Source organism: Arachis hypogaea, chromosome 4 (genome assembly GCF_003086295.3).
Source record: "Arachis hypogaea cultivar Tifrunner chromosome 4, arahy.Tifrunner.gnm2.J5K5, whole genome shotgun sequence".
Lineage (NCBI taxonomy): Eukaryota > Viridiplantae > Streptophyta > Magnoliopsida > Fabales > Fabaceae > Arachis > Arachis hypogaea.
In genome coordinates, this window is record NC_092039.1 from 1,699,588 (window position 1) to 1,757,653 (window position 58,066).

At 34.5% G+C, this 58,066-nt stretch overlaps 6 protein-coding genes and 1 pseudogene across 8 annotated transcripts; 5 read left to right on the forward strand and 2 right to left on the reverse strand.

Moving 5' to 3' along the window:
* Window positions 1-440: 440 nt before the first annotated feature.
* Window positions 441-14,811, reverse strand: LOC112798317 (beta-galactosidase 15-like; annotated as a pseudogene).
* A 2,294-nt stretch (window positions 14,812-17,105) lies between these two features.
* On the forward strand, window positions 17,106-20,957 carry LOC112795650 (uncharacterized). The gene is made up of 2 exons (XM_025837694.2): window positions 17,106-17,967; window positions 20,323-20,957. Exons 1-2 carry the CDS (start codon window positions 17,142-17,144, stop codon window positions 20,778-20,780), a joined length of 1,284 nt encoding a protein of 427 aa, XP_025693479.1. The 5' UTR covers window positions 17,106-17,141; the 3' UTR covers window positions 20,781-20,957.
* Window positions 20,958-23,897: 2,940 nt separating this feature from the next.
* LOC112795651 (uncharacterized) lies at window positions 23,898-29,564 on the forward strand. 2 transcript variants are annotated; one of them, XM_025837695.3, is made up of 3 exons: window positions 23,904-24,721; window positions 28,164-28,274; window positions 28,355-29,564. In XM_025837695.3, exons 1-3 carry the CDS (start codon window positions 24,220-24,222, stop codon window positions 29,233-29,235), a joined length of 1,494 nt encoding a protein of 497 aa, XP_025693480.1. In that variant the 5' UTR covers window positions 23,904-24,219; the 3' UTR covers window positions 29,236-29,564. The 2 variants fall into 2 exon arrangements, with proteins under 2 accessions (XP_025693482.1, XP_025693480.1); XM_025837697.3 differs by lacking the exon at window positions 28,164-28,274 and having other exon boundaries at window positions 23,898-24,721.
* Window positions 29,565-33,001: 3,437 nt separating this feature from the next.
* On the forward strand, window positions 33,002-34,758 carry LOC140184516 (serine/threonine-protein phosphatase 7 long form homolog). The gene is made up of 4 exons (XM_072236281.1): window positions 33,002-33,475; window positions 33,536-33,702; window positions 33,794-33,884; window positions 34,082-34,758. Exons 1-4 carry the CDS (start codon window positions 33,002-33,004, stop codon window positions 34,481-34,483), a joined length of 1,134 nt encoding a protein of 377 aa, XP_072092382.1. The 3' UTR covers window positions 34,484-34,758.
* Window positions 34,759-38,408: 3,650 nt separating this feature from the next.
* On the forward strand, window positions 38,409-41,160 carry LOC112795652 (uncharacterized). The gene is made up of 2 exons (XM_025837698.3): window positions 38,409-38,597; window positions 40,679-41,160. Exon 2 carries the CDS (start codon window positions 40,695-40,697, stop codon window positions 40,929-40,931), a length of 237 nt encoding a protein of 78 aa, XP_025693483.1. The 5' UTR covers window positions 38,409-38,597; window positions 40,679-40,694; the 3' UTR covers window positions 40,932-41,160.
* A 579-nt stretch (window positions 41,161-41,739) lies between these two features.
* On the forward strand, window positions 41,740-45,171 carry LOC112795653 (gluconokinase). Of its 2 annotated transcripts, none has more exons than XM_025837699.3 (4): window positions 41,740-43,420; window positions 43,518-43,560; window positions 44,094-44,173; window positions 44,655-45,171. In XM_025837699.3, exons 1-4 carry the CDS (start codon window positions 43,402-43,404, stop codon window positions 45,092-45,094), a joined length of 582 nt encoding a protein of 193 aa, XP_025693484.1. In that variant the 5' UTR covers window positions 41,740-43,401; the 3' UTR covers window positions 45,095-45,171. The 2 variants fall into 2 exon arrangements, with proteins under 2 accessions (XP_025693484.1, XP_025693485.1); XM_025837700.3 differs by having other exon boundaries at window positions 43,183-43,420; window positions 44,099-44,173.
* A 484-nt stretch (window positions 45,172-45,655) lies between these two features.
* Window positions 45,656-48,581, reverse strand: LOC112795654 (uncharacterized). Its single transcript, XM_025837701.2, has 3 exons — window positions 48,110-48,581; window positions 46,988-47,202; window positions 45,656-46,143 (listed from the first exon to the last, which is right to left on the reverse strand). Exons 2-3 carry the CDS (start codon window positions 47,165-47,167, stop codon window positions 45,970-45,972), a joined length of 354 nt encoding a protein of 117 aa, XP_025693486.1. The 5' UTR covers window positions 47,168-47,202; window positions 48,110-48,581; the 3' UTR covers window positions 45,656-45,969.
* Between the last annotated feature and the right edge of the window lie 9,485 nt (window positions 48,582-58,066).

Below are 58,066 nucleotides of genomic sequence, written 5' to 3' on the forward strand. Positions count from 1 at the left end.
AGGGAAAGAAGAATGGCATAAAAAAATGCAAAAACTACGGTGATTTCACCGCAAGGAAAACAACCTATCTTCTTCAAGGAGGATACCATGGCTCTGATACCATGTTAGAAATAAGAGACTAAACTGAAAAAAGATATTCAAGTTGTCTACTCAAGTTGTCTAGAATGATACAATATGAAAAGATATTTATAGGTACTAAAAGAATCGTAATAATAAGGACGTAATCTCCTATAATAAATATTTAGATGTACTAAATAATACTAATTGATCCTAATTGATCCTAATAATATTCTAACAATTTCCAATTGGACTATTGAATTTTGTCTGAAATAAAATGTATCATTAGATAAATAATAAGATATAAATAATAATAATAATAATAATAATAATAATAATAATAATAATAATAATAATAATAATAAGTAATTAAGTGTGTAAATAATGATTACCTTGTACCAAGTGAAAATCCTATCTGTTGGGAGACCTGTTTTGAGCCAACCAAGACTGTTCTTCTCATAATGTTTGACATTTTCACCATGCAATCCAACTTTGTAGTTCCACATATTGTTTGTGATGTTCTTCACCACCTCATCACCACTTTCATCATGTGTTACCAAGTGAATTGGACCACCAACACCCACTTCCACATTGTCAAAGAATGCACCATAGTTCTATACATACCAAAGATATTAATTAATTAATTAATTAATTATTGCTAATTATTATTAACTATGTAATTAACTTACTGGTAAGCCAACTGTGGCACTAAGGAGAGAAATCTCATTGGTCCCAGCCTTCAATGTGACGTTTGTTTCAAAAGAGAATTGGTATTGTCCATTTTTAGCATATTGGGAACCTGATAATAATGTGAGACATTCACAAATTAATTAATTAAAGGATGATTAGTGTAACAATAATTAAATAATTAATTAATGAAAATTACCTGCATGTTTTCCATTAACAAATGCATGAAGTACGTGACCATTGGTATTGATTCTGAGCTTAACATCCTTCTTAGTCCAAATATTATCATCAACATTAACACTGAGGAATAAAACATTTTGTTAAACAAAAATTATTGACACGAAGGCCCGTTTGGAAAACTTTAGAAGTAACTTTTTTTAATTTTTGACTTATGAAAAGTAGTAGTATTAATGTCTGCTGCAATTTTCAAAACTAAATTATAACTTTCTAAGAAACTATTTAAGAGCTTATAAAGAAGTTAAAAAAATGACTTCTCTCGTAATACTTCTACTTTTCATCACATTTCTATAAAATAAACACTTTTAGAGTTAAAAATCCAACCACAAAATAACTTATTTATAAGTTACTTTTAATAGAGTTATTTATTATTTAAGTTATTTTATCAAAAAGAGCTTAATTAAATTGGTTACCCAAACTGAAAAAATATTAGAAAAAATATTATAAATTAAATTAATTACCTGGTAATGTACCACAAGTAATCAGAGGTACCATTTGTGATAACCTTTTGATCCAAAAGTTGAGGAGCACTTAGAGCAACATTACCAAGAATTTTTCCATTTTTCATTTGTTCAAAAGGTTCATGTCTCCATTCCCATTTCAAATTATAAGATCCATCATCATTATCTGCACCTTCATTCTCCTTCATCACCATTACGGATGTTTGAACATTCACCTAATCATATTATTAATAACTAATTAAAAAATACTTCTTTTTAATTTTTTAATCAAATAATAATAATAATTAAATACCTTGGCAGTGCTATAAGCTTCTTTATAGCAATCTGGAAGAATAGACACAGACCAAGCTGGAACATTATATTGATTGTTCTGGAAATTAATTGAAGCATCATATGAATTATTTGCATTGCCAAGGAAGCAAGCTGATTTTCCACCATGGCTATAAATTGTAGCCTGTCATAATCAAATCAAAATTAATTAATTAATTAATTAATTAATGTAACTTTAATATATATATATATATATATATATATATATATATATATGTTATCTAACAAAAATAAGAAAAAGTAAAAACTTACCGTGACCATGTTACCATATTCAACATCTCTCCGGTGACCATGAACAAGGACATCCTCAATTGATTTCAGAACTTCATGAAGTTTCTTAAGATGTCCCCACTTAGGTTGATTCAAATTACCTAAAGAAACAAATATAAAATATAATAATGAACAGGGAAATTAATTATTAATTATAGGGGTGAGCACGGTAGCGGGTACTCGATTATCAGTCCGAACCAATTAAATTAGTTCTGGAACTAACGGGTAATCGAGTCCAAACCGATGGCCTTTGTTAATAATTGGTTCAGATATCGATTTTGGAGGTACAGAACCTGAACCAATCCGCAAAACCGATTATATATTAATTAAATAAAAAAATAAAAAATATATATGACTTTTTTATTAGACAATGATTATTCACTGTTAATATGTTTGGCTTTTTTTGGTGACTTTTTAGTTTTTTTGGTGTCTTAGTGTTTAACATGTTTGAATTATTTCTATTGATGTTACATGTTTATTGTACTTGTTAAATTTTTGAGATAAAAGTTTAGTTTTTTTTATGAATTTCAAAGTCATTGGGTACCCAATTACCCGAACCGAACTAATCCGTTCTTAATCGGTTTGGTTTGATTCAGATACATATACAAAAAATTACAAATTCGAATCAAACCGAACCAATTACATTTTGATCGATTCGATTTTAATTTTACCATAAACTCGAATCAAACCGATCCGTGCTCACCCCTAATTAATTAATAATGTTTTATATATGCTTACCATATTCATCCAAAGGAGCATCATAGTCATATGAAGTAGTGATATATGGGCCTCTGAAGTTCTTCCAAAATTGGTACCTCCATGGTACTGTAAACAATAAATTGATAATAAATTCATTAAATTAAAGCATTAATCAAGATAAAAAAAACAATTAATAATAATAATAATAATAATAATTACCATATAGTAGTTTTGGTATGTTCCACCATATTGGAAAAACCTTGCCACAGCAAAAGCAACATCCTCCGCAGTTCTATGTGGAATTTGTCCTCCCCAGTTCTTAAACCTAATAATTTAAAGCATTAATTAATTGACCTAACACAAAATTATGAACGAAAATACCAAATAAAAAAAATAAATCAAGAAATTATTATTGTTACCAGCCAGTCCAATTCTCAGTCCACATCTTAGGCTTGTTTTTGCTATTAGGATAAAATTGGTCACAGTAAAAACCGTTGCAAGAGTTAAGCTGTGTATTAGGGAACAAAAAAAAACAATGAACTAATTAGCAACAATTTTAAATTTTTAAAAATAACATAATAATAAAATAAAATGTTATATTTATGTAATTTACCATTGGATCTGGAGCATCATCTTGTTGGCACATAACCCATGGAATACCAATTTGATAAGATTGAGCCAAGTTTGAACACCAATCAACATATTGTTTTCCATCATCACCATAAGAACTCATAATATTTCCATACTCATTTTCAATCTGTTAATTAACACACAATAAAAAACAAAAAATTATTATTATTATTATGTGAATCATAAGAATTAAAATTAAATAAATTAATAAAAATTAAGAAAGGAACAAAAAAAAAAACCTGAGCAAGAATAATAGGTCCTCCTTGTGATGCAAAAAGCTTCTCTTGGTTCATCATGTCCACAATCAAGGTTGTGAAGTTTTTCATCTCATGCTGCAATAATAATAATTAACAAAAATTTTAGATTATAGAACTCAAATTTATACTTCATTAAATAAAATAAAATTAGTAATATGACGTACCTCGAATTGAGCATTGTTCGTCCTAAATTCAATGCCAGGAATATTGTGCAACCACACTGGGAATCCTCTGATGAGAGATTTAAAGAAATAAAAAAGAAAATCGATAAATTTTACACATACAATTGAGCATAATATATTTATTATTTTTGGTGGAAATTAATATATAAATATAAATAAGAATAAAACCTAAAACAACCCTGACAATTATCTCGAAAGACAACGATGTTCTTAACAAAAAAAATCTAACTCAACCCCTGACAATTACTTCGAAATGACAATGAGACCCCTGTGCCAAAAAAAAGTTAATATAATTTTTTTTTGCATAGGGACTTATCAGTTCTAAAAAAATATCAGGGATTGAATTTGATATTTTTTTTGGAGGCCTCACTATCCTTTTAAGATAATTGTCAGGAGTCGGGTGGATATTCACTCTATAAATAATTTTACCCATAATTCCATTCTGCCAAACATATGCACCAATACGAAGCATGGTTTTAAGTCCTTCATTTTGGACTGTTTTAATAAATCTCACTAAATCCAGATTCCCAGTAAAGTCATACCACAAAACAAAATAGAATATATTTAGCATTAAGAAAATATAATTTCAAAACCAAAATATTTTAAAACAAATATTTCTATTTCGGAAAATTATTAAAATATATACCTGACGATAATGAGGTTCATGAGCGTTCCAAAAGACATAGGTTTCAATAATATCAAGTCCACCTTCTTTGGCTTTCTTGATCAGTGATGGCCACATCTATTATAATAAATATTACAACGAAAAATTAATATATAATAAGTTTTATTCGCATTAAATTAGTTATACCAAAAATTTGTAACTAATTACTCATTTAAAAAAAATTAAAAGGTTGTGGATTCGAATTTTTTATCTTTGGTAAAAAAAATTACTCGTATAAAAAATATATTTATATAAAAGTGTATTATAATTATTACTTTTTATTAAAAAAAGGTGGAAATTCAGGTGCAGTCGACTTTACGTGAAGTTGATAGCTGAAAGCCGTTAGATAATTTGACTAATTTGACTAAATTTTTAACTAACGACTCTCAACTATCAACTTTACGTGAAGTCAACTGCACATTCGTTTTCACCTTAAAAAAACTATGAAATAATAACTGTTCATACCCTGGCCCAACAGTAAAGGCCCAGGTCCAAATAAAAGGCCTAATCCCACGGATTGGGTCTCATCCAATACCAACCTTCGTCCTATGAAGTCGGTTCTCACCACGACTTGCTCTAAAGAAGTCGGGTACGAGGGTTAGCTGGCAGATAAGCACTCATTCAAATGAATAACTGCCCCTAGAATCTCTCTAACCACTTCCACAAGCCATATCTTAACCTCCCTAAGATAATGGGACGGTTAACACCCTAAAAATATGGCACTACTCCAACGGTGGTTATTGGTTCACCACTATAAATACACTGACACTCTTCAGGTATCTCTAAAGCCCAATACATTCTAAACCTGCTCACACCCTTACTAACTTAGGCATCGGAGTGTCTTTGCAGGTACCACCCCCCATTCACTCACGTACACAAGTTGGAAGGAGGCTCCAGCGCACAAACCTGCTCGGAGGCTACCATCCGCAGACGATTGGGCCGGCCAATACAGTCCAGTCCATTAATCTCTGGTTATCCACCGTAACATTGGCGCCGTTGCCGAGGACCCGAGAGATCAACCAGTAATGGCGGACAGATCCCCTGAAGAGGGTCGTGTGGAGTCAGATTCTGAACAAGAGAATATAGACATGGGCAATAATGATGCAGACTTGACCCTCCACCAGGGAATTAATGATCAACACAGGGAAGGTACCTCCGGAGTAAAAAACCCGAAGGTAAACTCTTCAGAGGGGCGCGAATCAGAGAAAGAGGGACCATTCCATGTAACTGAACTCATGGGATTAGTCCACAGTCGCCTGGAACAATTAGAACAAGAACAGGAGCGACAAAAGGAAACCGAAAAGAACCTAAAAGAGGAGATGGAACGATGAAAAGAGTTAGAAAGAAAACTCTTAAAGTTAGAATCCTCCCTCAAAGGTCACAACTCCCGCGACGAACGAGAAGACCCGCCCTTAGGAGGGGAAGATCCTTTCAGCGAAGATATAATGAGGGCGAAAGTTCCGAGGAACTTCAAAAGCCCCGATATGGACCTCTATGACGGAACCACAGATCCAAAGCATCACTTGAGCAATTTTAAAAGTCGGATGTACCTAGCTGATGCTTCCGACGCTACGCGATGCAAAGCTTTCCCGACCACCCTATCGAAAGCAGCGATGAAGTGGTTCGACAGCCTCCTCCCGAGGTCGGTTACTAGTTTTGAAGACCTCTCAAGGAAGTTTTTGATGAGGTTCTCAATCCAGAAGGACAAAGCGAAACATGCACCGAGCCTCCTGGGAATAAAGCAGGAGGTCGGAGAATCCTTACGAGCCTATATGGAAAGGTTCAACAAAGCATGTTTAGAGATTCAAGACCTGCCCACAGAGGCAATCATAATGGGGTTAGTCAATGGACTCAGAGAAGGCCCCTTATCGCAATCCATATCTAAAAGACACCCCGTTTCTCTAAGTGATATACAGGAAAGAGCTGAAAAGTACATCAATATGGAGGAAAATGCTAAGTTGAGAGACCTGAGTTGGCGCCCTGGGCTCCCTCCCTCAACAAAAGAGAGGGAAAGGGAAACCAAGAAAAAGGAAGAACTCGGTCTCGAGAGACCAAGAAAATACCACTCTTATACTCCTCTGAAAGTTTCTATAGTGGACGTATACAGAGAGATTTGTAACACTGAAAGACTGCCACCCCCTAGACCCATTAAAAATAAAAAGGGGGGAGCCGCAGCGACTACTGCGAGTACCATAAAATATATGGTCACTCCACAAACGACTGTTACAACCTTAAAAATGTGATAGAAAAGCTGGCTAGAGAAGGTCGGCTCGATAGATATCTCATAGAAAGGTCGGACGGCCACGGGAAGAGAAAGCGAGATGATATGGATAGAAGAGACCCACCGCAACATTCTCCGGAGAGACATATCCATATGATCTCAGGAGGGTTCGCAGGAGGAGGACTCACCAAATCCTCTCGCAAAAGACATCTCAAAAGAGTCTACCAGGTCGGAGAAGAGTCATCCGACCTCCCTACCATTTCATTCACAAAAGAAGATGGGCAAGGAATAATCCTTGGACACGATGATCCAGTAGTAATAACCATGATCCTGGCGAATGCCCATCTCCACAGAACCCTAGTGGATCAAGGAAGCTCGGCGGACATCCTTTTTAAGCCCGCTTTTGACAAACTAGGGTTGGATGAGAAAGAATTAAGAGCCTACCCCGACACCCTATACGGGTTAGGGGACACGCCAATAAAACCACTGGGATTTTTGCCCCTCCACACCACCTTTGGAAGGGGGAAAAAATCAAAGACTCTGAGTATAGACTTCATAGTCATCGATGTAGGGTCAGCATATAACGCTTTAATCGGCAAAGCTACTCTAAACCGACTCGGAGCAGTGGTATCTACACCCCACCTTTGCATGAAATTCCCGACTTCAGCGGGGATAGCAACGGTAAGGGGAGATCAAAAGTTGGCAAGGAAATGCTACAATGAAAGTCTAAATCTGAGAGGAAAGGACAGAAAAGTTCACACAATAGAACTCGGAGGTGCAAGGGCCAGAGAAGAGCTGCGACCACAACCGGGAGGAAAAACGGAGGAAATACAGATCGGCAAAGAGGAAGGAAGAAATACTCACATAGGAGCCAACCTAGGGGGAACCCTAAAACAAGGGTTGACTAAACTCCTAAGAGATAACTCCGATCTCTTCGCTTGGAAGGCCTCCGACATGCCTGGGATAGACCCCGAGCTCATGTCCCATAAGCTCTCGGTTTACCCGGGGTCTCGACCTGTACAACAAAGAAGACGCAAGCTCGGCCCGGAACGAGCCCTAGTAGTAGAAGAACAAGTACAGACGCTCCTGGAAACTGGCTTCATCAGAGAAGTCAAATACCCAACATGGCTAGCCAATGTAGTGCTAGTCAAAAAACAGAATGGCAAATGGAGAATGTGTGTCGACTATACCGACTTAAATAAAGCATGTCCCAAGGACCCCTATCCGCTGCCAAGCATTGATACCCTAGTGGACTCCAGCTCGGGGTATCAATACTTATCATTCATGGACGCCTACTCGGGATATAATCAAATCCCAATGTATGAGCCAGACCAGGAGAAGACATCATTCATCATACCCTGAGCTAATTTCTGCTACGTGGTAATGCCATTCGGATTGAAGAATGCAGGAGCCACATATCAAAGGTTGATGAATAAAGTGTTTTCTTCTCACCTTGGGAATCTAATGGAAGTATACGTCGACGATATGCTGGTAAAGACCGAGAAAGAAGTCGACCTCTTGTCCGACCTCACACAAGTCTTTGACACCATAAGGCTGCACGGGATGAGACTAAATCCCGCAAAGTGCGCCTTCGCGGTGGAGGCAGAAAAATTTATAGGATTTATGCTAACACAAAGAGGGATCGAAGCCAATCCCGATAAGTGTAGAACCATCCTAGAGATGAAAAGCCCGACTTGTTTGAGGGAAGTCCAGCAGCTGAATGGCCGACTTGCAGCCCTCTCCAGATTTTTGGCAGGATCGGCACTAAAATCCCTTCCACTGTTCTCCTTATTGAGAAAGGGATGTCAGTTTGAATGGACTCCTGAATGCGAGGAGGCGTTCCAGGAGTTCAAAAAGTTTTTAAGCCAACCTCTTATTCTGACCCGACCAGTATATGGAAAAGACCTCGTCCTGTACTTATCCGTAGCGGACAAGGCTGTTTCATCAGCCCTGATAATAGAAGATGAGGTCGGACAACATCCAGTTTATTTCATCAGTAAAGTTCTACAAGGCCCTGAGCTAAGGTACCACAAACTAGAGAAGTTTGCCTACTCCTTAGTAATAGCCTCACGAAGGCTACGACCTTACTTTCAGGCTCACACAATAAGAGTTCGTACGAACCAACCCATGAAGCAAATCCTCCAAAAGACGGATGTTGCAGGGAGAATGGTTCAATGGGCAATAGAGCTCTCCGAGTTTGACTTAAGATATGAAACTCGGACAGCGATCAAAGCCCAATGCCTCGCCGACTTCGTTGCAGAATACGCAGGGGATCAGGAGGAAAAACCAACTACATGGGAACTCTATGTAGATGGATCTTCCAATAAAACAGGAAGCGGCGCAGGCATAATATTGGCAGATGAAAGAGGAACCCAGATAGAAGTTTCCCTAAAATTTGAATTTCCAGCTTCAAATAATCAAGCAGAATATGAAGCCTTGATTGCTGGATTGAAGTTGGCAGAAGAAGTCGGTGCTACAAAGGTGATGATATACAGCAACTCACAAGTGGTGACCTCCCAGATAAGTAGAGAGTATCAAGCAAAGGACCCGAATATGAAGAGGTACTTGGAGAAAACTCTGGAGCACCTTGGGCGCTTTGTAGAAACCGAGGTCAAACACATAACTCGGGATCTAAATAGCAGAGCGGACGCCCTATCCAAGTTAGCAAGTACCAAACCGGGAGGTAACAACAGAAGCCTGATCCAAGAAACCCTCCAGGAACCCTCAGTAGTAAAAACAGAAGACAAACAAGAAGTACTAGAGGTAGTCAGTTTAAACCTCAGATGGATGAATCCCTTGGTCGAATACATGAAATTCGACACCCTCCCTAAAGAGGAGAAAGAAGCAAAAAAGATCCGAAGGGAAGCACAACCCTACACCTTGGTGAGAAATATTCTCTACAGAAGGGGGATATCAACACCATTATTAAAATGTGTACCGACCTCAAGAACTGCCGAGGTGTTAGAGGAAGTCCACAGCGGAATCTGCGGAAATCATCTCGGAGCAAGGTCAGTAGTCAGGAAAGTAATCCGAGCAGGGTTCTACTGGCCGACCTTGCAGAAAGATGCCACAGGATTTGTGAAAAAGTGCTAACCATGTCAGATGCATGCAAATTTCCACGTGGCTCCCCCAGAGGAGCTCATAGTATCACTTCTCCATGGCCCTTTGCAAAATGGGGAATGGATTTGTTAGATCCTTTTCCCCAAGCGCCAGGACAAGTCAAATACCTGATCGTGGGAATAGATTACTTCACAAAGTGGATAGAAGCAGAACCATTGGCCACCATCACCGCACAAAGAAGTCGGAAGTTCCTCTACAAAAATATCATCACAAGGTATGGGATACATTATTCCATTACCACAGATAATGGGACCCAGTTCACTGACTCTACCTTTAGAAGCCTAGTAGCCAGTATGAAAATCAAACACCAGTTCACCTCGGTGGAGCACCCGCAAGCCAATGGGCAAGCCGAAGCGGCCAACAAAGTCATACTGGCAGGGCTAAAGAAAAGGCTACAAGAAGTAAAAGGAGCCTGGGCTGAAGAACTTCCACAAGTGTTATGGGCTTACAGGACAACCCCCCAATCCGCCACTGGAGAAACATCCTTCCGACTAGTTTACGGCGTGGAAGCCATGATACCAATAGAAATCAAGGAACATAGCTCAAGGGTAATTCTCCATGACGAGATTGGAAACATACAAGGGCACAAGGAGGAGCTCGACTTGCTCCCCGAAGTCCGAGAAGAAGCCCAGATAAGAGAAGCGGCATTGAAGCAAAGGATGACAACAAGATACAACAAAAAAGTCATTCGAAGAGCATTCACCCCAAGTGACTTGGTCTTGATCAGAAACGACATTGGAGTCAACAAATCAGGGGAAGGAAAGCTCGCCGCAAATTGGAAGGGACCATACAAAGTCAATGAGGTCTTAGGAAAAGGTTATTATAAAGTAGCCGACCTAAACGACACCGAGTTACCGAGGTCGTGGCATGCTTGTAATATGAAAAGGTACTACAGTTAAAAGCGAACTCTACTCCCTGATGTACTCTTTTCCCAAACTTCACGATTTTTTCCCAAAATCAAAGGGTTTTTTCTGGAGGTGGGTTTTTAACGAGGCATCATAGTAGGGGCTAAGGGAAATAGATTGTCAAAAACCCTTAGTAGCAATAAAGTATCTCCCCCAATTAATAAAGATCTTTTTCATCTTACAAGTATCTCTTATAAATTCCTTTTTGTTTTCTCTTTCTTTCTACGAAACGCGCCGACTTAAGCTCGACAAAACGTGAAAATCCCATGAACCGACCTAGGTGGTCGTCAGGATAAAACGACGAGGTACAAGTCGGTGTAAAGAGGTTATATAAGCTGATCGTAAACAACTCGGAAACAACTCGACTCATAAGTCGAAACAAAACTCCGAGTAGAGAAGCTCGAAAACACTTCGACCCTAAAGTCGGAGTGAAGAACCGAGCAGAAGAAAAACACATCGCAAAAATAACCTAAGTCATAAGAACTCAATAAAACATAGTTGAGCATAAGGAATAACAAAAAAGAGATTGAAAAAACCTAGGAAAAAGGTTAAAGGCTGTCTAAAAGTCCTTAAACAAAAAGGCTCAGAAAAACAGACAAGCCAATGGGAAAGGTTTTCGGAAAAAGATCAAGGGGACTTCGAAAAATCAAAATCAGAAAAGCATACACGCATAAGGTAACTTAAACCCTTATCCAAAAAAGGGTATTTATTTTGTTAATTTAAAACCCTTATTAAAAAGGGCACTTTCTAAAATATTTTGTTTACGGCCTTAAAAGGCCAAAAGAAATTGTCCAAACACCACCAACAAACAACATATAAAGAGTTTAAAAAAGGGGGGACTCACAGGCCGAGCCCCCATATCGCCATAAAAAAGTTATTTCTGCAGAGGAGTAGACGGATCACCACCACCAGAATCAGGAGGAGCGCCACCAGGACCGGAAAGAGAGGCATCCACAGGAGACGAAGAGGAAGTTGGAGGAACAACAGAAGAACTTGGTGCATCTTTAGAACGAGGAGAGGACTCTATAATCCTCTGCCCCCGAGTCTTCAATTCTGACTCAGAAACAATTACGGGGGCAGGAGGATCCACAATAGCACCATCAATGACGACTTTGTCCGGATCTAAAGGAGAAAGGTCCAGGTCAGGGGCAATGACTCCGACCTGCTCCTTGAAAATCCTCCAAGCCTCCTCGGCGCCATCAGCAATAGAGTCCTCCAACTCAGCATATGCATTCCGAGAGTTCAACAAGTCCTTCCTCACAGACACAAGATCTTGAAATAAACTCTGGTAACTCTCTTGCGCTACCTTCCTCAAACCCGCCTCCATGTTGCATTGGGCCTGCAACTTACTCTCCTTCTCCCGAAGGGTATCTCTCTCCTCCTTCAGCTTAGCGACCTCCTCCTTCAACTCCCTCTCATGCTCTTGATAAGCAAAAAGCCTTCCTTCCAGCTCCTCAACCTTCAAGGTTAACCCCAAAGAGCTGAGAGGAGTCTTCTAAAAAATATCCAAGAGCTTGCCACAAACACCTGCCGCCCTAAAACTCTCCTCAGCCAGAGTGGTAAGGTGGTTCCGAACAGAAACATCATCCATACTTATATGAGGATAGATGTTCTTTCGAACGAATGCAAGAACATCCGCCTTAACCCCACCATCAAAAGAAGAGCCAGACTCTAAAGTCTTGCGCTTCTTCTTTTCTGGCTCAGAAAGAAGTCGAGCGGAAGGGAGTGGCCGAGACAAAGCTGAAGAAGAAATCACAATGGGCTGGGAAAAAGCCCCCATGTTCTGAGGAGGAGGAGGAGGAGGAGGAGGAGAGACGATCGCCCTGGTGCCACCAGTCCTAGCCCGAGACCTTGCCTTAGCCTCCTGAACTCTTTGGTAAGATTCCTGAGCATTCTTCCTTGCCATATCTGCAAAAGAAACAATTAGCAAAAGAAACAAGTCGGGAAACCTCAAGTCAGCAGATACAAGTCGAAAATAAGAAATGTATACACATATATAAAAACTACCTAGTTGCGACCGAACAAAAGTCGGCGATCCCTGGAGGAATTTCCTAGTATCCAAGTATGGGGCCCTCCCCCACACTTCTCGGAAAAACCCCACAATGGCCGCCTCCACCTCATCCAGGTCGTCCAGACCGTACTTCTCACAAGGGGAGGCCTCCAACCAATAGAGGGGAAAGCGAGGGGAAGAATTCTCATCCAAGAAAAAGGGGTGGTGACCCTCTACAGCTTGCACTTTGAAAAAATAATTTTTGAAGTCGTGGAAGGATTCGTCAAAAAGGGTGAAAATTCTCCGACCTTGTATGGCTCGGAAAGACACCCATTGTTGCTTGTTATTCAGCCCACTGAAGGGCTTAGTCATGTGGAAGAGATAAAAGAAAATCCTCAAATAGGTCGGAAAGTCCAAAGCGTGACTTATAAATTGGTAAATTTTCAGAAAGCCCCAAGAATTGGGGTGAAGCTGGGTAGGGGCAACTCGACAGTGGCATAAAACAGCCATTTCAAATTCAGAAAATGGAAGAAAAACACCCAAGCGGGTGATCATACATTCATACATAAAGAAAAAATGAGGGGCCGCCTCATTGGCCCTCCCAAAATAAACCCGGTCTTCTGGACCCGGGACTATCAACTCATACTTTGGCTCGTCCTCCTCAGAAGTACAAATTCTATTGTGAGTACGAAGGTGGGTGATAAACTCGGCATCAACCAAGGGTTCCTCCCCTAGGACCGTGACATCAACCCATTGAGAAAGAACATCTATGGAAGCCATTTCTTTTCTTATAAAGGGTGACAAAAACCTACAAAAGAAAAAGAAAAGGAAAATCAAAAACACGGTCTCTAAAGGGAGGGAATACGGAACCAAAGTCTACAAACCAACCTATCTATCTACAAAATAAAAGCATGCAAACACAAAGCATGTTACGAAAGAAGAAAAGCTAACCTTTATCCAAAAATGAAGGCTGGAAGAAGCAGAAGTCTCCGAAACACAAGAGTGCAGCACGAACGAAGAAAGAGAAAATTTGAAAAATTGCAGAAACGGAAAAAGGAAAGAGAGGGAAAGTATTTATAAACGTGCTAAGGTACATAATGGTAAAAGCGGAGCAGTCATTAATGAGAATGCACCGTTACCAAGACCTACGCACATCCCTAACGGACACGACGCTTGATTAGACGTAACTGTCAGAACCAAAAGGACACGGAAAGTCACGTCGGTTTCAGACCATCACGTCGGTCCTCCAACAAATCGGCTACGACCCCGAGTAGAATACTCGAACCCAAATTTTGAAAGAAAAATTGGGCTCGGGTAGGGGCACTGTTCATACCCTGACCCAACAGTAAAGGCCCAGGTCCAAATAAAAGACCTAATCCCACGGATTGGGTCTCATCCAATACCAACCTTCGTCCTATGAAGTCGGTTCTCACCACGACTTGCTCTAAAGAAGTCGGGTACGAGGGTTAGCTGGCAGATAAGCACTCATTCAAATGAATAACTGCCCCTAGAATCTCTCTAACCACTTCCACGAGCCATATCTTAACCTCCATAAGATAATGGGACGGTTAACACCCTAAAAATATGGCACTACTCCAACGGTGGTTATTGGCTTACCACTATAAATACACTGACACTCTTCAGGTATCTCTAAAGCCCAATACATTCTAAACCTGCTCACACCCTTGCTAACTTAGGCATCGGAGTGTCTTTGCAGGTACCACCCCCCATTCACTCACGTACACAAGTCGGAAGGAGGCTCCAGCGCACAAACCTGCTCGGAGGCTACCATCCGCAGACGATTGGGCCGGCCAATACAGTCCAGTCCATTAATCTCCGGTTACCCACCGTAACAATAACATATATATGTTTATATATGTTTATATACAAATAAAAAACAGGATGATTATTTGATAATTGATTATGATTATGCATTAATTACCTCAGCAGTACTACGTGGATAATGAATTGAGCCATAAAATAGGATTTTTCTTTTTCCATTGAAAGTGATGGCTCTTCCATCGTAAGAAACATTCATGGCTTCAATTGTGAAGCTCATCAAAGCCATGCATAGCAATAGAAACGCAGCATAAGAAGTCATTCTTATTCCCATCTTGACTTGACTAATGAGTAAGTAATTAAGATTCAAAGATGAAGTGTGAGCAACTATGTGTTGAGAGAACCTATTTATAGTTGAATATTTGTTGAGAAATTTGGAATCAAATTTGAGATAGAATGGATAAGAGAGAAAAAAATTAAGTTAATCTTTTGTTGCAATCAAATTAACTATATTTTAAAATTTAAAGTAACTAAATTGATCTTGTTTACATTTATTTTATGAAATTCAAAATTAAAAGGTTTTGGGATCTATTAGGTATCGGATTGGATTAACATATCTAAAAAATGAAAAATTATCCATGATCCAATCCAAAGTAGGTTCTATATTTTATTACATCTAATGTCTTTAAAAATTAAAAGGTGTGATATACTTCTACATATTAATAAACATCTATATTTATTTTTATTTTTTATTATATTTATATTTATTAAAATTATTTCAAATATTAAAAGCAATTTTACTAAACATAATTTTTATCACTTATACTTTCTAAAAGTTACTTTAATATATTTTGATTTATCAATTATAATGGTTATGTTGTTTTTAATAAATCTTTATCTTTATCTTTATAGTAATAGTAATAGTAATAATAATAATAATGGGAAGCTCTTGTGCTAAAGTGGCGTTCATACGTTGAGTTTGAAAGTTTATTTGCTTAGGTGTCGTCATTAGAAATTTTTAGAATTTTATTTGTAAATTATAAATTATTATTTGCTTGGATAGTTATTTTTTAAATTTTAAGTTATTTGTTTATGTTGTTATTTTTAACTTTTAAGTTATTTGTTTATGTTGTTACTTTTATTTAAAAATTATAAATTATTATTTTCTTAAGTTGTTGTTTTTTAAATTTAAATTATTTTTTAAAATTTAAATTGATTTGTTTAGGTAGTTACTTTTTAAATTTTAAGTTATTTATAAATTACTCTTTTAAATTATAAATTATTATTATTTGCTTAAATTGTATTTTTTAATTTTAAATTATTTGTTCATAAATAGTCACAAAAAAAATATTTGTTCATAAATTAAAATTTTTAAAAAAATTAATTTAAATTTATTGTAATTCAAATTTATTACCCAACTAATAAGTTCACGTAATTATTATATGAGCCAACTTGAATTAATTCAAATTTATTTCGAAGCTATGGTAATAATTATTTAAAATATTATCTTTAAAGATAATGACAATTTTTAAAAAATTATGAAATAAGAGAAAGAAAAAGATACGATATTTTTAGCATGGATGGAGACCAATAAAAAATTTAAAACAAGTCAAACTTTAAATGTATGCTGAGTTTTCAAATAAATTTGTTTAGAATAGAAAAAAAAGAACGATATTCACGCAAGAGAGGATATTCTATTGTGAGGTTAAACTATGTTCTACCGGGTATATGTGATATCTATTATATGAGAATTTTGTTAACTGTTCAGAAAGAAGTTTTTAATAATATTTAGGTAAGAAAAATAGTATTTTCATTTTAGTAACATGTTATGATTTATACTTTTGTACGAATATTTGTCATAAATTTAACTAATTTATCTATAACTATACTTTTAGACTTAAAATGAAATGTGTAACATAGAGCACAACATTATATAGCAATTGTTTTTTTAATGATGTTAGTAAAATATTATATTGTCGATAAACTTTGGGTTTAATTATTCTGTTAGTCTTTATAGTTTCGTGAAATTTTCAATTAGGTCCCTATATTTTTTTCCTTTTAATTGGTCCCTGCACCATTTTTTTTTTCAATTAGGTCCATCTTAGTAGTAATTGGCTTAATTATATAGGGACCAACTAAAAAAGAAAAATTGGTGCATGGACTCAAATAAAAATAAAAGAAAGTATAGAGACTCAATTAAAAAAAAAATTGGTGCAGAGTCTCAATTAAAAAGAAAAAAAGTATAAAGACTTAATTAAAAATTTTACGAAACTATAGAGACTAACAAAATAATTAAACCTAAATTTTGTTAATTTTTTGATATAAAATTTAGTGCAAAATTAATATACTACCAATATAGTTATATATATTCTTATCTTTTTATATCTCTTTTCTTATCATTAAAAAATATTATAAATTTTAAATTATTTTATTTATATTTTATTTAAAATAAATATAAAATAATATATTTAATATATTTATTATATAATAATAATAATAATATTATTATTATTATTATTATATTAAAATTAAAAAATTTATAATTATAAAATACTATTTTTAATTTATCACGTCAAATTAAAATATAAGGCCGAGTTTAACACTAATACCCTTTAGAACACTAGGACCCACGATAGCAAAACCCCTTTTGGAATGGCCTGCTCGCTCCAGCGAAGTTCCATCTTCCTCTTCAACTTTCGACCAAAAAAAAAAAAAAATCTTCCTCTTCAACTAACTTCATCCCATCATCCTACCTCAACCACCTCACCAAACCCCACTTCCTTTGTTTTCCTCTTTCTTCCCAATCTTACCAACTTCTACCACCTCCTCTATGTCATGGACCTGCACCCCGAAACCGCAACGACCTCCTCTCCCACCTTCGCTTCCATCGGCCGCAGGAGCCTCAAGGACATGTCCATTTCCGAGCTCATTTCCGTTCTGCGCGCCGATTTCGACACCGTTGAAGAGGTTTTGTTGGCCAGAGACGCCAAACACAGAGCTGAGATCAGTCCACTTTATGAAAAGATCGAATTAGAGAGGCTAACGAGGCTTCGACTGGAATCGGAGCTGAAGACGAAGCAGGAGGAGCAGCGTTGTCACAGGTGTGAGAGAACACAAGAGGGTTACGAAATGTTGCTGAAGGAAGTGAAGAAGAGCGGGTTGAATGATTATAAGAACAATGCTATTATTGAAGAATTAAGGAACACGAATCGAGAGTTGGAGATTCAAAATAACAAAGCAACTGATGAATTGGCTACGATTAGGATCAGATGCAGTCAATTGGAGAATGCAAGGAATGTGAGTTTGGCTACCATTGAGAAGCTTAGGGTTGAGAATTGCAAATTGAGAAAGGAATTGAATAAAGGGGTTAATGTTGTAGTCAAAGATGAGCAAGACAAGGAATTCAATGAAATGGATGTTTGCGGTTCTGCCTCTTTGCAAAGAATTAAAGACATTGGCCAAGGCCAATCTTCATCAGGTATGTAAAAATTCTACTTGCTTGTAACTAACTAGATGGATAAGTTTCTTGCTTGGGCCGGAGAGTGTGGTTGACTAGAAGGCTGATACGAATTTGTATGATGGTAATTAGGGAGAAACTAGATATTTGGGTATTAGTGAATATTAGTAATGAGAGTAATATTATTATAAAGGATTTAACTATCTTGTCTAGCATATTTTTAATAGTATAATAATAGAAACTTTTTAAGTTTTTGATGTATTTAATTGATTGAAAATGTAAAAAAGTTATCTCTTTTGATAATTTTTGGTAAAACATTTTCTTTTATGTGTCCTTGTGCACATGTTAGCAGGACCCTATTATTAATAAGGGACTACACAATTGTCTATTTTAATAGGGAGGTGAATAGTAAATATCGTAGAGCCTTGGTTCATTTAGGAGTTTTGTATCATTCACTTGAAGTAGACTGAATTGTATACTTAGTTCTATACATTCAATTATCTACATCTTCTTCCTTTATTCTTAATTATTCTTATTCTAGTCCTAGCAATGGCCCATCCTCCCTGAATCAAGCCAGTGAGAACTTAGTCACAGTGTTTGATGGTGGTGGACCAAAAAAGAAAAACCTGAATTGAACTAGATAGAAGTAGAAGTCTTTGTCTTGATGTAGTTTGCTCAGTTACCGGGTTGCTTAAACAGGTATTTTGATCACAACAATGCTATTTGAACCCGGAATGGGTGCAGACACCAATGTTGCATCCCAAGCAAAAATTAAAAAAGTATACCTCTATATTAAACTCAATCCCAAATTCCCAATGAATCAGACTTCAACACCAAAATAAAATGGGGAAAATTCAATGACACACTGTAGCAAATATAGTATGTACATGGGTTATATAGTTTGTCTATCAGGTCGATAACAAATTGGGCAAAAACAGGACTAAATAGCCTTGAACCAGTGGACCTTGTTGTCATATGCGCAAAGAGGGGGGAATAGAAGAAAATTTCCACACATGGAAAAGTAGTGTAATCAAGGTTCACAAACAGCGGCTAGGCACAAATAGTGAGGCGAGAAAAGCCTATGGCTTTGACATGTTGACCCGCACTAGGTTCACTTATTCGAACTATTTTTTTTTAGCTTAAATGGTGCTTTTATGGTAACCATAAAGTGCTGACATGAGCGCCTTTGATACCCTTCATTAACAATATTTGCTTTTTTTTTTACCGATAGGAATCCATTTAATATAAATAGGGCAAGGCTCCAATCTTTGGCACCCAAATTGAGTTCTCCAAGAGAAGCTACCCGTCCAGGGTAACTTGAAGAGAAATCGTGGTGGTGTGGTGGGCTCAGGTTTCCAGTGTGATAGAACATAACCAACTAGCTTGGTGGTGTAACATTTCTGCTTGAGATAAGGTGAATGCTTACATGGTTCCTGTCCCCCCTGTTTTATTATTATTATTAGTAGTAGTAGAAGTAAGGAAGAGAGACTTAACATGAGGAATAAATACGGCTAGCCAAATAAATAAATAGATCGATCCAGGACTTGCATCAATAAATGCACCATTATTTACTGGATATGTTTGAATGTCTTTCTTTTGGGTCTTTTGCTGTTATTGATTGGTTGATCCCAGTGTATATGATTTCCTGTTTTATTAAGTGAGCTGAAGTAGCTTGTAACTTCTCATACTGTTATAACTTAGATCAGAAAATAGCTTGTAACTGGTAACTATTTGTTGTAACTTCAACTGAATAAATACTGGTTTTCTTCTTTTTCTTTCGAGATATACTTTTTGGAACGATTGATAGTTTATTCCAAAGAATAATTGGAAATTATAATAAATTGCAGTTTGCATTAGAGAAGTATTTGCTAGTGCAATCTCTTCTTGTCTCTTTTTGGGCTAACAGAACACTGACCAGTTTTGAGTAGAACACATTTACATTAGAATTATGCTATATAAACAGCTCGACAACCGGCAACCTTCTAATACATGTATGTGGGAACCACTAAAAATATTGTATTACACATACATGTTGTTTTAGGAAATAATGATTTCTTTTAAAAAACCCCTTAATAATGATGTCATTAATTGAATTATGAGTGTTATGGTGTTACAATGTTAAGGTTCTATTTTTATTTAAGTGTTGTAATTTTTGGACTTGATTTGGTAACAAAGGTTAGTGTACAAGCATCCTGTGTATTTAGATAGAGTTTAGCAAACAGTCACATCCAAATGGTTGATGCAACATAAGTATTAGTGGCTGATTACACAGCTTAAAACAGTGACCTTGAGGATTGACAACTTTTAACGGTTGTCCGAACGTTGTCCTTCACCTAATTTGGTTACAACGTTTTGATAAATTGTTTGGTTATGTAGGTGGACTGTTCTTTAAAGTGTTGGATATGGATTCATGCAACAATGTGTCAGGGGATGCTGCATTTGAAGCTGTTGCTGAGGTTTACTCAGAGAGTGATGACGATGGACATTTAGAACCAGTTCCTAGAATGGAGTTTGATTCCTTAGAAGCTGTTCAGACATTTTACAAGAGGTATGCGAGGCTAATTGGTTTTGGTTGGAAGATCAGGACCTCGAAAAAAGGGTTTGATGGGAGACCAAATTATGTGGTACTTGCATGCACTCGTGGGGATCGCCGTCTATCTAGTATTTCGACAACTCTTCCAACCCAATTCACAAAATGTTCTGCAAAGATCAATGTGAAGAAAGGGAAAGATGGAAAGTGGATGATTAGAAAGGTAGATCTTGAACACAACCACGACTTAAGCCCTTTAAATTTAAAATACTCAGGAAACACGACTATTAGCACACTCATTTAGGATTAATACGCATTTAAATGCTTTATTTTTCCTTTTCAAAGCCCATGTAAAAAGCTTTTACTACACGTTAACCAACAAAACTCCACCGTTTGAGTTTTTATGTATAATGTTGGACTTGATTGGAACCTTTGCCCTATCCCAACTTCATGTTTTTTATAAATAAAATTCATTCGTCAAGTATTTATTTATTTTATCTACCACATTGATATGTGATCAGCACTCGAAGATGTGGTAAGAGATTCTCGTTTAACTACAAAAAGAAAAGAAACTATCAATTAACTGTTACAAATTCAGTAGATAGCAAAATGTAAGTCCTGGCTTGATATTAGGTGAATCAGTGAATGCGATTTCCCTCTATTGTCGAATAAACTCCTCTGCTCTGGCCCTTACCAAATTGCCATGAACAGCACCAGTCAAGACGAGAATAAATTTTCTTAATTTTTTATTTTATTTAAGAGAGTAAAATCTGATTTTTTATTATACATTTTGCAAGTGTGACTAAAAAAAATATAAAAAAATATTAAAGAGTTATAAATTATATTTTACTCTCTTACTTGAAAGAAAAAATTAAAGAATTTATTCGTCTTCCACTGCCAACCAGGAGCGGACCCACTTTATGAGAATAGGGGCCACTTGCACCCATTGAAATTTGAAGAAAAAGTAAAAATTATATATAGCTATAAATTTGTTTTAGTATTAAAACTAAAAATAAATAAATCAATTTAATAAAAAATTAACGAATAGTAATAATGTACTTTCTTAAATTAACTAATTAGTTATTAAATTAAAACTTAATTTTCTAGCATAAATAAAATTATCAATATATTTTTTATTTTAAAAAATTATTTGATATAAAAAAGAGTATTATTCATTTGACATAAGTTTTTTATGGCATGTCCATAGTAGAACTGCTCCCATCTACTCATGCAATCTAATTGATAAGTTAGGTAGGTTCTATAATCTATAAGGTAGTCATCTCCTCACATAGTAGATAAAAAATGAGATTTTAGATGATATTTCTCTACTAATGCGGAAACCAATACTCAATTATGGAATGATCCCACTCAATCATGTAGGCCAGATGTTCAAAACTAGCACATTTGAGGTATGTCTTAATATGCTTGATAGGACTTGTCAGTAAATTCCGTTGCATCCATAAGATTCTATTAGGTTAAAAAAATTTATGTAAAACTTATGCTCAAAATAATACAAATTTTATTTTCATTAAAGATATAACTTAAATGTTATACCAGTTAAAATTTTTTTGACAAAAATATATTTTCTTGGTCTAATTTATAAAGAGTGTTTTCATAGTCTAACAATTTTTGCTCCATCAAAATAATTAAAATAAAATATTAAAAATTAATATCAATAGTTTTCAACTAATTTTTTTTAAATAACAATAATCAAAGTAACCTAATCTAAATAATTAACCCAAAATAAATATAACCAACAAACGGGACAAGACTATTATAACATATTTAACATAAACTAAAAATAAAAATAAAACAATTAAAACATATAAATATACATAGCAAATTTAAATGAAATATTGATCTGAATGTTCTTTAAATACATTAATATTAAAAATTATCTAATATAATATAATCTAAATTAAACAACATATTATCTCAAGTAAATACACTTTATAACTATTATCTATTTTATCATTATCTAAATAATTATCTTTATATTAATACTTAATCCTAATTTTTACAAAATATCAATTCTAAATATTTAAATAAAATGACATTATAAAAAATAAATAAAAATAATTAAAAAAAGAATAATTTTAAAAACTTATTTAAAATTTGATGTCTACTGAGATGAAATCACAGAAAAAGAGAAAAAAAGAATAAATTTTGAGAGTAAAATTTGGATGCAGGCGAGTGAAATGAAGAGAGGCCATTGCTTAGGGTTCGTTTAGAAATTTTCAAAAGCTATTTTTTTAGACTTTTGACTTGTGAAAAATCACATTAATATTATTTGGTATTATTTTTTAAATATATTTTAACTCCTCAAAAAATTATTTAAGAATTTTTTAAGAAATAAAAGAATTATTTCTCTTTTTTTAAAAAAATTATTTTATTATTTTTATTTATTAAAATAATTTTAAAATAAATATTTTTATAATAAAAATTTAAATATAAAATAATTTATTTATAAATTACTTTTAATATAAGTTCTTATATTTTAGACTTTTTTTTTAAAAAACTTAATTAAATTATTCAACTCAAGCTAACTCTTAAAGTTTGTTGCTAAACTAAGCAAATTTTATCTAATTTTTGAAGTTTGCTGTTTTATTGGACGAATTTGTTAAAATTTAAAAAGAAAAAAAAAGTGAATCGCTGAAATATGATGTTGGATTAATTTGTTTATGGAAATAGTTAACTTTTTTTTATAGAAAAAATCGCTCTAAGAGATCACGGGATTTTTTTATTTAAATATAATATTTACGAAAATGTATAATTTATAGTATATTTATTTATATGTACATGCATCTCATATTCTGGGTATAATATTTAAAAGTTAGTTAAAAATACATCTCGAGCGAGATATATAATACATAAAGTTAAAAACGGCAAGTACACTATATTTGGAATAGATTTAGATATTCTAAATTTTAAATTTAATTTTAGAGGATAAAATGTGATCTCTCACTATTTATTTTACAGATGGGATTAAAAAAATATAAAAAATTATTCAAATATAAAAAATTATATTTTATCGTAAAAATTTAAAATTTAACAAATCTAAATTAGATAAATATAATGCAAATTATATATTTTTGCAAATAGTATATTTAAATAATTTAAATAAAATAAAACCCTAAGATCACTCGTTGTTTTATCCAAATATAAATTCCTACAGAATCTCGCTAGAGAGTTAATGGAATATTTATATTTTATACAATATGTATAATATATTATTTATTTGGTTTAATATAAATAAAAAAATAAACATTTAAAATAAAATATTATTAATTTTTCAAACACAATATATTTATACTATCCAAAATAACTATCTGAATATCAACATAATAAACATCTGATACTCCATTGGCTCTCTATACTCTCTGTCCCTAAATACTTGGGAGGCACTCTTTTGGGTTGAAACGTGGGGGGTGAATTGGTGTTGGTACTTGACTACATTGACTACATCAAGTTCAAGTACATCAGGACTCAGGTTGTGTGATTCTTACGTTTTCCACTTCCACATTGACGGTCAAATTTTACTCATCTCAATCTTTTCAACGCCATTCCGCACCGTCATTCTTTGTTTTTCCACTCCCACCTTCACCTTCTTCTCCCGCTTCTCTCTCTCTCCTCTCCATGGATATGCATTTTTATGCTTCATCAAAGGCAAATAACTTTGCCAAAACCGACTCTTACATTTTCCCCTCTCAAAGTTTGCATTTTTAGGGTCTTCTTATAATCTCATGGACTTGCGACCTAAAACCGAACCTGCTTCACCTCCGATCCCCGCTTCTTCTGGCAACCATGGAAGCTTGAACGAGCTGAGCATTTCGGAGCTCTTCTCGGATTTACGCACCAACTGTGATAAAGTTGAAGAGGTTTTGTTGGCCAGAGATGCCAAACACAAAGCGGAGATTGATTCCCTCGTTGTGAAGTATGAATTGGAGATGCTACAGAGGCTTCACACCGAAGATCAACTGAAGAAGAAAGAGCAACAGTATCAGAATTTGGAGAGAAAATGGTTGGATGATAACGATGCCATTGCTGAACTTAGGATCAGATGCAGTGAATTGGAGGATGAAAATAAGAAGAATTTGGAGACCATTCAGAAACTGAAGGATGCGAACTACAGATTGGAAAAAGAGAAAATCAATGAAGATGAAAGGGTTTTGAATGAAATGGCTGTTCCTGATTCTCCTCCTTTCAAAAGAAAGAAAGGTATTGGACACTGCAATGGTGAATCAGGTATGGAAACTCTATGCATGGTTCTTTTATAGTATAATTGTGAATCGAGCTTGAATTTTACTTTCAAACATTTGAACTAGATAGACATGTTTGTTTGGATTTGTATACTTTGGTTAGATTCCCAGATAACCGGAAGCATGACATTTTCAATGAAATGGATACCACAACATGACATTGTTCATAACTTACAAGATATGATAAGGCTCAATAACTAGTATAAAACACACATTGTTGACTTAAAGAATGGAATACTAACCTCAGTATTCATACAAAGAGAAATTATCATAAACACATTGTTCATGCGGTTTTGGAGCCCATTTAGGTGTATTAAGCCAATGAAAATGGAAAATTAATGAGCATTGAGGGGAATAACTAGAGGATAACTCTTTGGGGATGGTTTTCATGGTTTAATTCTGCTTGTATTGTTTGTTGTTAATGGCCCTCATGAGTTCATATTTATGTTGCTGGGATTCATGTACTATTCTCCTTGCTATGCCTTCCTGGAGCAAATTGAGTTTCTTTAAAAGTTTAAAATTAAAACTAAAAAAATAAAAAGAAAAGAAAAGAAGACAGATAAGCACATTATGACATATTTATTTGGTTGATTATTGTAGAAGATAATAAAATATAGGTGTAAGACTTATGAAACATAATAATATATAAATAAAAGTATCTTAAAGTATTTATTGAATTATCCGATACGACACAAATGTGATACAGATATAGCAACTGGTTTCAACTTTGAAGTACCTATGCATCAGTGTATGTTACCTGTTTTATTAAGGCAGGGTTTAGGTCATAGCTGTGATAAGTTGAGAAAAATGTTTTAATAATGGCATTGAACTAGTTTGAAGCAGATTTTATTAGAGATGAAGCATTAAATGAAGCCTCATTTAAGGAAAGACCACCTCCTGGGCCATGGCTTGTTTACACAAGAAGGAATAGACAAAGGTAGAGTTGGGAATAGAAATGAGCAACTGTTGAAGCTGCTTGTTGAATAATCTGAATTTGTAAATCAAAGGGATTCAGCTATAGTGAATTACAGGAAAGGGGGTGCATTAACAGCAGATTGTATGTTGCATTAATAGCTAGACAAGATTGTGGGGGAAAACTGGGTGCATTTGGAATTCTTATTTATCCTTGTTTTGTTGAATTTCTCTGTCTTTGCTTTTGCATTGTATTTCCTATCGATAATTTTGTGATACTAGCAATATATATTACAAGGGAATGAATATTGTGCAAAATATTAGATTACGATAAACACTAGTTTTAGCATTGTAGCTGAACTCCAATGTTTGTGCTTATAATATATATTTTGGACTTTACTTGGACTCAACGACTATAGTTTCCTATTAACCTAACTTAATATTTGTTTGCCTTCTTCGTTGGGTCTTATCAACTTGTTTCGGGTTATTTGAAACGGTGATTTGGGCCTGAACGTGAGGTCCAAACTCCTTTAGTGGCAGCGACCAACTTGTTTTTGGTGTCGAGGTGGCGCTGTCCGAGTTCCTCATGAGGAGTTTGGGGGTGGTACCTGCAAGAGACTCCGATGCTTAAGTTAACAAATGTTTTAAGCAGGTTTTTAGTAGATTGGGACTTGAACATATTTGAGGGGTGTCAGTGTATTTATAGTGGAATAGATAACCACTTTTTTAGAGTAGTTCCACCTTGATTGGTGGATAACCGTTCTCTTTATTGTGGGAGTTTGTTGAGATCTATCTTCTAGATGAGGTAGAGATAGTAGGAGAGATTTGGGGAAGTCGTTATTTATTTAGATAAGTAAGCTGGACCTCCTTGTTGCGTCCGACCTCTGAAAAATTCGAGTAAGTGGAAGAGGTCACCCTTGGTGGGCCTTTATCCTTAATAGGTCTGACAACAGAGCTAGGGTATGAACAGTGCCCCTGCTTGAGTCCGAGTTTTTCATGAGATCGGGCTCAAACATTTGTGGTTCAAGATTCCTTTGTCGGGTACGCCGCCTTAATAAGGTCAGGTATTCGACGTGTTTCAAAATTTTGAAATGTTGCCACTTTAGTGACGTCGCACACATTATGCGGCAGTTCCTGAGAATCTGTGCGGTGCATTAAGAGGGGTGCAAGATGTCTTTTTTGCCCCTTATCTCTTATATAAGCTTCACCTCTTCCCTCTTCCTTCTTTTTCCATTTCCGAAACGCTCATTCACCTTCTCACTTTCTTCGCTCTTTCTTCATAATTGTTTCTCAGTTTCAAGATTTCTCCATCTTGAATCTTTTTGAAAATTTCGCTTGCATTTCGGAGAGGAATGTTCGTGTTTCTTGCTGATTGATGTGTCCTTCTATTTTCGCGTTTCATCAAGGTTGGTGCTTTGCCCATTTTCCTTGTTTTTTGTTTCGATTGCTTTGGGTAGTTCTTGTAATGATGCTTTGAATGGTAATTTGAAATGTTGGTGACTTTCAGGATGTTGTTTGTGATGGAGGATGTTGCTGGTGATGGAGACTTTATGATTTATTTTTTACTGTCGCTCACTTGTTGTGTCTTGAATCTATTGAAATTGTTACTGTTTGAGATTTGTTGCTACGGATTATAGTTGTATTGCCCCCCAAATGGCGTTGTTTTTGCATGTTGAAGATGACGACATTTCTGTATATGATAATAGGTGGTAGTTGCTGTGTTTATGAGGATTTGTAAGAACTGCAGTTAATTTGTTGGTGTTGTTAATGACGACCCAGCTTCTTTACCCGACTTTCTGACTTGTGACGATTTTTTCTGTGTGTTGTATTTGTAGGTATAGCCTTTATGTCTCCATCTGTAATCCACAATATGTCGACCAAAGTTTCATCTCACCTGACTTGGGTAGATATAATTGTTCTTACTCCCGTCCCTGTAATTGATAGAGAGTATGCTGAACAGTTTCATAGACATCATAAGCTGTGTGAAAACCGGGAAGATGAGAGAAAGTATGAAATTATTGTTGCTGATCTCGAGTAAAGAGTGTGTTTTCCCCGATTTGATAGGTAGATATAATTGTTCTTACTCCTGTCCGTATGATTGTTTTTTTACCAAGTTAGACTTTAGGCTGCCTTTTTCCAGTTTTGGAATTAATGTCCTCTGGGCTTGCAACGTCGCTCCTACCTAACTACACCATAATTCGTGGCTTTTTCTGAAAATATACAAGCTTCTTTGTCGGGAATTAAATGTCTGACCTTCCCTTAAAGTCTTCTTCTACCTTTTTGTGCTAACGAAACCTTTCGGTGCCAAAAAGATAGGATGGCTCTCTTTTCGTGCTGTTTAGGGTAGGAAAGTTTTTGCTATTTTTGACAAATTCTTCCACGATTTTAAAAATTACTTTTTCAAAATCCGAGCCGTTGAGAATGTCTGACCTTTCTTTGATGAGAACGGGGACCCCGTTTTCCTTTGTACTGGGAAGAAAAACTTATAATAGTTAAGTATAATGTATATGATTTAGATGAGCTTGAGGAGAGCGTAATTGGCCTGTTCCATGAGTGTTGGGGCCGGGCTTCTTATTTGGACACCAAAAATTTTTTAGGAGATCACAGTCAACTCCAGTCCGAGCTAGGTAGCCCTCTTTCCTTTTGCTTGTAAATTTGGTTGTAAGGTTGTATTGATGACTAATGTGTCTTTATTTGGGTGTTGCAGAAAGGATGACTCCTAACTCGGTTGCCATGAAGATACTTCGGGCCACTAGGAAAAACGATGTGGCTCGGGGCATACAATTAAAGGAAGGTGGTGAAACTGCCACCCTGTCCTCACCCTCGAAATCGGACTCGGGCGCGTCAGCCTCTCGAAAGGTTATACCCATCCTGGAGTCCCAGCCAATTCCTCCTATTTCCACTTTGGACAGTTTGACGGCCCATCCTCCGCCTTCTTCCTCTGAAATGATTCTTGCTGAGTTGGAGGGTATATACGACCAGAGCTTTGACGGGCTTGCTTGGAGTGAAAAGCACATTCTTCCACATAGCCACATTAGTATGGATGATGTGTCCATCAAAAACCATCTCCAGCTCCTGGTCCGAGATGGAATTCGGATGGCAGGCATATGTGTAGCCTTGGCCAGGGAGTTGGAGAAGACTCCCCTTAATGCCACCCATAGTTCATTGGTAGCTTCACAGGCCGAGGTGGTTTCTTTGAAGGAGGCAAAAAGGGAGCTTGAGGAGGAGAGGGATTCGTTGCTATCCGACTTGGGTAAAGCTCGGGCCAAGGCGAAACAGGCGGAGGCGGCCTTGGCTATGTCGGACGAGTTGAGAAAGGAAGCAGAGGAGAGCTACACCCGCATCTTTGGGGAGAGGCTCGACCTTGTGGATGAACTGACTAAGGCTCGGGACAAATATGCAGAACTCAAGGAATCTGTGGCTGAGGGAATGGATGAAATCTTTGCAAATCTAAAGGCCCAGATCCGTGTCATTGCTCCCGAGGCGGACCTTTCCCTGATCAGCCTGGACAATATTGTGGTAGACGGAAAGATTGTCCTTGCTCCCGAGGAAGATGAGGAGGTTCCCTTGCCTGACCCGAAAACTTAGGAGGTAGATGTCGGTTAAACATCGCAGAATCCCAAGGTTCCTCCTGGGAATGAGGTCGTTAGTGACGAGCTCCCTTCTCTGACTGGTCCGATTCTTGCTGTGCCAGTTTTTTAGTATGACCCAACTCCTTCCGTCCGAGCTGAGGATGCTGTTACAGGAGAGTAGCTCACTCCTTTGTAGTTTTCCTTAATTTTCGTAGTTTGAGTGGCCCGATATGTGGGTCTTGGATGAACATCTTTTGTAATAACTCGTAGTTGTTTAAACAATTTTATTCTGTTTTAGTTGTGATTAAGCTGTAGAATTTTATTAAAGAATCTTTTTTCATTTTAGTAATGCTTTTAGGTCTTTGTCTCTTGTTGAATAGCTCTTAGTTGTTACCGCTGTTTAGTTGAAGATCGTGTTTTGACAACTTTTACCGCTGTTTTTTTGCTAAGTTAAAAATGAAGATCGGTAAAGAATATCACGTTTCCTTTTGTAAGTTCCGACTTCGGGTTAGTCGGACTTTGCCAAGTTACTTTTGCATTTCGTTTTTGTGCCGCCTTACTTTTGAGGTCGGTCTTACGAATTTTTTACATAACTTCTTATATTAATTTGTACCTCGTCGCTTCATCTTGCGGAATCATTCTAGGTCGGACAATGATTTTCGCGGTTTGTCGAGTTTAAACTAATGCGTTTTTATAGGAAACTTTAGAAAAGAAATGAATTTATCATTGATAGATGAAAAATGCCTTTGTATTAGAGGTCGGGACATACTTTAGGATAGGTGTTGATACCCCTCTTTTGTATAGAACATTGTGGACCAAGAATGCAGTTGTTTCATATTAGTTTGTTATATTGATCTCTAATTAGGCAAGAATGCAGTTGTTTTCAATAAAGAAGTTGATATTAAGCATCCTTATGCATTGGAGACATCTTGCGTGCAAGGTTTATTGCATCCTAATTGGTAGTTTCATGTTCAATACATCTCTTTAAGGAAGCTAATTGTGCTGCTGATTCTTTGGTATCAGTTTGACATTCTTCAGATTTCAGTATTTGTGGTTATTTTTCTCCATGAAATGGTTTTCGGAAGTGTTGTGAGAGATGATATAGCTGGAGTTGTTTTCTTTTTCCCCGCCTTTGTCCTGTTGTATATACCATATAGAAAACAAAGCTTGGCAAGCTTGAGAACACAGTTCCTTTCTTTCTTTATCTATTTATCATTGCAGTTTTTCTCATAGAGAGCTTTGCATCCTTCTTGGATCCTCCAGATTTGGAATTTATTTCTATGTTTGCATTTACCCATATGGCTTCTTGCTTCCTTCTTCCATCAATGAAAAATATAGACAGAGTGCCTATGTTGCTTGGTTGGACATCTGGATATTCTTCATCCCCTAATCTTTTGGAGCTTCATTCGACTCTGAGTGCAGAGGTCCTTGAGGTTCTTGTGCATCTTTCTGATTTTGGGTTCAAAAGGTTCTTGGATTGAGAGAACTAGAGCTGTTATACTCAAACCTTCCCTCCCAAGAAACATGGAAGAGTTAGTGAAGCTTTCTTCAAAATTGCTTCCACTATATCTTGTTTGGAAGGCTCCAAACATGAAGCCTTTGAGCTTTCTACTCTCTTTGACGTGACGAATGCTGGTATTGATGTGTTGAGTGTCATCCTATAGCAATTGTGTTATCAGAAGAAGGTATTGGAGGAAGGTCTAAAAGTTCTCACTCTTCTCTTTTCTCTCTGACATCCCTGCATAGGATTGTGCTCCTTTTGTTGCTTAATGCCCTTTTATTCTGAAAATACTGTTAAGTGATTATTGTTAACATCATATTTCAGGTTCATGTATTTTGGATGCATAGGTAACACCCCTTTGGTGACTCTTTTGTTGTTGAGACTAAGTTTTATGAAATATGAATGCTCAGCCAATGCAAGAATTTCTCAGAAAAAGATTGCATGCATTAATAATTTTAACAAAATATAAAACAAAACGTTGCAACCAAACTCCCATCACTTGTACTCACATTGTATGTTGGACTTGAGTCACCAGATGTTATGTTGGTAGTTCAATTGGAACCCCCCAAAAAAAAAAGTTGTGCCTATATTTTATCAAATTAGGCAAGAAAGTTCGGACAAGTTTTTCAAGAATTTGCCGACGAAAAGCGTTGGGAATTCATCCGGAATAATCAGTGTGCAATCGTCGTTACAAGTATAGAGTAATGAAATGGATTTGTCAGAACATGAGGAGAATGAAAAGAAATAACAGGAACTTGTGTAAAAGAAATGGTTGTTCTATTCCAACAACTATAAATATGTTTACATTTGACAACTATGATCTACAAACACAAAATACATAGAAAGGAAAAAGTGTGCAAGTCTATTTTGTCTTTAAAAAATCAAAAAGAGAAGAAGGACGTGTTCACTCTTTGATTCTTCTCTTCTTTCCTTCCCGATTTCTCTTTCACTTTGATTTTGCTTCCCTCCTAACAATGTTCTTCTCCGAATTCTTCTTCTTCTTCTTCATCTTCTCTGAACTCTTCTTCTCAAAACCGAAGGCAACAAACAGCTACCACGACCGGTGTAGTGTGGACTGAAGTCAGCAACGACAATCATGGCCTGTGCAATGCAGTAAATATTAAAGACAAAGACAGTGATGATGACAACATGTTTGAAAATTTTTTTACAGCACTGGGATTTTGTTGATTTTGCTGGTTGACTTGCTGGTTGTAAATTTTTGGAGGTTGTTTGGTTAAATTGTTGGTTGGATAATTGGGTTGCTTTTTTATTTTGCTTGGTAAAAGAGAGCTTTTTGGTAACTTATTTGAAGCTCTTGAAGCCAGAACGTAACACTGGGTTCCCAAGGTTGTTTATAGCCTTGCAATATGCAAATCTGATCATGTATTTTTTAATTTATTTATATTTTTTTGTATATTACTTATATCATTTGTTATGGCGATAAGATATATGTTCTCTCGTTGTCACAACGAACGAGATAAGTAAGTGTTGTGACTAAATAGCCAGCCTGATGATGAGATAGAGTGGAGACAAGTAATCATTTTTTTGTTTGTGGTAGTTTTGGCTTTTCTTATGCTTTCTTTGAGTTTCATCTAAGACATTATGGCATGCGCTTCAGATATTAATAGACTGAACAAGAAATGGCACATTGTTGGAGCACTCGACTTTGAGGTTAGTTTATATTTTATGTTTTGTATTTTTTTACAATTAAAAAGTGAATTATTTCAAATTAAACCTTATGTTTAGTATAGAATTATGGTTAGGTTAGTTAGGAACACTTTTATGCATTAGATGCAATATTTAGAATTTGTTGACTTGTTTAGATGTACTATATATGTAGCACATACATAATACATTGCTATCCGTGGGTTTCATATGTTTGAATGAAATTAGATAAAGTGATAGTGTTAGGTATAATAATTTGTTTTTAGGTAAAATTTAACATTTTTTTTTTCTGTGAACATCTACTTTTTCGGCAACATGTTTTGATAACTGATTTTTTTTGTGAACATGAGCCTAAAGGAAAAACTGAACATGACATTTTTACTTTTTGGTTAACAAGTATATATTTTTTTAAAATTTGTTGTCCTTTTAACTTTTTAATATGCTTATTTCGTTTACCTTTTCTCATATATATGTTTTATATTGTATTAATATACTCATATTTCTTTATTTTTATTGGTTATGCGTTTAATGGTATTAGTTTTTCTTTTATCTTATTTTTTTAAATCTTTTTCCATAGAGATATCGACTATTACTTCCTAGGCGGAGTAGTCACACTATGTCTCCACCAGAGGTACTTTTGCCATTTCTCAAGGAGGCTGGTTTTGGGGACGCTATCCAGCTTAAGGACTTTATCTTTGACAATACCTTAATATCTGCATTTGTTGAGAGATGGAGGCCGGAGACACACACATTTCATCTATCATGGGGTGAGTGCACGATCACTTTACAAGACGTGGCATATCATCTCGGCTTATGTACTGATGGCGAGCCTGTTGTGGAGTGCATGAGAGATTTCCAAACTTGGCATCAGTGTTCGACGTGGCAGTGGGTAGAGGATTTGCTTGGTGCTAGGCCTCCGATGCAGTCACAAGGGAGAAAGGAAGGCTTTGCCATCAAGTTGGCATGGCTTAGAGAGAGGGTGCAGAATATTCCTGCTGGGGCTGGTGATGACACATTGCGGCAGTACGCGCGTTGCTATATCTTAATGCTGATTGGGGGATACTTGATGACGGACAAGTCGAACAATCTTGTCCATATTCGGTGGCTCCCATTGCTAGCAGACTTCGATAGATGCCGACAGATGTCATAGGAATCGGCAGTGCTTGCATGGACGTACCATTCTCTTTGTAGGGCGACCCACCGCAATGTGACGGACATTGCCGGATGCATCCTGCTCTTGATATCTTGGATATACCACAGGTTCCCTCAATGGGGACCTAGCGACAGAGATGTAGCCACGTTCCCTTTAGCTGCATGGTATAAATAGTTAATATCGTGCTTTGCTTTTTATCTTTTAAATTTTTATAATCTTCTTAACTAATGCATAAGTTAATTTGTGATGTACTAGGTTGGTCGGTCTAGGGCAGCAGAGCAGGGACCACCATGAGGGGAGGCTGCTGAGATGGCGACACAGGTTGGACACCGTGTGTTTTGATCAGGTATATTATGAACAACTTTAGTTGGAAGCATGTTATTGGGTCTTTCATATTTATTCTTGGTCCCACCTATGAAATCAATGGTGAGAGATCACACTTTATTCTCTAAAGTGAAATTTAAACTTTAGAGGATCCAAAGCCGTTATTGGTATGCTTTTAACGAATTATGTCTTAACCTTTCTAAATATAATGTCTTTCAGTTTCGATGGACACCCTATGACCGACCTGAGTTGCAGGCTTTGTGTCCTGACTGGTTGAGGAGTGGGCATGAGATCCACACATGGAGGGCGGTTGTGCCACTAGTTTGCTTTAACTTTGTCGAGTTCCATCATGTCGACAGAGTTAAAAGGCAGTTCGGGTCAGACCAACAGATTCCTGAGGATCCTGTCAATGTGGACAAATACTTATCTACTACGGCACGAGGGGATGATGTATGGTGGCCTGAGGTGCTTCGAGAGTGGTACGATCGATGGAGAGCTCGTCATCAGCCATGTCACATGATTACAATCACACCTGAGCCTAATCGTCTCACACAGGAGTATATTTTAATTGGTGGCTTGAACGATGTCGCGTTCGATTCTTGTCTGTTGATGACATCCTAGCCGATCCCAGACTCACAAAATTGTCAAATGATGCTCCACCTAGACCCAACAGGGATGTTCTACATCTCCCCCTGGATGCACCAAACCGTAGGCGTCAGGCATCTCAGGGAGAAGATCTACTATCCGACGGATAGTGCATCTAGATGTCGAGTCGGAGGAGGAAGAGGAAGTGGAGTATCAACATCATGACAAGTTTTATGACTTGATTCACAGTTCCAGTGTTTCTACAACATTTAAATTTATTTTATTTATTTAAAAAAAATCAAATTTATTTTGTTTGTGGTTTCGTTTTCTATAGGGCTAATAATATGTCTTCTAAAATAGAAGTCACAACATATAAAAATAAATATCTAGATTCTAAAATGTCTACTTAAACAATAATACATTTAGTTTTTCAAAGGATTATAAGAGCTAACCTAAAATAATAGAATTAAGAATTGTACTAGCAATATAACACAGTTTCTTTTTTGCTGAAGATAAATAATTAAATGCAAATGAAAAGTGTAAAAGAATGAACTAAAAAAAATAATTTTTAAAGGATATAACTTACAATTACTTTTTTTTCCCCAAAAATTGACATTTTTTTTAATATTCAAATTCATCGATTATAGAATTCATACAGAAAGTAAAAACAATCTCTTTCTCAATATAAATTACTAAATCACCTACAAGAAATTTATTATTCATCTTTATTCAGAGTTTTATTTTAATAATTTTCATTACTGAGTAAGTTTTTGTAATTGTTGTTGATACTAGAAAAGTACAGATAATCTATATCAATTTGTCAATCCATTGATAATATAAGTTCTTGTTTTTTTTTATTTTCTTTCAATCTTTGACTTAATTTAAAAAGTGTCTCAACATCTTTGAAAATATTTAGTACATCACTCTATAATATTACAATCGAAACTTCAAAAGAAGTCCCTATTTAGTTTGCTCCTTGCAATTAGTGCTAACCACAATCTGTGAACAAAATAATATACATAATATGTTTATAGATAATTATTGAAAATCATAGGTAGTAGTTCATTCTATTCACCTCGCATACTACTAGCACTAGTATATCAGCCTCAAATATTTTCAATTTGAAAACTGTGATTGGAAAAAGTAGATACTAATCCATTCTTTAAAGTTGATGTACTAACATCACTAACATGAACAAGATTCCAAAAATTGTCTCGAACAATGGCATATAGATCGAAAAATCTCAACAAAATAACCAGTTGCTCGTTTTTTCCTATTCATCCATGTTATCGTTAATAATAATACAAAATTTTGGATCTTCTAAATCTCCTCTAATTCATTTTATCCCTTAGTTGTGGGAATATAATTAATATATAGAACTTCCTTTTTCAACATCCTTAGAAATTCTGTCATGTACCAAGATTTATGTGATGTAAACTAAAATTTATGTGTTTGTTTATTTTATTAGTTGGGTGTCAATATTTTGAGTATGTGATATTTAAAAAAAATTGTGTTTTATACTAAAATTTGTGTACTATAAACTAAAATTTATAAGTTGTGCATCAAAATCTCTGTGTTCTAATTTTATGAACACAAAAAAAGAAAAAAATGAAATCGATAAAGATGATGATAATGATAATAAAAGAAGATGAAGAGGAAAAAAAGAAAAAAAATTAAACAACGACAACATCCACAACAACAACGATGACAACGACGGTGGCGGCAATGACGACGACAACGATAACAAAAGAGGAAGAAGAAGAGGAGGAAGAGAAAAAATGGTGTTCATGTGTATACAAAAAAGAAGGGGACCGATTTCATACTCCCCTAATGTTTGGAGTTTTAAAACTCCTTTACATTATTAACATTGTAATGTATGTTGTCGCAATATCTTAGAAAATTCCATTAATGAAGCTTTTAATGTATGTTAACAAAATTATTAATTAATTAATATATTTTTTTTGTAAAACTACCAATACATTAATTATAACTTTTAAAATATATTTTTAATAAAATAACAATTATGATTATTACAAAATTTTTTATTTTGATGACTTACTATTAAAAATTTAATATATTCTATTAGTATATAAATTATTAAAATTATTAAATTCGTTTATAAATTCTAATTAATTAATAATTTTTATTTTTATTTATTTTAATTATTTGTTTGATATTATAACTTATCTCATAAAATTTGGAATTTTTTAAATAAATAATTTAATTATTTTAATTACCAAAATAAATAATTTGTAGCGTACTTATCAATTTACACTATATTTATTTATTTCGTTTACATATGTGTATTTTTTCAATTTTCATATATCTTATTTACACATAAAAAAGTTATCTTGTTTATAGTATAAAACGAGATATATGTATTTATAAATAATTAAATATAATTTTTAAAAATAATAAAAAATATTAATAATTTAAATTAAACCAAATTTTTGTAAAAATGGAATGTTTCAAATAATAAAAAAATAAACGATTTTAAATAATAGAAAAAATAGACCGTCCATTTTAAATAATAGAAAATATGGACACGTTAACACGTCTATTGTAAAAACACATAAGTGCAACGTTAACTGCCCATTGTTGTTTGTTCGTTTTTTTATTAGAATTTACACTAAAGCAATTTAAATAATATTTCAAATTTTTAAATGATAAAAATTTTAAATTTAAATTATATATATTTTAAATTTCGTTTGTCACATGAGAGTGTATAAAAGTTTGAAATATAATTTAAATATAGGTGATTTATTTGATGACACAGTTAATGAAGATCACGATTCTATTGGCATAGAATATAAAATTTTTTCTATTTAAGTTGGTTGTACAAAAATTGTTAAAAAGTTTAGTCCAATTTAAATTATTAATATTTTTTATTATTTTTAAAAATTATATTTAATTATTTATAAATACATATATCTCGTTTATATTATAAACGAGATAATTTTTTATGTGTAAACAAGATATATAAAAATTGACAAAAATATACATATGTAAACGAAATAAATAAACGTAATGTAAATTGGTAAGTACGCTACAAATTATTTATTTTGGTAATTAAAATAATTAAATTATTTATTTAAAAAATTTTAAATTTTATGAAATAAATTATAATATCAAATAAATAATTAAAATAAATAAAAATAAAAATTATTAATTAATTAAAATTTATAAATGAATTTAATAATTTTAATAATTTATATATCAATAGAATATATTAAATATTCAATAGTAAGTCATCAAAATAAAAAATTTTGTAATAATTATAATTGCTATTTTATTAAAAATATATTTTAAAAGTTATAATTAATGTATTGGTAGTTTTACAAAAAAATATAGTAATTAATTAATAATTTTGTCAATATACATTAAAAGCTTCATTAATAGAATTTCTTAGGATATTGCGCGAACGTACATTACAATGTTAATAATTTAAAGGAGTTTCAAAACTCCAAACCTTAGGGGAGTATTATAACATTCACCTATCAAAAAGAAAAATATAAATGACAAATAAATTTATATATAAAATTAACAAAAATAAAATTTCAAAAATACTTTAGCAATTAAATTTTTATGAGGCTTTTACAAGCATAATTTAAAAAAAAATATTTTTATTCTTAAAATATTTTTATAAAATTAATATTTTAAGACGGCTAAATAATAATTTAATTAAATATATTAAATTATTATATAATATTATCTAACAACTTAAGATAATTCTATTTTTTATTTAACTAACGGTACTCTAAAAATATATTTAAAAAATATAATAATAAATTTTTTAATAAATTTAATACATTGAAAATATAAAAAATTAATTTTTATAATAATTTTTATAAATTTTCTTTATAGTATATGTTTATAAGTCACAAGTTAATAAAAACTTTTTTTTTCTGTAAATTCCCACTCCAGAAGTCTCGGTTGTAATAAACTGATAATTCATAATATCAGTCCTTCCCACGAATCTGTGGTTTGTGTTGTGGCTGTGAAATCTGAAATTACAATTTATGGTTCTCTCATTTGAAACAGGAAAACCGCTCGTCTAATCCAACACTTCTCCGCTTCGCGAAACTTCTCTCGACTCTACCGTCCTCGCCGCTTTCTTCTTCCACCAACAACATTGACCCTCCGCTCTCGCGTGAGTTCTTTTTGTCTCCGACGATGCTAATTGCTATTATTTTCTCTAATTAATACTCTTAATTTGACTCCACAAACTGTTTGAAATTTATGTGGAAAAAATTGGCTTGGTTCATTCCAATTTAGTGAAGATGCCTCAGGTAATGGTGCTTGAGGACAAGTCGATAAGTTGGATAACCATGTTAATGTCATGATCCAAGTGAGAAAGAGAGTAAAAACCACAAATTGTTCCCTAAACTTTTTTTTTTTTTTTTCCAGTGGCAACTTTATTCTTTGGTTTTGGTTTTTTAGCTTTTAGTTCCTAGATGTTCACATTGTGAGACAGATGAGTACTATTTTGTAAAATTTGATTGGGGACTAAAATTCCTCTTTTGCATGTTTAATTGCTAATCTTTGTAATAATTTGAAAATTTAGGGAATAATGGTTGAAAAACAACAATGAAAGACTAAAGTCGCCACTCAAAAAACGTTTCTAAATCAATTGGGGGTTTTACTTGGTGAATAGACTGGTGTATGAATTGGTGAATTTACTTAACTGTTATTGTGATTAGTTTATCAACTGTACTGATTTTTCCTTATTGCTATGTTAATATGGTTTTTCAATGTAAACAAAGGAACCTTGTTGATTAGCTTAATCCGATAAAGACCAAGGTCACTAAGTATTGAAGTGGATGTCATAACTCATAATAAGTTATTTGTGTGTTGTTTGCTTAATCAAGATAATAATATTAACTTATGTACCATAGAAGTTTTAAGTTAACCTTAATCAACAACAAATTCTTTATTCAATAGCATGATAACAACAAAGAACCGTGAATTATTTAGAAAACTCCAAATTAAAGAGTAATCGATAATGGTATTTGATCTTGTTGAGCCTGAAATTTGTCTTGATCACTTTCACAGTGGTAACCTAAGATAGTACTCCATATATGAGTTATTTTTCTAGTCTTTAGTTTAAATTTAAAATCTGATATTAGAAAGTCAATTTTGGATTTTCATATCTGTGTTTTTTATTACTCATGAAGCTTTTTTGAATCTAGCCTTTATGAATTTGTTGTATTTGATTTTTTTTTAATAATTGTTTCTAAGCTTGCGATTGTATTTGATTTTTTTTTTTTTATAATTGTTTCTAAGCTTACGATTGTTTTACATGTAGACAGTAGACACTTGTTCCATGTTATTTTTCTAAGATTTTTTAGTTGGTCATAAAAGGGTCAATATACTCTATAATGTTGTATTTTTAATGCTGAAAAGTTTTATATATGGCTGAAGTGTATTCTTCTGATTAATTTATGAGGAGAAAATTTCAGGAAAAAGTAGATAGATAAATAGATATGCTTCCAGTAACATCCATTTTTTAACTCGTATTCTAAGGGTTATTTCGCGTCCTGGATGTCTGTGTAAATAAAATGCTGTATAGATATCTAATTATGTATTGCCATATAAGCAAAAAGTGTTTAATTCAACCATGTGTAATTTTATATACGTGTGTGCATCAAATTCACCCATGTAAATCTTCACCTCTTTTTTACTATCCATCCAAATCCTTCGGGTTTATGCCATATTCTATTGAATTCTCTTTCCTTTCCTTTAATGTTCAGTTTTCTCTCTGCTTTGATTTCAATTAACATCAATATCTGTGAAGATGCTTCTTGTTATGTCATGTTAATTGAAAAAGGTTTGATTGCTAGATGAAATATTCTTCTTGGAATGCTTGGTTCTTTCTTGGTTGTTTCCGTTTTTTGTGCAGTGCCCAAAAGAAATATAGAAAAGCAAAAAGGCCAAATACCTAGATTTCAGTTTCAGTAATGGAAACTGTCAATTATTTATGATCATAATAACTTGGTCGAGTCCATGTCAAGCTCAAATTTTCATGAATATGTAACACCCTCTGTTAAATCAATCTGCTCTGTTAGTTCCAGTGTTTGCAATTGCATACCTTTTTTAGCATACAACTCATTCATATTCAATTGCAGATGAAATTTGCAGAATTCTTCATAATATTGATAGTTATAGTACTTACTATTCATTCTATGCGCAAGTTATTCTTACATGTCAGTGCTCAATTTGGGAACTGATCAGATTGTTTTTGCCTTCCATGGGAAACAAAATGGGGAAGCAAGAGAAGGATGATGTAATATTTTTGAAGATCGTACCTCCTGTGGACCAGGTATATGCCAAATGGCTTGCTAGAGATGTTGAGAGAATTCATCGCTTTGTTCCGAAACATACTCGTGCAGTAAAGCCACCGGATCATTATGTGGAGTACATGAAGTTGAATGGATTGTTGGATGTGGATCTGGATGATCCTGCTCTTGCGCATCTGTTCAAGTAGATATATAATCTCAGATCTGTATGCAATTCAGAGAAGTAGCATGAGTTGATATACTTGCATTGCATTGTGAATAACTGAATATATTGATGTTTATTTTCCTTTTTTTCATTGCTTTTTCCTGTAAGAGTTTCTAGAGTTTTTGTTTCTTAAAATCTTTGTTTGGATAGATGACAAAGAGAATGATTGCTTGGGAGTGATTTGAAAGAAAGTTGCTATATTTATAGTTCAAGGTGTTCATTTTTCTCTTTCCAGAGAGGTATGTGGAATGGCTGATGGTTCTAGTATTTTCTTCCTTAACAATGTTTTTTGACACCAAAAATGGTCCAACAGCTCAAGTTTTTTTAATTTTTTTTCAAAAGAGCAATTATAATGTGTTTTTTATTTTATCTTTTTAACTTTTTTTTCTTTTCTCTTTTCAGAAATTACAATTTCTTAAAGAAATTATCCATTTTTTATACTCAAGTTATAAACTATTTGATGATCTGATAAACCACTCTGTATTTTTTTTCCCTTTTCAAAATTTAGCAATATGATCAATGTACCTTTGATAGTCTCCATAGATAGGATGGAACACAATTCAAAGTGTGTTTTAATGTGACTATAGTTTTTGGGTTTTAAAAGAGCTCATCTTTTTGTGATATTAGAAAAGGTCTAAACACGTGTTTTCTATCACTATTTCACATCTTTAGTTATTGTGTTGGTTATTTATCAATAATAGAAGATTTTTTTTCATAAGTTTATCTATTTTTAATCTCTCTTCTTAATCTTTTTTAATTTATTCTCATAAAATTACATCCGAATCATTTAGTAACTCTACAGGAGAGGAATATTTCAATACAATGGCAGAGTCTGATAATACTCATTCTAGACAGAATTAATCATCTAAGCAACATTTAATAACCCCTCGTAATCTCAATCTTAGCTTGGGAACATCCCAAGACGAGGACGACCGCATCCAAGAAGAGTAACACATGGAGTAGCAGAATCTGGGTGTAGAAAGAGGAGGAGCTTTCGGCCATGGAAATTTCTTCATACCTCATGATGGAGGTACTATTGATATGCGCACCCACGTTACCATTCCTGCTCACGTGCACAAACATATGATAAAGAACCAAGTAAAGATGTAGGCTTTGATTACTAAAATGATGGTTAGGAATCAAATGAGGTATAGAACTCTTTCGTCACCTCCTGTCATGAACCAGGAGCATGTGGAGAAAGACGAGAACATCACTATAACTGTAGGGAATTGGCACACATTCTAAAGGATAAAGGAGAGGCAAATAAACCCACTTGAAAGATGGTACAGGAACTGCCAAGGAATACATTCTATCATTCCTGAACGATCTCAGGGTATTCAGGAACCATTAGAAGTTCAAGTTTAAGGAATTTTCAAAGTCGTTGACGGGAAGAGCATTTGCCTGGTATGCTAAGCTGAAAGCCATTAGCATCAACATTTGGGAACAATGGGTGACATAATTTTACATCAAGTTCTTGGAGGAGAAACCCTCCGTGCTTATTTCGATAAGAAATATTCACCTCATTTTAATAGATGTTAAAAAATTTTCACATCAACATAGTAGTATGACCCATTTAATTTAGAAATGAAAAAAGCATTTTCAAAATTTTTTTTCCCTTAACGGTATACTAAATAGGGGTGGCAGTGTGTATTTTATTCGTGGGTGTCCAACTCGACCAAATCCGGTTGGATAAGATCGAATAGGATGCGAGTTAAGTCTCAATCCTACCTTGACTAATTCGTACTCTATATATGTATATATTATATATTTATATAAAAATATGTTTCAAATGGATGTTGAACCAAAGACCTTTTATTTGGTGCAAAAAATTTTAACCACCCAACCAAAATGTTCAATTAATAAATCTTTAATTTGTATGTTCATCAGATTATATAATATGTAACTCGCAAATAACATTAGATACTCGCAGATTAAGAACGGATAAAGTTAAAAACTTAAAATTGAAATGTCCTCAACCTGCAAATAGTATTAGAGTTAATTCCAAATCTTATTCTATCTTATTCATTGTTACCCTATTACTAAAGTCTAAATGAGACACCAACTTAAAAGTTGAAAGAACATTATTATATTTTTACACGTTATATTCCATAATACAGAGAATGCAGAGCAAAATTCAGTTAAGGCACGTAAATGCCGTTGTTGGAGATTTATAAGCGCGTAAGTTATTCTTGTAGTTATTATATATGTAGCTAGGACTTGAGCTTAACCCAATTGCTTTGCTGGAGCTGAGTCACGTGATAGCCGGCAACATTTAATGCTCAATTTCTATCATTATTACTATCATCATTTGGCTCATTATTTTTATCCTTATGCGATGAGTTCTTGTCAAGGCTCGCTCCCTCTATTCTTCTAGAAGTCAAAATATATATCGTTCTGGATTCTTCACTTGATTTTTCATCCCTTCATCAGACACAGAGATACCTACATTAGATATGGCTCCAAAGAAAAAAGGTGAATCAATTGGTTCATTTTGTATATAAGAATTCAATTTCCATATGAAAGTATAGATGTTAATCTTTGCTTATATATATATCATGTGATTTGGCAGGTGAAGTTATCGTAATCATGGGTGTCAGCGGTGCTGGAAAAACGTAAGTGTCCATCCATCCAATAACCAAAACCTCTATTATCTCCTATTAAAAAAAAAATTTGATTTCAGAATTAAGATAAAATAAGGACAAGTGTACTTAGTTTGTATTGTATCTTAAATTAACCCACATATATTGTAAAAAGTTCAAGTAATATGTTTTAGATTCAAATTTTCCTTTGTGTTGATGTACTAAAATATTAGCCGTTTATCCTAAATCCTAAACCATAAACCGCAACCACAACTATCAGAATACATGGTTGTGTAAAAATGGCTCTACATTTCTTAATCGAGTGTCAAGTTCGAACCTCACCTGCCGGTATAAAAAAAAAAAGAAAAGAAAAGAAAAGAAAAGAGAACACCTGATATCTCTGTAGAAAAGAGCTGAACAATTTCTCTGGATTAACGCCTTGATAATGATATGTTGGATAGTTCTATCTTTATTCTAGTTAAATTTTTGAGCTGATGAATGAAACTGATTGGTTAAACTATTTTCTTTTCAAAAACTTATCAATCAATTGAAAATTTACTCAACAGCACAGTAGGACAGATGCTGGGAAAAGAGATGAAATATAAGTATCTTGATGCTGATGATTTTCATTCTGAATCAAACAAAGGTGGGTATATGAGCATACATGCACAATTGTACAAATGCAATGCATCTTTGAGTGATATTATCCTGAAATAAAGAACTTGTTTCTATCTGTCTTGTTTCTTTCGTTATTTATTTTTGTTGTTCTTTTACTTTTTTAGGTTATGTTATTTTAATAACTCAAAAGTTGTCTAACAATTTGTATGGAGTATAATAAAAATGTAAGATACATACATTCTCTCTTTGCTAAAGTTTCCTTCCGAACATAGCAGAGCTTTCACTGCATTGATAGTAACAAAAATTTTATTTAGAAGTTACAAAGTTCTTTTGCTCTCAAAAATTCCTCCTTTAAAAGTCACAAACCTTTTTAGAAGTTCAATTCCTTTCAAGCTAAAATTACAAATTATTTACATACTTACCAACTATATAGACAGCTTTTAGCAATGTTGAAATAACATTTCTATTAATTTTTCTTCCCCCTATTTTGTTTCTTCTAAATATTGCAGAAAAGATGGGCAAGGGAATCCCACTCACTGATGAAGACAGGATGCCATGGCTTGAATCACTAAGAGATGCCACAAAAGAACACATAGTTAACGGAAATGGTGTGATTCTTGGGTGTTCTGCATTGAAGAAGCAATATAGAGAAACACTAAGATCAAGTGACCCTGATTACAAATTGGGAAGTTATGAAACAAGTGCTGTTAGCTTTGTACTGCTGGAAGCTCCTGCTGAGGTGCTAAGTGTTCGTTTAAATAAAAGAGCTGCAGAAGGGGCACATTATATGCCGGCATCTCTTTTGCAATCTCAGTTGGATTTGCTTAAGATTGATGAATCTGAGGGAATACTTAGGGTTGATGCCACTTTAAGTCCTCAATCCATTGTCAAAACCATTATTATAAGCATTTTCCAATTTCAGGACTCTTTTCATTCATCACAATGTTGAAACTAGAAGTTATCTATAATAATAAATAATACTAATGATTAAATCAGGTTTCATCATTAAGTATTATTCAAACAAAAGTAGGATATGAATTATCCTAGGGTTTCATTTGAATTGGCTAGTGAATCATATAATTAAGCCTTTTTTTTCCCGGATGGTTAACATATTTTAAAATATGATGCAATCATTTCCTATCATCATTCATAAATTAATGCAACTCCCAGAACAACAAGAGTTAAATTAATATAAGAGAATTTGCTACATGAACAAGTAACTAAACTATAAAAAACAAAATCCTCTACATTAATAATGCATATAAAATAAATATCAATGTGTTAGAACTGACAAGATACTCCACCATTCGGACACATTCTTAATCTTAATTTAATTTAGAATAGAGCAAATACTCCTACTATCTGATAAAAATTCTTGTTGCATATTTTAAAAACATGCTGCTCCACTATAAAATCAAGTGGAAAGTATATAATTATTTAAATTATGTTCAATTCTATGTAGGATTAAGAAAACATAAGCTACATATTTTTAATGCAGAAGTCGTAACAATTGTCCGGGTAACAATAAAAACTTTGTATTTAATTTGGCAAAGTTGTCCTTAATGTAACTGAAACCATATATTTTCACTACAAAAAGTACCAACTCATCAGTGTGAAACTGTAATACCAAAAATTTACAGATGAAAAAATATGGACCAACCAATGACTTTCCAAATTGAGCAATGAATAATGAACAAATAAACCACAACTTGACATGAAATTGCATGTTAATCTCTTAGCTGGACTAACCCTCTCTTTTGGAGGTGAGGAGTGGAAAACGTACTTTTTTCCCATTCTGGTCTGCTAAGCAGAGAGCATCAAGCATCATTTCTTTGCCTTGGCGAATCTAAGGCATCTGTACTTTTCGCCGCTCACCGTAATTTCAAGAGCTCCATCTTGGTTATCTTGATTTGAGGCAGTTCCCATTAAGACACTTTTTTCTTTCTCAAGGTTGTCTCTTTCCATCTTCAGCCTTGCCTCTTGACGTGCAATCTCTGCCTGAAACAAAAAAATAACGGTGTAAATTTTTGTAAACCAGCAGTATCATAAAAGAAAATATTGTTATAATGCCAAAAAGTTTCTTCAGTCAATTTCCATCTTTTTTTTCCCGTCAAAATGCTGGTGACTCACAAAATGCCCCAGATCATTACAGAACAATGAAAAGTAGTACCTTTGAACGTGTGAAACATGATATCAACAAAAATATTAGATAAAGGTTGTCCTAACTATATGTGTCTCAAAAGTATAATGTCCTAGTCTAAGGAGAACTAATTTTGCAGAAAGTTGCAGCAGCTAAGCATCTTATAAATCAACCATGAAGCCACTGTTTCAGTGATACTTGCCAACTCTAACTGATTAGTCAAATAATTTGCTCTGTATAATGCCTAGTGTAATAAAAGCCACATTACTTTGTGACTTTGTCTCTATGGTTTCAGGAAAGTTCATTAAAATTTCACTTATATCAAATCTTCAATACCATCAACTTTAAATTAAACTGCTACATCTCACTTTGTCAAGCGTTCATCTAGACACCAGAATTGGAATTCATACAATCATTTCTTGGTCAATGGTCATGCATGACTACAGGATAAAGGGATACATAGTGGTATCCAAATTCAAGGCATTCATCTAAACAAAAATCAGGTTATCCATAAAAACATTGGATAATCATCAAAAGTCAAGTGACACTAGCATTGCTAGATTGCTACTGCTTTCTCCTTTCTCTAATTCCTTGAACATTTTAAATATATCCGTATGATCATACAAGGATATATGATTAATCATGAGAGTGATTTGTAGCAAAACCCACTACAAACATTATAAATTTTAGAGAAATGGATACCTCACGACGAGAAAGTTCAGCCTTCCATGCAGCTTCACGCTCTGCTACTTCACGCTCACGCTCTTCAATATAACTTTGCATCTCTCTCTCCTTCATGATCCTATCTTGAATATCAGCATCCAATGCTTCTTTCAACTCTTGAACAAACTTATCTACCACAGCCTTTATACGAAGAGACATCCTTGGCTCTAACTTCTTGTGTTAAAATTCCAAACCTACACCAAAAAAGTCTCATATATTCTAGTACTCAGTTTGAGAATGGGATACCCTAAAGAACTATAATCAACTTTGGATTTATGCTTGACAAGCACATAAAAATCTGTTTGGGAAGAATTTTCATTCTTTTAAACTTCATACTGATGCATCAATTAAAAACATAACTATCCAAAGCATTTCTTCATTACATTTAGTTTTGAATGAGCAGCAGCAATATTCTATGTTTTTAAAATTTGCTATTCTCAAAGTTACTTGTTTTTTTGAAAACTAAGGAAACTTCTCAATCTGGGAATATTATTACTGCATGAAACTGGCAATTGCCCTAATCATCCTTGTCAGTATCCCTAATCCCTGACCCAAGAAGGCCCCTTATAAGTTTATATTTTATCAAATACAGAACAGATTAAAGTTTCCTTTGAGGTGATATGGGTGAATTGATACATATAAATGTTCCAAACCAAGAAAATGAATCAAAATGTTGAGGCTCCTAATCAGAAGATAAGTTTCTTGGTATCTATGTCATCTTCAGAGATATTCAAATCAATTAATAATAATAATAATTATTATTCAGCTCAAAGTGGTAATAAATAGGTGAATCAAACCAAATCAAGTGATCATATCAAAATAAAGCAAAATGGAAGCATTTAATCAAATATGATGACACATTATGGAGCAGACTCTAACCATTTACCCTTAATTAATTAATTAGTTTCAACTCACACACAAATCATCATCTCACTTCATCAAGTCTAGGTTCAGCTTTACCATTTCATTGCAAAGATCAGCACAATTCTAGTAATCCAAAACCCTAAACTAAGTTCAACAACAGCTTCTTTACTTATCCCTTTTAATTCCGAAAAAAAAAAAAGCAAAATGTACGGTAAGAGAGAGACGGAGAGTACAGACCAAGGGAACTAAGGAGAGGATCTGCCACCTCCGGTTACCGCGGCCGCCGCTTGTCGTTCACGGAGCCACAACCGATTTCTTCATCCCTCGGCGGGGTCACTCCCTTCCCTGTTCGGTATTTCTCTCTTTCTCTTGACTAAAAACCCAAATAGTGGTATTTGGGGGAAGAGAACAAGCATTTGGAGAGGAAGAGAGTGTGTGTGCTGCAGCTTTGGTTGATACTTGATTGTGTTCTGTCAATGAAGCCCTAATTTATTTTTTGGATGGAGTGGGAGAGAAGGAAAGGGAAAGGGGTTGGGGGTTGTGCTCCGCTATTTTCACTTTTCACTTTTCACTTTTTCAGTTTGTGTGTCTTTTGGAGGTGTCTGATAGAAATGGAAAACGAAAGGAAAGGAAACGCCAGCCAGTAGCGCCCAGTTTTGGCAATCAAAGCCTGTAGTCTCTCCCAACCCTAGAGAAATGGATCCTCTCCATTTTTATTTGTTACCGGAAAGAATAAAATGTAATCTCCTATTTTTAATTTTATAAGTGAGATCAAAAATAAATGAGAGAGAATGTAATGAAGGATGAGATCTTCTACTGAATAACATTCAGTTTTTTTTCACTGGAGAGGATCCACTTTCCAACCCCAGCCACTCACAAGTTTTAATATTGGATTTTGATAAAGTATAAAGAGCCAATGAAATATTTGTAGTTTTGTACAATATCTATAATGGAGGTTTAGAGATGTAGTCTTAGAGATATAACTATTAGTATTATTTTTTTCATCAATTTAAACTTTTGGTATAAGTGGTATCATGACATAGTATCAGAGTTCTTGACTTTCGAATCTAAAACTCTGATACTATGTCATGATACCGGTCATTCCAAAAATTTCAGTTAATAAAAAAAATAACACTAATGGTTATATCTCTAATACTGAATATTGATAACGCGTAAAATATGTATTAAATATTGATATACGCAAATTTATACATTTTGAATAATGTAGATTTAATTATATTAAACACATATTTTGAATACTTAATGAGAACACAATAAAAGCTGATATATTAGAAATATGGCACAAACAAAAAATAGATACTTAGTACTCAAAATATGTGCGTGAAGAAAATAAGGTCATAATATATAAAATATACACAAACAGCTATATATAAGGAATGCAATCGAGATCTTCACTTATTTTGTTAAATTTTTTACACTTTTTAATTTATTATGGAGATTAGAATGGGGTAGAATCTTGATATGGAGAGCAAGCATGCTTTACCTGCCTGTGGTATCAGCGATGAGTAATCGGACGGTGCGAGTTGTTATTGACTAATCGGACGGTCCAAGTTCCTCGTGACAAAACGAATGGTCTGAGTTCTTCCTCTCCAGCCACGTATCACATGCGTGTTGCTCCCCACAAACGGTGTCCCTTTAACCCAAATACACCCCCTTCATTGCATGCATATCCATCTTCCGAGTCACTTTTTCCTTCATTCCCACCTAGCATCCATTCTTTCTTCTTCCTCCTTGAACGCTGTCTGCTTCGTCTACTTCACTCAAAAAAATTAAAATGTCAAAGAAACAAAAATCTAGAAATGTTGATCGTCCTGAACTTCACATTGTAAAATATCTCAGTCATTCTGATTATGTAAGTTTATTTGTTAATTTTTTTTATATTTCAGAATTATAATTATTATTTTTAGAAATTTAATTATAATTATTATTGTTAGAAGTTGAACCGAAGAAGATATATGTGACTTAATTATTATTTTTGTTGATAGAATTTAGAAATATATGTTTAAATAAAGTGTAAATGTAGTTGATTCTTGTTTAGAATTTTTTGTAATATAATAGATTAGTAATAAAAAATACTTTTTTAGAATTTTTTGCAATAATATTAGAAGTTATAATTAAGTAGTTAGCTGTTATAATTAAGTTTAGAAATTTAGGAATATATGTATAAATAATAGTTAGAAATATCTGTGTTTCAATGTAGTTAATTCATGTTTAGATTTTTTTGTATAATAGATTAGTAATAAAAAATACTTGTTTAGAATTTTTTGTAATAATACAAGAAATTATAATTAAGTAGTTAACTGTTATAATTAATTTTAGAAATGTAAGAATATATTTTTAAATAATAGTTAGAAATATGTGTTTTTGAATGTAATTAATTCTTGTTTAGAATTTTTTCCAATATAATAGATTAGTGTTAAAAATGATTTGTTTAGAATTTTTTGTAATAATTTTAGAAATTATAATTAATTGGTTAACTATTATAATTAATTCTTGAAATTATAATGTTATAAAGTATAGTAATTTTTTGTAACAATAGATAAACTAAATTGGTGTATAATTTTTTGGAATAATGTTGATAATTTCGATTAATAATTAGGATCTGTAAAATATAATGTATTTACGTTTTCGGTAATAATTATTTGTTTATTGTTAGCCTTTTAATTGACAGAAATATGTTATTGTAGTTAAGGTTTTAATATTATTATAGTGGAACATTATTAGTTAGATAGAAATTGAAAGTATCTATTAGTTAGAATTATTTGTAGTAGGTTAGAAATAAGCTCTAGGATTATTAATTAAATTTTGAAGTTAAAATATTATTACGTAGTAAATTAGATTCAGTAAAATTATTTGTTTTAATTATATTTTTTAAAATTATCAATGATAGTTGTGGAATTTCAATTAATATTTGTTATGCTTTTGTAGAGTTTACGGATGTTGACATGTGATTATTCTGTCCCTCCGAATCGGTACAATGAGAGGATGGAGGAGCATTTATGATTTACTGATTTTTACCATGTGGCCCAGATTGGAGTAGTCAAATGTCAGAAAGCACTGGTAAATGCTCTAGTCGAAAGGTGGCACCCAAACACTCATATCTTTCACCATTCGGTTGATAAATGTGACGTGACACTGGAAGACATAGCTATGATTCTCGGTCTTCCGACGGACGGTCTTCCAGTCACAGGGATGACTCTGAATAGTTTTAAAACCTTAGAGGCGGAGTGTCTGCACCAATTTGAGGTTGCACCGAAAAAGTCGGACCGTAGAGGAAGCTGCATAAAACTGACGTGGCTACGGGATTTAAAAGAACGGTTACAGTTGACTGATGAAAACAGTATACATGTGTACGTGAAGTGCCACATTATGTTGTTGATCGGTACGATCTTGTTTGGAGACAAGTCCGGGGCATCTATGCATTGGAAGTTCCTGCCTCTGCTCCGTGATTTTGCTAGTATTGGACAATACAGTTGGGGATCAGCATGCATCGCACACCTGTACAGGGCGTTATGCAGGGCATCACGTTTTGACTGTAAAGAAATTGATGGTCCGCTAACACTTCTACTTGGTTGGGCTTGGATTCGCCTACCATATCTAGCACCGGCTCCTAGGGAATCCCGCAGTTTTTCGCTTGCAAACAGGTAACATTATCTTACATTTACCCCGTATCTTCATATTTAGAATCCAATTGTGTTAATGAAATAAGTCATATTAGGTGGTGTAACTGGGAGCGTGGAGACCGAGTCTATAGATATCTTAAGCTTGCTCACCTTAGGAAAGCCTTGGATGATCTTCAGGAAGGCCAGGTGTGTTTTCATTAAAGTAATATTTGTTTCAGGTTTAGTGATATTGTTATTTGGATTGTAATTATTTGTTTGCTTTATTTTTCCAGTTTGTGTGGGTTTCATATGCTGTTGATTGCGTTGATACGAACATAATTCCTGCAGACATCTACATGCACTTGGTTGTGTGGAGTGCAACGGTGCCATTGGTGTCTTTTGAATGTATTGAATGGCATGCAACCGATAGGTTTAGACGACAGTTTGATTTCGTTCAGGGAGTTCCTCATCAGGAACGGAATCTAGACAAGGCACACGGAGAAGTCTTGACTGGTCCTAAGAATCTTAATTGGGACACAGCCACGACTCATTTATTTTGGGTGATGTAGTGGACAAACAGGTATAATCACGTTCTTACTGAGCTTCCCATGGCTCCACAACATCCCTTAGATATTTACAGGTACTGGTACCGTTCAAAATATGGCAATCACTTGAACTTGTCGGATCTTGTTGTTCAAGAGGATGTTGAGGGTAATTAAGTTATGGATGATGACAATCAAGAGCATGAGCTACAGTCACCGCCACCTCCACCTTCACCTCCACAAGAACAACCTCAGTCCTCAAGCCAATATGTACCTCAAACACAGTTTACCCCCATCGTTCCTAATACATCAGCAGTATTGGAGTACGCCACAGTTTGAATTAGGAGACGGGGCTTCTTTTAGCCAGTTGCTTGGGTTCATGGCTTCAGATGCCAGCCAAGCACAATATGTCCATCAGCCTGATTTCATGGTGGGTAGGTATTCCTTCGACGTGAGGCATCTATGACGCACTTTCTTGAGTGCTTCTGAAGGGTTGGTATCTGGTGATTCTAGTAGGAGTGACGGTGGTTGAGGAATTCTTAATAGTCAAAACTCTCACCGTATTTTGATGACTCTGATTGAAGAAAATGCTAAGACACTTGAGCATGAGACTGATGAGTATCTAATGGATGAACCCGATGACGAGGACGAAGAGGAGGATGAAGATGAGGACATGGACGAGGATGAAGAATCCCATAGTGATGCAGGTCCTATTATTACTTTACTTGTTTGGTCAATTGATGTTATTATATTCATGTATCGTATCTTGGTTAGGATTGATTATATTGCTTTATTTGTTTGGTCAATTGATGTTATTATATTCATGTATGGTATCTTGGTTAGGATTGATTATATTACTTTACTAAGTTGGTCAATTGATGTTATTATATTCATGTATGGTATCTTGGTTAGGATTGATTATATTATATACTTGCATGGTCTGATTAATTAGGATTGTCTGATTAATTAAAGTGTATACAGGCGAGACATGTACTCCAGATGAGACAGGCAAAGGCTACAATCTCAGGGTTGATCTGCCACGTCATAGCACTAGTCGATACACTCCGTCTGTGTTCAATAAGGCCGCCAAGAAATGCAAGAATCTTGTGAAAGGTGTAAAGTGGGCAAGGAGAAAGTAGTTGTGGTGTAGTTAGTTTTCTCTATGTATCAGTTAACTTTCCTAAGTATCAGTTCACTATTCTATGTATGAGTTAACTTTTCTAAGTACCAATTAACTATTCTGTGCTTGAGTTAACTTTCCTAAGTTTCATTTAACTATTATATGTATCATTACTATGCATGTGATGAAATACTTGGACAAGTTATAATGTTTTGAATATTGTAAAATGTATGGACATAATTTAAAGTCGAATATTTCATAGAGTAGATTGATATAAGTTACAATGCTTCAAATATCATAAAATATAATTCTACTAAGCATTATTGTCGGCACTTGCACCACGTGCCTGACGGCATCTACTATGACTGTGTCCTTCAGCCCCACATTGCCTACATTGCCTAGGACAACGTAACATTCGCGTGTCCATCTCGTTCAAGAAGCGCATCATCTTGGGGCGACCTTTGGTAACACGACTCAGGTACGGATTCGGTACGAATCGAAGACCATTGTAAGCAGGCCAGGTAGTAGGATTTCCGAGTGGCCTAAACCTAGCTCGATAAATCCGTCTAACATGGTCCATCTTATAAATGTCATGCACATACACTTGTCAATCTAGTCGTTGATTTGCACAACATGCAAACACATGTCGACAAGGAATTCGGTCCACCTAGAACTCACCACAATCACATCATTGACGACGGAGGTCGACGGCATACTCCAGTCCACTTGGCATCTCACGCACTTCAAAGACCTCATTCTACCTGTCGAAGCAATTAACTTGGATGTTTCCTGCTGCAAGTTGATTTGCATGCAATTTTGAGGTCACAAGCTCAGAAAAAACATGGTCAGCATTAATCCGAGCCTCCGCCTTGGCTCTTTTCTGGGTGAACAACTCATTAAGTCTGTAGAATGTTACTTTCACAAGTGCAGTGATGGGGAGATTGCGTACACCCTTCAAGATTGAGTTGATGCATTCCACCAGGTTTGTCGTCATGTGACTCCATCGGTAACTACCGTCGAATGCCAACGCATACTGTTCGCGGAGAATACGGTTTAACCAGTTAGTGTAGGCCTCGCCCCGTTCTCGTAAATGCTGGTAACGCACTTCATACTCGCGCACTGTCCTCGAATATCCTGCACAATATCAAATAACAAACAGAGAAAAATAAGGATGACAAACACTAGGTTGGTTGCAACTTTGTTAATAACGAACTTTGAATTACTTAATGTTACCTATATTGACGACAAGCTTTTGCATGTACGGTGCCTTGAATTTTCTCAGGAAGTTCGACTCTATATGCCTGATGCAAAATATGTGAAAAGCTCTAGGAGGTGACCAAGCTCCGTTACTGCGTTCCACAGTTTCATTTATGGATTCGTGTCGGTCCGATATCAGTCCTACACCATCCCGAGTCACAACATGTTGTAGCAGGTTACTAAAAAAAATGCTATGCATCAGAAGTCTCTCCCTCCACAATAGCAAATGCAATTGGGACGATATTTTTGTTACCATCCTGTGAAACGGCCACTAACAGGCAACCCTTATACTTTCTGTACAAGTGAGTCCCATCCACCTGGACAATTGGCTTACAATGTCTGAATGCTCTAATGCAGGGGTAATAGCTCCAGAAGACTCGATGCAATACCCGGATATCACTTACCAAGTTATCGCCTTGATATGCAGGCATAGTCTCAAAATGGATGACAGCTGATGGCTCCTTATGACACATGACCTCAAACCATATGGACAACGCTTCGTACGATACTTCCCAACCTCCAAATATTTTTTCTACTGACTTTTGCCTAGCCAACCAAGCTTTTCGATAGCTGTTGGTGTAGTTGAACTTCAATTGCACTTCTACAATAATTGATTTTACCTTTTACGAGGCGTCAGCTTTAACAAACGGCTTTATGGCTTCTGCAATTGTATTTGAATCCAGTTTCGAATGATCCTGAGAAATGGTGGCTCTGGTACACGTGTGACTGACGTTATACCTCCTTATAACCCAACAATACTTTCTGCTGATCATGCTAACTCTGATAAGCCAATCACACCATGACCCGTACTGTGTACACTTGGCATAAAATGTCAACGGCTCCGACTCATACACCCGGTAGTCTACACTTCTTCGGAGGATATACTCTTTCATTGCCATAATAACAGCTTCCCTAGAACTGAATTCCATCCCCACGACGAATTTACCATCTGCGACAATAAAAATTTCTGCCATGACGGCAGCCATACCATAAATATTTAATACACGATTATTTAATAACCGAAATTAAAAGTAAATCAGTATTCAATCTTAATAAACTTTACATTAGGTTATTATCTCAATCTTAATAAATAAAAAACATAAACATATAAATAAATACTGATTAATAAATACAAATTAACTAAATAATAACTAAAAAGAAATACTAATCAACTAAATAAATTAATAAATACTAAAATAAATACTAATTAATAAATACTAATTAACTAAATAACTAAATAAATACTGATTCCTAAATACTAATTAACTAAAAATATTATTATCTTAAACTTGACTGAATAAACACTTTTACAAATGTTAATGGAGTATATTTTTACAAATCACTTAACTATTTGGTCCATCGATCAATATCAACTATTACAAAATTCTAATCCTTCTTATAAATATAGGCAATTACGTACCTGCACTCATATATTCCAGAAACTCCGGAGCATGCATGGCTTCCAAATCCAAAACTCGCATGAAATATGGCTTCTCAAACGGCACTTCGTTTGCGAGTGCATTTGCCACGTCTGTCACATTCGGAGCCACAGTGCCGTCACCTTGATCTTTATCTCCGTTTAGACCAACAACGTCGTAATTGCTTTCGAACTCTTCCTCACTGTCACTATTGTAATCTTCCCGTATAATATTTCGGTCGGCCTCAGATTGTTCGAATTTAATGTACAACTCGATGAACAAGATTTGAGCACGACTTTCAATATACATTGAAAACATCTCTTGCATACTCGCTTCATCCGTTATATATATATTTGGTTTGAAATTGAACGAATCCACCAAATACTGGTATGGAATATCTGTATAAAATACATGATATTTTTTTTTGACATCTCCGAATCTATCTTCTCACAAATCAGACCTTTGAGCTCTTCAAATGAGATTGTGAAGGGAATAACAACATCTAACGGATCTTCACAAATAAATTTTACTCCTTCAGATGTTTGCAACAAAATCTTACCAAAATAATATACTTTCAAAATGACTCTATCATCCATTTCTCTCACTCACTTAAACAGAAACAGAAACTTCACTATTAATTTTTTTTCTTCATACCCAAAAGAGAGATACAGCACCATAAGAAAGAAGAAAAGCAAGTCGAAGAAGATGAAGAAGATTGGATCCGATAAGCTGTTTACACGTTACACACCTTTATATATACATGTATATACATATAAATCGGACCCAGCGACTTGTTTAAGCTCATTCAAAATTAATATATAATAATCAAATCGGACAGTCCGATTTGATTTTCCGAAAAAAAAAATTACTACATATACAACACGAATGGTCCGATTAGCTTTCATCAAAATTCAAATCTTCCCTCCATGAAAAACGAACCCTCCGATTTGTTTACAAAATTTTCCCCCAGGAAAATTGGGTAGTCCAATTTCTCCACACCAAAACTGAGCAAAAGCTGTCCCACAAATTTGTCTAACACCTCTAAAATCCAAAACTAAGCACAACACATTCACAGCTTCCATAACAAAAAAAATCATAACGCATAAAATATGTATTGATATACATAATTTTATACATTTTGAATAGTGTAGATTTAATTACATTAAACACATATTTCGAGTACTTAATGAGGACATAATAAAAGCTGAACATAGCTCGAAGTCATTCGAAATATGGCACAAAACAAAAAATGGATACTTAATACCCAAAATATGTGTGGAAGAAAATAAGGTCATAATATCTAAAATATACACAAACGGCGGTATATAATGAATACAGTCGAGATATTCACTTATGTTGTTAAATTTTTTACTTTAGAAACTTTTTTGCACTTTTAGTTCTAATACTCAAAATATAGATGTTTTTCTGACAACATATGCCTGACAGAGACAATAACTGACTAAATACGACATTATTAGATTTTAAAATTGGTTTTTTGTCTCTTTTATTTTGAGTTATTAACTAGTTTAATATTTAAATTTTATTTAGTTAATATGTTAGGATACTTTTAATTAATTAGTTAAAAAAATATATAATAAAAATTACCCTCCTAAACATATATCAATATATGAAAATAATGACAATTCATATTATTTGATTTACATAATTTTATTCAACACTAGCAGAATAATTTATTAAGTGATTGAAATCATTGAGCCAAACTAAAACAGTGGGGACTCAGGGAGGTTGGGGTTGGACACGAACAAAGGGCAAAGACGAGGACGAGGCTAAAGGACTTAGGAATGAGGACAAGGATAAACAGGGGTTAGAGACAGACAGAGATCAGAGGTGAGGATGAGCAACTTACCGTCGACGACGCTGAAGAAGCAAGCAGAGATGTCATTCGGCGAAGACAAGAGGCGAGGCCAATGGCGATTTTTGGGCGACAACTCAGCGACGTTCGTGAGATGTAGTAGTAGCTAGAAACGAAAGAGAGGGAGGCAGGCAAGAAGAGTGACGTTCTTGATGGTGAAAGAGTGTGAGCACTGAGAGGGAGATGCCATGGAGAAGAGGACTGCGACGAAGGAGACGCTGGTAGTGCAACGCCCTCTGGCTAACGGAGAGTAGTTTGGATGTGGAGAAGTTGGGGGTTGCGGTTTATGGTGACTGGCTAGTCATCTCTTATGTATGTATGAGTGACAATGAATGGGTTTAGGGCGACAAAACAATTTTTA

Excerpts from the sequence above, each read along its gene's own strand:
- LOC112795651 (XM_025837695.3), top strand. The coding sequence starts at position 24,220 with ATGGACTTGCGACCTAAAACCGAACCTGCTTCACCTCCGATCCCCGCT. Across the intron at positions 24,722-28,163 it reads ACACTGCAATGGTGAATCAG|ATGAGCTTGAGGAGAGCGTA; the intron begins GTATGGAAACTC and ends TATATGATTTAG. Across the intron at positions 28,275-28,354 it reads TCAACTCCAGTCCGAGCTAG|AAAGGATGACTCCTAACTCG; the intron begins GTAGCCCTCTTT and ends TGGGTGTTGCAG.
- LOC112795652 (XM_025837698.3), top strand. The coding sequence starts at position 40,695 with ATGGGAAACAAAATGGGGAAGCAAGAGAAGGATGATGTAATATTTTTG.
- LOC112795650 (XM_025837694.2), top strand. The coding sequence starts at position 17,142 with ATGGCCTGCTCGCTCCAGCGAAGTTCCATCTTCCTCTTCAACTTTCGA. Across the intron at positions 17,968-20,322 it reads CCAAGGCCAATCTTCATCAG|GTGGACTGTTCTTTAAAGTG; the intron begins GTATGTAAAAAT and ends TTGGTTATGTAG.
- LOC112795653 (XM_025837699.3), top strand. Across the intron at positions 43,561-44,093 it reads GTCAGCGGTGCTGGAAAAAC|CACAGTAGGACAGATGCTGG; the intron begins GTAAGTGTCCAT and ends TTTACTCAACAG. Across the intron at positions 44,174-44,654 it reads TCATTCTGAATCAAACAAAG|AAAAGATGGGCAAGGGAATC; the intron begins GTGGGTATATGA and ends TAAATATTGCAG.
- LOC112795654 (XM_025837701.2), bottom strand. The coding sequence starts at position 47,167 with ATGTCTCTTCGTATAAAGGCTGTGGTAGATAAGTTTGTTCAAGAGTTG. Across the intron at positions 46,144-46,987 it reads CTGAACTTTCTCGTCGTGAG|GCAGAGATTGCACGTCAAGA; the intron begins GTATCCATTTCT and ends TTTTTGTTTCAG.
- LOC140184516 (XM_072236281.1), top strand. The coding sequence starts at position 33,002 with ATGTCTCCACCAGAGGTACTTTTGCCATTTCTCAAGGAGGCTGGTTTT. Across the intron at positions 33,476-33,535 it reads CGGACAAGTCGAACAATCTT|GAATCGGCAGTGCTTGCATG; the intron begins GTCCATATTCGG and ends CAGATGTCATAG. Across the intron at positions 33,885-34,081 it reads ACACCGTGTGTTTTGATCAG|TTTCGATGGACACCCTATGA; the intron begins GTATATTATGAA and ends AATGTCTTTCAG.